General features: G+C 37.7%; 2 protein-coding genes across 2 annotated transcripts; one reads left to right on the forward strand and one right to left on the reverse strand.

The window, feature by feature from the left end:
* Nucleotides 1-25,793: 25,793 nt before the first annotated feature.
* Nucleotides 25,794-42,784, forward strand: CLVS1 (clavesin 1). The gene is made up of 6 exons (XM_053466572.1): nt 25,794-25,908; nt 30,270-30,855; nt 32,508-32,682; nt 35,883-35,993; nt 38,024-38,253; nt 42,251-42,784. The coding sequence occupies exons 2-6, from the start codon at nt 30,467-30,469 to the stop codon at nt 42,336-42,338; spliced, it is 993 nt and encodes a 330-aa protein (XP_053322547.1). The 5' UTR covers nt 25,794-25,908; nt 30,270-30,466; the 3' UTR covers nt 42,339-42,784.
* Nucleotides 42,785-47,625: 4,841 nt separating this feature from the next.
* Nucleotides 47,626-53,009, reverse strand: ASPH (aspartate beta-hydroxylase). Its single transcript, XM_053466573.1, has 7 exons — nt 52,824-53,009; nt 52,278-52,367; nt 51,695-51,832; nt 50,621-50,756; nt 50,216-50,307; nt 49,842-49,975; nt 47,626-47,898 (listed from the first exon to the last, which is right to left on the reverse strand). Exons 1-7 carry the CDS (start codon nt 52,911-52,913, stop codon nt 47,748-47,750), a joined length of 831 nt encoding a protein of 276 aa, XP_053322548.1. The 5' UTR covers nt 52,914-53,009; the 3' UTR covers nt 47,626-47,747.
* Nucleotides 53,010-60,705: the final 7,696 nt, after the last annotated feature.

Here is a 60,705-nt window from a genome sequence, read left to right on the forward strand (position 1 = left end):
ATTGAAATAATTCCTTTGCAGTCAGGATGAACATGAGAAAAATATGGCAACTACTAGGTTAGGGTAATAAGGTGAATGATAAGGGTAGACAAGTCATGTCTTCACCTGTGTGATCACAATGATGTAAGACTCTATAATTACAAAGCAACATGGTAACGGTTAGTACTACAAATATTATACACTCCAGTTCCCAGCATCTCCAGGAATGCATCCAGAATGGCCTATTAAACATCTATAGCTTTTACAATATAGCATTTGTATATTTTTGTTTTATTTGCATAGATAATTGTTAGGTTTAGATGGATTCTTGTGATAAGGTAAAAACAGTTTTACTAATATAAGCAGGATTCTTCTTATTCTGCATCTGTGTAAAGTCACTTGATTTCACTAGCCACTGACAGTAAATATCAGCCATGTTCCTTATTACTGGGCAGCCTGTGGACTTGGAGGAAGGGAGCAGAGGAGCCTGTGGACTGGGGGAGAAGGCAGCAGGGCGAAAGGGGTAGACAGAATGGAGGCCTGTTTCTAGGGGAGGGAGATACATTGAATCTTTATAGTATAGTGGAGAAAGGAGTAGGGGCCGTAGAGACCTACAGACACATGTTCATATGTATACCTGTGGGGATTTTTCTTCCAGGGTGAATTCTGCAGGCTGGTATCGCTAAACAAGCTGCCCCTGAAATAAAATATACATGTTACAATATATATGCATGTCATAAGTATCGGGAGAGTAAAACACAAAAAACATTCCGTAATATTAAAAAAGCATTTTAGGAAGTCATAACTTAAAAAAAAAAATCACTATCATAACACATAATACCTGTGATACAGCTCCCAACTAGCACTCGGACAAACTAACACTAAGAAAACATCTCTGCAAATAACATTTAGGATACCATGGGGACCAAATGTGTTCCGGTGTCTTTTCGAGTATTGTGTATGTGCATAGTTTGGCAGGTCATCAAGGGATTACATTTGAGACAGCTTATGTAGCTCCAGGTATTTGCAGCGTATCTGTATGCTGTTTATAAAGCTAGACATGCTTAAATGATTGTGACAAACAGGGTATTTTTTTAAATTATTTAACCATACTAGATATTTATTACACATAAGAGTAACATTCTCCCTATACTTTAACTTTAATTCCACAGTGAGCCAACAATGCAGTAGATATGAACTTTTTTTTAAATGTTGAAGATAAAAATTAGAATTACACACACGGCAGAGGGAAGCATTACTAGTAACAACTGAGATAACTAGAGATGTGTGCTAATAAATACTTGTAATCCAGTAAAATGTTACTTAGTCCCCATGGAATGCTTTTGTAGTCCCCACAGTTTAAGATTTGTACCTATATGTTTTGTTTCCCCGTTCAGTTGAGGTTACATAACAATATATTTGAATTTTTGTTAAATTATGCCTAATGATTTGCTGCCTAAAACATTAAGCCCTAAAAAATCTAATCCAACCAACAGCTTCCAGAGTCAATCAATGGCTGTGTCGCTAGCTTTCTCAAATTTCCATTCCCTTTAATTAGGGTAATTTTAAAAATATTGTAAGACAATACTGGTTAAATCTAATCTCTGGACTGCGGCAGGCTACTTTATCAATTTTCTTATTTGCCATGAAATTTAAACTTTCAGTTAAAAAAAAAATCAGATGTGTCACCATTTCAGAATAATTGAGGTGTCAATATGAAGTATAGAAGTAAGGTGTGCCATCTAGTGGACCAGGTATGTATTACCACACAGAGTATTTGACGTTTCACCATTTATGTGTTTTAGTTTCAGCACTTAATCTTCCAGATCCTAATGTTAGTTTTTGATTAATTTAGAAGCACTCACGATAACTAACTTTTGGAATATATATTCCAATTTTTAAATGTATATATATATATATATATATATATATATATATATACACACACACATACAGTATATTGTAATAGGAACCAGGTAAACTGGACGGTTCCTGCCTTCCTCACACTCTGGGCCAAATACAGATGAGTGGCTGGTAGCTGGGTAACAGGTCCCTTGTTAAGAAAACAGCCTATGCCCCTTTCACTGGCATTGGGGAAGAGACTTTTGCGACCCAAGATGAGGCTCCTTAGTTCTGCATACCTGCATGTGTGGGAGCCGTTGGAGCTCATGCTCTTCCTCAATGCATTCCTCTGTCCCTGCCTACCATGGAGGAATTGGCTTTCACATTCTGTATCTCTCTTCAGCCCTACATCCCTGTACCTGCCCCTGAGGATGAGCCTCACATCCCTGTACTACCAATCCTTTTTATGTTAGCTATTGAAAAGGATCCTCCTTTGGACCAGATAAAAATTGGGGGGATGGATGGTGAAACTTCCCTGTAGACCCACCCTTACCCATTGATATTCCATCCATTTTGCAGAACTTCATATTATTTAGTTACAGAATGCACATTGTTTTGATAAGTTAACAGTTTGAGAACATATTAGAATGAACAATTAACAAGCCAACCGGAGTGTGATATACAGAATGACGAATATATACAACATACAAAATCCATGCACAGATATATTTATTTCTATTGTTAAAGCCAGCACCAAGAAGCAGTCTGTAGCAGTTGTTGAAAGAGATATGTGATGAATACAGAGAGGGAGGGATGCTAGGGCAAATTTAGCAGCTTTCACATGATTAAAGCAAGGAAAATATGTTTCCCGTCTAAAACGGCAAATTGTGTTCTCACAGCACATATGGGATTTGTTTGTAAGATCACTGCATCTCCTAGCATGTCTTAGCTGCACAGCAGAAGCTCCCCTCTTCAAAGTAGTAAAAGCAGAGTCCTTAGGGTGGACTACTGCTGATCATTTTCACGTCTCATACTGATTCAAATATTTGCATGCACAATGGTTTCTAAATATATATATTTAGGTATGAAGCCTGGGTATTAAATTTTTCTAGTTATTACAAAAACATCAGTTAGATTTCAGATAGTTGTCACTGATAAATTCTTAATTACACAAGTAAATTTCCTCTGATGGTGCAAAAGCCATTAGGTAGACAAGACTCACTGTAGTAATATTGAAATAGCTTTTCAGCGGGTACTTCTGTTGTTAAAGAAAAGAATGTTAAAAAAATATGTAGCATCATATCTGAAGAGAGGCCATTGCAAGAATTAAAAAGGTTTCCTGAAACATCCCAAGCCCACTGCAAACTAATATATAAAACAAAGCACTAAGGGTTACTGGTGCCAGGAGTTTTTTGCCCTCTGCATATATGGGGAAGGCTGTGCTACCCTCATAACATTACCTCATACATGCATCTTACACTAACACCTACTCTCTAACCACACACACACCACTCTAATTCCATACACTAAAATAAGCATACTTTAACACTATACATTAACACACAGACCCACTCTCTCTTTCACTCACACATTGTCAAGAGCCATGGAAGTTTGAACCAGCAACATATAGATGGTGACACCTAACCTTTACGCCACCAGTCACTGGGCTCTCATCATGTTTTGCCTTTTTGTACCGTGTTGATCTGGACTCTGACCTCAGCGTAGACTTTGATATCCCGTTTGGATTACCCGTCTGTACAATATTATTGTCTCCTTATATGAGACCCAGTTGCCAAGGAGCCCGTTTCACAGACCCCGTTGCTGTGACCCTGTTTCCCTGTCTATTGGTGACACCAAAGAAGAGGTCTAAGGCTACAGCAGACATGCGTTGATGTATCTAGATGCAGACAGCTAAGTTCTAGGTCCAATCCTGCCCCTGCATAGGGACTGCTACCTGACCCAGCACCCTTGACACCTAACACAGATAGGACCTCACATGTGCCAACACGCTACACTTCCACTAACACACCCACTCTAATCCTATACACTAACACACATTCTAACACCATACACTAACCCAGCCTCTCACATTTTCACTAAAATATGTCAATTACTTCCATAATTGCTCCAATAATTTATTTGTACATTAAGGAGAAGTATTCAAACAATTGTTAGAATAGTGTAGCTGGGAGGGATGGGAGTTGCAGTCCATTAGAAATGATGCCATTACCATACTCTGCATATTCTATATCTTTATACAGTGACACAGACCATAATTTTATTAAATAACATATGGCAGATGGAAATTGCAAGCTGCTCACAGGGTGGGAACGTAATGTTGTTATCTAAACACTGTGCGTTGCCAGCCAGGAAATTCAAAAACATATTGTGGACAATAGCAGCATGGGGCTTCTTTGATAATATTTGATTACAGCTGAACGCTCGCTCTTACTCAGGTCTCCACTCAGTAGGATGTGACCACGGCGGATAAGGTTACGCAGCACACCCTGTATTTTGGCTTTAGTCGTAGGAAATCTATAAGGGCAAAGGAGAAAAGGCTCCATGTGTATCTTGGTGCCAGCTTTTTAACAGCTCTGGTTTCTTCAACTGTATCTGCATTTTCAAGGAACACCATGTGTGCCATGTGCCAGGAGTCAAATCTACAACAGCAGCCTGGGGAATTTAAAGGGCAGGTGACACAGACCACTAAAGCCTAGAGAATTAGATCAACAATAGATAGGGTATTAGTTAAAATAAGATGTCTACTTAGAAATCTTTTGCATCAAAGAGTGTTGTTATGTTGTGTATTTACCGCCTAGTTGTGTATCCAAATAACAACATAGCAGATATTATAGGCATTGCCACAAAACAGAAGTGTCATTTTGTCAGACACTTTTATTTGTATGTTTATAATTCAATGCCGTATCGTGTGTATCGTGTATCGTGTGTATATTTTTTGCAAGATCGGTTGATTACTCTGCATGACTGCTGTCTTGCTGCTCCAGAATGTTGCTCTTTCCTTTGTGACAGCTGGAATCAAGGTTCTTTTCTGATTATTTTCTAATAACCGATTTATTCTGGCATCTAGCAGGAGCTTTTACTTAATTTTTTTTTCCCATCAAAGGCATTTCTGACTTTTTTTTCCTATTGCAGACCAGTTTTCTGATCTGTTTGTCATTTTCTATAAACAGTTCTTACAGTAGTTTTGGCCGCCAGGACGTCACTTTCCTCGAAAGAATCAATAGGATTAGGTTTTAACAGCAGCTCGAAATTATCAAATTAGTATCGAAAAAAATCAAATTAGAACTTTTCACTCTAATTTGTGAAAGCCTGTCCCCTAGCCATTCAGCCTGAAAATGTCAGCATTGCCAGTGATTCTCTTTAAAATGTACTGTTACAAATAACATTCCATTAAAATGATTGCCATTTTGAAATCATTAACTGTTCTCAAGGATTATTAATATCTTATATATTCATGTAACAAATACACACTTCCCTATTACTTTTTATGTATAGCTTTACTGTGTAGTTAAAAAAAAATCACTTAAATATAAGAGACAGCCCCACAGCACTCATTTCAATAAAACACTTAGAATATACCCTTTGATAGATGTACGTTTTACACATGGAAAATAAATAAAAATCAGGGCGTTATATCATTGCAACAACTGAAAATATGAAATATTTCTGTTATATTGTTTTTGTGTTTAACGATTTCTCTTTGCTTGGTTAAAGACAATCTTCCCACACATTATAACACTTCTAAATTGTAATTCCGAAGAGTTAACACTAGATGATGCTAGCAGGTTCTAGAGAGGACATTTAAACCTAGGGAGGACATTTAAACCAAGGATGCAGTTAAGTCAGGCTTCATTTTGGATCTTTATTTATTATTTAACCCCTTCATGACCGGGGCAATATTACGCTACATGACCAGAGCAAATGTAATGTTTTTGCAATCTCTTTCTTCCCCTCTTTCTCAATTAGTGTACCCACACAAATTATATATTCTCACATTGTATGTGAAAGACATTATTTTTTATGAGTAAGTCGGAAAAAAATTAAACACATTTTTAAAGGTAGATAAATTATGGACATGAAATTGAAAAAAAAATCACAATAAACCTGGGGGTTGACACACAGGGAAAGACTGTCCTCTTACAGTTCTCTGTCTCTTTCCAGCTCACAATCACTGTGAGGAGGAAACGTATGCAGAGAACAGAGACAATAGAGTCGCTCTTACGGACATTTAAAATCCTGGCGCCAAAGCTGCTGCGTACTGTTATCACATTAACCCCGTATTAACCACTGCTAGAAAACTGGCAGAAAATGAAGAGAAAATACGAAGAAAGTACAAAGAACGTACACGGGTATGGGCAAATATTCATGGAATATGAAAGTTTTTTCCACGAGGATGAACACAAAGACTTGGCTGGCAACCAAGTCTAATGTCTCCTTGTTTGAGACATAATTCCTTCCTGTACTTGGTTGAATCCCTCTATATGTATTTAAATCATGTCCCCTCTCATTCATGCTATAAATGCTAAGATGGTTCACAGTTTTAGAAGCTCTTCGCTAACTTCTCTCCATAATATGGGGACTCCAGGAATCCAGTACTGTACAGAATATTCCTGGTGAGTTCTGATCATAACCACCTCCTTCTTTCATACAGCCCAGCATAATATATCTGTCATATATTGTCTACCTTTAAGTCCTCAGAAACAATTACTCCCAAATCGCTCTCATTTGTTGTCGCTTCTGCAGAGTACTCCTAAAACTAGATTCTTCCTTTGGATTTTTACATGCCAAGTGCTTTATTTTATATTTGTTTGCAGGAGGTATGTTCTTGACTATTTTCCAAATGAACTTAAATCATCAGTTACCTGGCTTATCCAGCCATAAACGTCTACCCTGTTGGAGACCTTTGTATTATCAGCACCTTTGATGCCATTTGTAATATTGCTGATAAAAAAGTAAAAGCAATGGGTCCCAGTACAGATCCTCTAGGTACTCTACTAGTAACATTTCCTTCTTCTGAACATTCATCATGGCCCACAACCTCATGTTTCCTGTCAGTATAAGATTATCTTATCCATTTTGATATCCAAACCTAAACAATTTATTTCTTTTAGTCTTCTAGGAGGGAAAGTGTCAAATGCCTTACTGAAATCCTAATATGCTCCTCTGCTTCTGCTTATGGTACAATGGAAAGACCATTGAGTGCTGTAAAGCAACAATATTTAGTCTTACTCTGGTGTCTGGTGTTTTTTTTCATGTTTATTAGAAATGTATACTTGAGTAACCTGCTCGTTGTTTTGTGACGTATTCTCTGTGTGCTAGGTGCAAGGTGCTTCATGGTAGGAATATTTTAATATGCCATTCATACATTTCCCAGTTTGAATCTAACTATACCTGACTAGTCAAAGAAAACCCCCTAAAAAAATGTAAAAAAATAAAAAAAGAAAAAAAGCTTACAATAAAGACATAACAGCATGGCTATGAGTGCGTGACATGCTCAATCTCAGATTCAGATGCACTTCAAAGAGCGGATGCTATAAAGATATCAAGTCAAGGAGAACAATCTCTTGTGAATGGGGTGCTTACATTTTATGACAAGCTATTTGGCAAGAACTTCTTATAAGAGTCATCTATGGAGAACAAGAGAAGGAAATATTTTTGCCTTAGGAAAGATAAAAAGAGATAGCTAGATGACAAATGCCATGTCTGAGAAAAAAATGCCTACGGAAGAAATCTATGCCAGAGAAACAGGAGGAGGTCTTCATCCTCTCATAAACTATTCTGCGGAAAATAAGCCTTTCATGGCAATCGCTATGCAATAAATCATCACTGGTTTATGGGAAAACAATAGATTCTGGGATTTTCAACCTTTACCACCTGGGGATATGTAAATCAGAAAAGACAAATAGATAAAGCATGTGACATTGATATATGAATAATGACGGGCTGATTACAATTATATCTCACAATTACATACAATGTATTGCATTTCAGTTATGTATTTTCTGGAAAGAAATAAAATTTGTAATTAATACATTAATACAGCACCCTTCCTCTCTTCTCACCTGCCCCATCTACTTTACTGTTCTCTGCAACCACCTCCTATTCCACTAGCCCTCCCGGCCAGTCCTCCTCATACTTTTTGGAGGGGCCACTAACACCACATGTCAGGAAACAACTTGTCAATGTCGACAGTTTATTTAGAGTGTGTAAGAGGCAGGTTAACTACTGCGTTGTATTGGGGTAACAATGAATGGAATTATTTCAGTCTGTGTAGTGTAATGGTTAAGGTTCTGACATACAATCCATAGGATCCTTGGATTCATCCCCTAGGGGCTCATGTTCAGCTGTGCCTTCCAAATATTTGAAGCCAATAGTAAGCTATATTCTTATCATCTGAGCAATTTTACTTCCATAATTTGATATAAATTATGTAGCTTATTAAAAAGCAAGGAAGTGAAAATTGTATTTTCCTTATTGCAATTACCCCGTCGCAGTCATTATATTTTTATCTTAAAACATACACTTCAGAGAATAACACAGCCTCTTGTTTGGGAAACGGTGAATATCTTCTATTTGTACATGCGTCTTTTAGGAAAATGTGGTGGGGTAAGGTTATTTGGATATATTCATGCACATACACATAATGATAGATGGTGTCTCTAATGTACCTTAGGCGGACTGTGAGAAGAAGGAAGAAAAGTAATTGGTGACAGGAAAGAAGAAAATCAATAAAACCTACAGAAATTTGTAGTGAAATAATGGGGTCTATTTTGGTGATTTGCTAGTTCTTACTCTTTAATCAAGGTGAAGGTCAGCTGGACAAGACATCAAGATTAATACTGATCCTTGTTCCTAGGTGCTCATCAAGTTAAATTACTTAACTTGGCCATGGTAGACTCATATTTGAGACGACCTGACAATCAACAAAAGACACATCTGAGCAAAGTACTCTGTCTCATGATAAGCCTATGGTATATTTAGGCATAGAATAGACCAAGACGAGGCCTAGGGCAGCAGGTCATAAACACAGTTTACCCAGTTGGCAGGACAGACACTGAAAAGGTTTTAGCATTTATTTTCCCTCAGGTACATGTGATGCAGGTGAAAGGTTTTGCATGAGGCTATCAGCAGAAAGTCATTAGTATTGTGATGCCTAAATGGATAGCTTGAGTGTGGTGTTATCACACGTACAGCAGGGTTGCAGTTTGAGCAATGGCTTCACAGTTGAAGCTTGGGATGGATGACTTGGTGCATCTCATATAAAGAACCAGACCCAGACCGGGCATCTGGCACACCGGCAGATGCCTGGGAGGCTGGTGGCCGTGAGGGCCGCATACTAACAGATACTGCCGCTCCAGTGGCACATCAGATACTGCAGTGTTGTCCTAGAGGAACAATGGACCAAATAGAAATGCCGGACATCTGGCAACCTTACTAGGGCCACCACTCCAGGGCCCTGAGGTAATTGCTACATGTGCCCCTTGAATAATCCTTTATGCATGATTAAAACAAGCATTACTCATCCTGTTGTTAAAATAATCTTTGCATGATTTGGATATAGATGAGGATCTTATAACGTAATCCACTAAGGATGAGATCAGGATATGCCATCTGCCTTGGCTCATTTATATATAGAAGCAGTGTGTGGGAAGTACGTTAACTTAATAACTATCAATATATATCCAGCTTTATGACCTGATGCATGCTGTGTTTTGATTGGTGCATTGTATGCTCCTTTAAAATTGTATTAATGTATACCTCTTTTAATTTTGTCTTATGTTTTTATACAACTTTTTACCAACAAATTAATAAAATGAATGCTGTTGGTAAAGATTTACATGATCGGATGACTCTTTTAACCGAGGGGGGGGGCAAAATGCAATTGCTATTAAGTATTCCTGCTGAACCCTTAGAGTGCGGATTACTAGAGTGCTGTATATTTAGCTGCACTCTAGGCCCTACTTTCTGTAGCAGTTTGGGCCTTCTGATTGGCTGAGCCCTGGCAAGCAGTTTGCATGCAGTAAAATGTACTAGACTCCATGCAAAACGGATCCTGAAACTAGAAGGAACACGATATTTAATATATGCCATTCCTCCTAAAATACATAGAGAAGTATTGTTCCTAAATGCATATTGGCAGGTGGCAAATAATGGATGCATTCCAGCTGCGTGCCAGTCACAATGTTTCCCTTGATCAGCGTAACTGATACAAATAACTATTTAATATTTTTATTGTAACATATATTGACACATTTAGGTTGTAATTGCTTCCAAACACAAGATCTTCAATGCATTTCTTTTTTATGTTTTGGCTTAATAGCATAATACTAACATTATAAAATGCACGCCTATGTGTTAGTGATATTTATATTGAACCCACTCCTGAGGGCATCACCATTCCCACTCCCACAACAAGGCTAATGATTTATTGAGACCTTGCCATGTAGCACAGGCAATTACTGCTAAGTGTGTGATTGGATATTGCGTGACCCATCAAATAGTCATTAACTGCTTTAGTGACATCCTGATATCCTAGAAATCTAAGGAAACATTGGTAAATGAAAAATTGTGTAATCATAGAAACAGTATGTCATCCAGCACAGACTGTGTCAGTATGCAAATAGGACACATTAAGCTTGATTGAGAAAAGGAATTGACATTTATATCTGCAGCCAATATCATCGCCCCCCTACATGTTCTGGATTTAGTATTTAACAAGCCGAAAATGTAATATGCTATAAAATTGTGACATTATTGACCCTCTTCTTTATGGAAAATAAAGAGTTCTTGGTTTACCAAACTGACCAGAAGATTATCAGCCATGTGTATAGAATGTAATCCTGGGTAAATACAGGGCATTCAGCAGGTACATTCCATTGGTTTTTCATTGGGAATATTCAGAATTGTGTACCATAATTTCTCAAATATTACCCTATAATACCTTAAATATTCATTTATGTATCAGGATTATGTATAATGAGCAATCCTTTACTTAACTAGAGATGCCAATTAAAAAGATACAGTGGCCTTTTAGCATCATCACAAGTATTAGAATTTTGCACAACTCTGGAATGTTGGTGGCATTCTGCTGACCCTGCCTGTGTCTCCATGCACATCAATATTGAGCCTGGATGACAACTGGGTTCAGTATTTCTTCAGCATCCATACACAAACTCACTCTAAATCCATACACTTGCATATACACACACATTATGTCAATCACACCAGTAACCCTAAACTCATCCCAACACCATATGCTGACACATACAGATACTCAGACCAACACTCACACACAGATATTCTGACAATAACTCCTTAAACACACTCAGGCTAACACCATAAACTAACAACCCATCCTCACACATATTCTAATACCATACCCTAACACACACACATGCTAACAACAAAACACTAACACACACATTTTCCATACAGTAACATGCACACACTAACTCTCCCATTATCAGTGTAGCATGTACAGCTCCCCCATCAGTCTCCCTTTTTACCTCATGGTGAGGTATGTCTGCACTTCACTTTGCAGTTTCCATGCAAGATCCTGTGCGGTTCACGGCCTTTTACCTTGGGGTCACGTAAAACAGCTCTGCATCTCAATTACTGGGGTACCCGAGTGCTTTGCACCCACATCACCTCCCTTACTGCACCTGGACACACATAACACAAACGCAAAGTGAAAACAATAACATCCAACTTGTCTACATGCTGCCAAGGTTCCCGCTTAGCTGTTACTTTCATTTTTAATATTTTTGTAGCAGGCAATCATACAAGCATTTCAACTCTCCTTTGAACAGTAGGCCAACATATTCAAAGTATTTCAAGACTTAAGATGTCTCTTTTTCTGTTGGCATGGCTGTAAGGAAAAAAAAGAGAAAACTAGAAATATCCATCCTAGCCTCATCTCTTAGTTAACATGCCTCAAGGGATTCCCTCTGGTTAAAGCTGCCACAGAGTAATAATTTGACAGAATCAGTGACAGTGAGGGCTATAGAGTAAAATTGTTGCCCTAGGCATTCAAGATCTATTGATATCATTTTTAAGTAGTTCAAATTGTTACTTGAGGTCGCAGCTTCTGTAGTCGTAGCAGAAGGAACTTCGTTCAAACGTGTTGTTTTATTTTAATTTCAAATTAATAGCATAAGACCAACTCTTAGCAGAACCAATTAGCATTGCATACTTACAAACCAAGGCAGTATCTACACACAACCACAGTCACTAGTAAATAGATTTTGAAACTATTATAGCAATAAGAAATTAATATGTACCGTACATTTAACAGATATGCAGCAAAACTTTACTGTGTAAGGGCCGATTTCACTGTGCCGAACTTCATAGGGGCCACAACTATAAGATCTTCATTTCTTATGGTCCCCACTCTCATAAGGGAAGTATGGCACCATCCATGCCAAAAGGCAAGAGGGAGAGCCAGATCTTCTTAGCCCCATCTTCAAGGGTAAATGTTGGCCAAAAGCTGACCTCCTAGACTCTTGACTACATGGCCAAATTTTGAATTGCATATCCTAGTAGCGACCTTTGGCCTGTCTGGCTCACCAATTCTGGGGTGAGTAAACACGTACTACGTACACACCATAGTGCAGCTTTGTGTCGAGGGGAGACAGAAGGTATTGGCAACAACAGCAAACTCATAACAGCCACCATGGGTGCAAAGGGTGTCGTTAGGCCTCAGCCTTCTCAAGGAGTGTGACTAGTTCCCAGGGACAGGTAGGGCACAGTCATCCACTGCACTAGCCTACCCTAGAACACTTTGGGGCTTTCCATTCAAGGGGCATGTCAAAGCAGCAGTCAAATTAGGAATCACGACTGCTTGGTCAGCTTATCTCTGTTGATGGTGCTTTTTTCTTCATGATTGGGGAAGCTTTTCAGGCAGCTGTCTTGGCCCTTGCTCCCCAATACTACTACTTCCCCCGCCGCACCACCTTCAGCACTCTTGTGTGTCATTGTTGAAGAACGAGTTGTCCCCAGAACCTGGACAAACCATTCACTTCCCCTCCGACATTTGGTGCACCACTTGTGCACAGCGTGCCTTTCTTTCACTGACAGCTGCCCAGATATTTCGAGGACAGTACAACTGTAGCTGGTGTAGGCCCACAGGGTGAAAAGAGGGGCGGAACTGGGGCAGAAGGGCAGCAGGATTATAGAGGTTTCCTACTCCACGCTGAAGATAGGGATGAGCAGCACACATCAGCTCACATTTTGTCAGCTCTAAGGAAGATGCTGGTGCAGTGGATTGGACCACAGGCAGGCATAGCAGTAGAAATTTGAATGGTGGTTACTGATGGGGCAGCAAACATGGTGAAAGCGGTTAGAGATGGGGATTTGGGTTTGCATTACGCTGCACATAAACTACAGATTGAAAAGTGCTGTAAGATTGCTGGGCACTTTCACTGCAGCATGAAGTCAAGCCAGCAGCTGAGCTAGGAGCATGAGAAGGTAGGTCAGTATGATAGAGCATATCCCAGAGCAGCAGCCAGCACTACACCCCATGCCGTCTTAGCATGTCCAGCTCATTGGGCAGAGGGGAATGGATATTGATGGGGCAAGTGGTGGTGGTCCTGAAGCTTTAGTACTTATGCCAGATCACTGCCACTTTGACCCATGTTATCCCCTTACTTACCTACCTTAAACAACACATGCATGACTTCCTGCAACAAAATGAGGTCTTTCTGGATGACAGATTACATGTGGAGGTTGAGAAGCTGATAGAGGAGCTGAAAGATCGCATGCAAGTCATCATGGACACCCCAGAGTACATCAGCCATTTGAACAGTTGGTGGTCAAAGCCTATCTTGAGAGACTGCCACTACCTGATAGTACTGACCTTCTACGTTATTGGGACCAGAAAGCTGTTGTCTAACCAGGCTTCTATTTAGTGGCCCACCAGTGCCCAAAGCAAGAGGTTTGTCTCTATGATAGGCAACATACTTAAACCTCAGAAAACACTGCTCTTCTTGAAAGTTGTTCTTCCCAAATTAGTGTGCCCAGCACTTAATGTTCAAAGTGTGTGAGGCTCTAGTGCTGCTTTTCTATTTCCTTCCTTAATCTTCCTTGATCTGAGTGATCATTTATTTTAACAAATTCTATAATATTATTGTAATTCAGCCCTGTTCCAAGGCCCAGTGCCTGCCTGCCAAGACCCAGTGCTCTGCTACTGCTGCTGCTTCTCCTCTTTGACCATCCAAACTCTGGGGGAACCTTTTTTTTTGTATTTCTATAATATTGGGGAAATTGACTTCTGTTCCAAGGGGTTGCATGTGCCTATCATCTGCCAGTGCCTGCCTGCTTAGGCTCAGTGCCTGCCTGCTTAGGCTCAGTGCCCTACTACTACTGCTGCTTCTCCTCTTGACCTTCCCTCTTCTGGGGAAACCTTTTTTAAAAATGTCTATTATATTGGGGAACTCCAGTCCTGCTCTAAAGGGCTGCATGTGCCTGTCTGCCACGGCCCAGTGCTCTTTTACTGCTGCTGCTGCTGATCCTCTTTCACCGTCCTCACCTCTGTGGCTGGTTTTGTCTGTCTGTCAGAACCTGTTCTGTGCCCTCTGTGCCTAAATGCCCTTCATTACTCTGGGGAATAAATTCTTATTTTTTGTAATATGGGGGGATCAGTCTGTCTGCCAATGCCTTCCCTGTGCCCTGCTCTGCTGCTGCAGCTCCATCTCTTTCCTTACTCTGAGGCATACATTTTTTATTCAGGGGAAATTCAGTGTCCTGTACGTTGGAACTGGATATGTGCCAGTACCTACCTTCTTCCAGTGCCCTGCTACTGCCATATCACCTTCCTTACTCTGAGGGATCAGCTAATCAAACTGGTCCAATTTTTGGAGAAATTGAGTGCCATAAAATGCTGCTGGATGTGTGTATCCATTGATGCAGTGCCGCTATTGTTGGTGGTCTCTTCCTTGTTGCTGCGATCTCTTGACCTTGAGATGGTGCTGCTGTAGGTAAGAGGTGAATCCAGAAGGTGCCCCCCTTTGGGAACACCCCTCGAATGTTGTTTCTGATTTCAAAAATGCCCCCAAATTTTGTCCGAGCCAAGTGGCAAGTTCATTGCCCGAAAATGAATGCAGCAAAAACAAAACAAAAGTTTTTTCTGAATCAATTTTGCTTGCCGTTCACATATCTAGTATTTGGTTCCTTTGCAAAATCACAATTATCAGACACATATCTTTCAAATAAGCTCCTTTTTAATTGTTGCATAAAAACACATTTTCAAAATGTTTCTTCTCATAAAAGCAACTTTGCTTAAGAGAAGAATGCATTCAATATAAATGTATTAGGTTAAGAATGAAAGATTATGCAAAGGACTGAAAGTGAGAGAGTGAAAGATTACGGTAGCTCAGTGATTTGATGATGTATTAATAATGGTGTTCCAGTCAAATACCTGCAGAACCAAGACATTTGAAATTAATATGCACTTTTCCAGACTATATTAGGTGAAATACCCATACCATGAGTTCAGATTCAAATTGCATGGTATTGCGCAAGTATCCCTGGAAGTTTTATACAATATTGGATCTCCTAACAGTTTCTTGTTCATATGAGATCCCAGTATCTGCAGAATCATCTTGTTAAACAGCAGAGGTCACTGCAGTATAAAGAGAGCGTTGTTAGTTTGTCTACGTAATTTATGTTACAGCTCAGAGGATCACATATGTTTCGATGAGGCTCTGCAGCACACCAAGAGACAGACATATAATAAGTAGAACTGCTTACATCTGTCTCGTGCTTCACGATAATGCAACCAATTGAAATATATTAACATTTCCCTTTATTGTATTAACCATTTCTTAAGCATACCTGCCCAAATTTGTTCTTTTAAAGCATTAATTATGATTCATGGGTTGTAGATTAAAGTGCATATGATGGCTGGCGTGTCTCTTTAAAAAAAACAGTAATACTGATTACTTGCTTGTATTGAGCTGTGATACAGGTTACAAGCCAAATAGTTGGACTCTATGCACTATGCATACATTACTGCATGAGAGACCCTCTCTTTTTCTGTAGGCAGAAGTCCTCCATAAATGTGAAATTGTTGTTTGTGCGTATATATTGTATAAATTGTGTTAAGGTTTGTAAAGGTAATGTTTTCTAATGGCGTAGAGAGATTCAACAACATACATATTTGCCAGGATGGCACTATCTGGAATAGGGTCCATGTTATGTTTTTTGGTTAAATGATCTGTGGTGTTATGAAGTAAGTGCTGGCATAAGCTAATTAAGTCTAGGGTGGCAGGTCAAGGCAGGAGGGCTTGCACAAAAACAGGGACAGATTTTGGATGTTCTGGCTCCCTAGTTGCTGCTCAAAGGACTGGTGACATCGGAGAGCTCCTAGCCAGCACTATGTGTATTTATGCCCCCAGCCTGCCCTTCGCTTTAGTATTGATTTATGTAATGGCCCCCGCTAGCTGCCCCCTTGTGTATTGATGCTGCCAGCACAGATAAAATGCTGCCCTGCAGGATGGGGTCTGCAGATCACTTACAGCCTCCTTGTGCCATGCCTTTAAACATCCATGCCATACACATATTCATTCATTTACTCATTCACAAACATTCATTAACTCATTCAAATACTCATTCAAAGATACTCATTAATTCACAGATACTCATTCATTCCCTCAATCATGCATACTCGTTCATACATCCTCCCCCACCCCCTTACCCGAACTGCAGATTTCCTGGTGCCGCTCGTAGACTTCTGCAGGGGGCGCTGCTTCCCTTTGCGTTACTCATACTCTGTGCGAACAACTTTCCTTGTCCTGCCAAAGGGAAGCTGGAACAGAGCAGAGTCATGTGACGTGATGTAAATTCACATGACTGGGTTGCTGCTTCCCCTGGGCAGAACAAGAAACACAGGTAAGCAGCATGGCCCCTGTGGGCGTGATTGCTGCAGGCTTTTGCCCCCCATTAAAGACAGCCCTGGCGGCTGATTATTTCCGGATGTTTTTTTATTTCGGCACTTTACCGATAATGCTGATATTTCGGTGCATCCTTAGGAACAACCTCCATAAAATGTTTCAAAAGGAATGGTGCACATGGAGCTTTGCCCTGGGTCAGACGAAGGGCAATGTTCAAAGTAAGTATTCTTCTGCTTGAAAGTAGATGTATTTATTAACAGAGGTTTCAGAAGGTTCTCCACCCAGTCAGAGATATTTTCTGTGAGCGTGGCAATTCCTGAAATGACTACAGCGATACATCAGTTTAAATGATGGCTCTGGTATCAACAATATGAAAGTAGCTCTATTAATAGGATGGTTCTGCACACAGATGTAAAATGTTGGAGGTACAAGTGTGCTGCCACCGTTTTTTTTTACTATGGAATAACCTGCATAACCCACAAACACTCATACAGAAGTGTGAAACTCCTTTGATGCCTCTTGTGACATCAGTTGGGCATTTTGTACATAGCATTGATACTGATGACAAAGTATGTATATAAATGTATTTACGAGACACTTTAGCTTAAATTTTGTAACATCCCCGAAGAAGAGACCTAGGTTGTCTTGAAAGGTTGCACTCTGATTCTTCACTAAAAAGTATCATCTTTAAACTGCTAATTTTTCACTTACGGTAGAGCCAAGCATTAATCTGCACCTGACTTGAGACAGCATTAAATTACCCCATTTCACACATAACACACTTGGTGTTATACACACAGAACAATTCTGATGCAAAGTCATTACTATAGTAATAATGTTCCTGTTGATTTCCCCACATTTGCCAGTTTGCCCTCAAATTATTTTTCATATATAAACACCAACTCCAAATAGTCCATGCCAGCACATCTAGGAGGTTTGTAAGTTTCTAACTTAACATTAGGAAGTACATGTAGGTTGATTTATAATTGTAATTTTGGCTAGTGGAGTACAATCCCTCCTCGGCAACTTGAATTTTGTGTGTAGGATTATTCCCATAGGTAGAATTTCTTGTAGGAGTTTGTCATTGGCCACGGGTGGGGTGCGTGCCCCTCACCATATTGTTATGGAGGGTATTTCAAGGGGCACTGGAGTGTTGGGTCTTGGCCTCAGGGCTTGAAGGATGCCGGTTTGACAAAAAACTTGATGTTTTTTGAGTTATTCCCTATCTTGGTTTCCATCTCTATTTGGGGTGATCTACTGCGCAACAAAAAGGTGCGTTTCTTTTGTGATAATATGGCTATAGTACAGGCCATAAATAGTGTCAATACGTCTTCCCCTTCAGTAATCAAGCTGTGGCGCCATTTGTTTTTTTCTTTGTCTCGGTTTCAGCTTTAGCGTTTCTGGACGTTGGCCCCCGAGGCAGATGCAGTAGGAGTGGACTGCCCGGCAGAACTTTGGGAATTGTGAATGATCTCGCGCTGGCCTTCATTCTGTGTTCCATGGCCGACAGCACATGGGCAGCTTATTATTATGAGGTGTGGGGTGAATGGTTGGTGAAGTTAGCTGAAGTTGGCAATCCGGTGTTTGAAGAAAAAAGGTTATCTGTCTTGTTATGGTTTCTGGGAGACTCTTTCACAAGCGGGGTGTCTGCATCGATCATTTCCCGGAAAATGGCTGCTCTGGCCTTTTATTTTAAACTTACCGGGAATAGGGATCTTACAAAATGTTTTTTGGTTCGACAAGCATTAAAGGGTTACAAGAGGGGCTCCTCTCAGCACGATACTCGTTATCTTAGATTTACCAGTTACCTTAGATTTATTGGGGCGCCTGTTTCATATTTTGCTTTCTGTCTGCTCGTCTGAATTTGAGTTAAAACTGTTTCAGCTCAGTTTTGTATTCGCATTTTTGGAGATTTCTGAGTTGGTTTGCCCAAGTAGGAGTTGCTCGGGTGGCTTGCATTGCTGTGACGTGTCAATAAGTCAGGACGTCCTGCTTTTATGAGTGCGTAGATCCAAGACGGACAAGTTTGGGAAGGGCTTTACGGTCCGCTTGGCGCGTTCCGAGGGTAGCGACCTTTGCCCCCTGCGTTGCCTTGAGAGCTACATGTCAATTAGACCTAACCAAGATGGGCCGTTGCTGAAACATGAGGATGGCACTTATCTCAGGCGCTTCCTTTCTGCCTTGTCGGTTCCCCTACTGAGTGTTGCTCTCATTCTTTTCGAATTGTAGCTGCTACGCTAGATGGGGCTTAGAGGATTCAGGAATTAAGAGGATTGGGCGCTGGGAATCTGTGCGTTTTAAGTCCCTATTTGGTATATAAAAAAAGAGACACAGGATGGCTAGTACTTTGCAGAATGAAGATAAAAAAATTAAAAAAAAAGGAAAAAATAATTTGTCAAAAAAAGGAAAGGAAACCCACAAAGGTTTTTAAAAAATAAAAGCGAGGAATAACATTTTCGTGGATACTTGACGGTGTTTTGGTCTTTGTGTGTTGTTAGTGTGGCCATTCATATGTGTTTTTGGCTGAACGTAGAGCTGCGATTCGGCGTTCTGGTCGACAGCTGGGTTTTCCTTTACCGGAGGTGCAGATCCGTTGGATGGGCGTGAGAGGTCTTCGATGGGAAGGGGTCATGAAGTAGAGCGTGCTGTCTGACTTGACAGACCACCTCAAATTCTGGTATTGCATGTGGGGGGGTAACGATTTGTGTTCTGTGCCTTTAAGGCAAATGTGATATCTGTTTTCAGGTTTTGATGCCTGGAGTTCTTATTTTATGGTCCGTAATCACTCCTAGATTGTTTTGGAAGGGAGCGCGGTCGTTGGCTGGGATTAATAGAACCCGCATTAATGTTAACAGGGCTATTTCTTGTTTTGTTGCTTTACAAGGGGGTATGGTAATATTGCACCCTGAGATTACACCGGATTCCCTAGCGCTGTTCAGGGATGATGATGATGTTCATTTAAGCGATCTGGGGACCGTTTTATGGTGTTTGGAAGAAACCATGGGCATAGAGCGAGCAATTAAGTTGTGGAGGAATCTACACGTGTAAGTGACTCAAACGCGTAGATTCTGGCAGAATTTTTATGGAGATAGGTTGTATGCAATGTTTTAATTGGTTGTTACACCAAGATTCTGTTTCTGGTTTCTCACTCCACGGGTTCAGTCCCTGGGGGTTATCATATGGTTGGGTGTTCCAACCAGGGCCGGCCCAAGGCAAAATGCCGCCTGGGGCAAATTTTAAAATGCCGCCACCCCCCCTTAATCTACCCTTCCTCTCCCTCCGTCCCTGAAGAGGCAAAAAGGGGCAAAGTGCCGCCCCTTCAAAAGTGCCGCCTGGAGCGGTTGCCCCACTCGGCTCCATTGTCGGGCCGGCCCTGGTTCCAACCCAAAGGATTCCATTGGTATTTAATTGATATGTTTTACATGTTATGATAGCATATCCCATCTCTTATTATCTTCATTTATTTTTGTTAATAATTCGTCACCGTAATAAAGCACTGCGGCCTTACACTTTCCAACTATCCTCACGTTATTATATAGTGCCCAAGTCATGTCTACTACAGGATGAGGGGCTCAGGCCCCCCAACATTTTGGGAGTTTTGAAGCAAATGGTTGATTAATCCAGCCCTGCTGCTCATAAATTAGACTGTATAGCATATTCTAAAGCCTCATATATTATTATTAGGCACAAACAATTTATAAAATGCATGATTTGTATTCTGTTTTAGAATACTAGTTTGCTGGAACACCTGATAAGTACATTGCTTGCCAATTATCAAACGTTTTACAAGGAATCTCTTTCATTGCGTTGATATTATTTGAGCGTCAAGGAAGAGATGAAATGACTGAACAAATCGATGTGGTTGATTTGCATAAGATAATGGTTCACTTCGATTGCTGTTGAATTTCTCAGCATGTAAAAGGTTTTAATAAATCAAATTCTTCACATTCTATTACCTTTTCAATTAAGTACATTCTGTTTTCTGGCAATTTGGCAACACGTGTTCCATTTAGCTTTGAGGCAGATTAAGATAAAATAACTATTTTTGATGTATTTTCCTGTAAGTATTAAGGTAACCATTTTTTATCATTAGCTTTTTGTGTATTTCAATAAAAAAGAAATTATTTTTTATAATGACCTGCTACTATTATGGTTGCAACGCCTATGACTTTAGTGTAGGCCATACAGGAGATCTAGATACGGAGTAAGGTATACCTGCTGCAGAGACAAGGTCATTTTTCTCTTTTGGTGACAATATACTGGTTATTTTATTAGCATATATCGTTAAGTCATAGAGTTAACAACAGATGTTATGGCAAATTATTTACTAAGGATTTTTTTTCACATGTTAGAACTACAGATATTCTATGGAAAGATATGCCAGGTTTGAAAACACAATCACTAGAGTTCCTCTTCTTATTACATGCGCCCCTGTTGGGATTTAGACAATATATGAAGATTATTGGGCTCTAGTAGATATGAGTCTACCAGTAGATATAGGCAGGTTAGGACTGGTTATTGGGCACACTGAGGGGGGCTCCTCTCAAGTAGTTTTATTACCACTATTGCAATAATGCCACATAGGAGACACCACTGGGCATTATACTCAATGCTCGAAATCCCAACGCAATAGCATTGCAAACTCTTCTTAGCAGGCAGAGAGGTGTATAAGATTTTACAGCTTCTATAAAGTGCTACTACTATTGCACTTACTAGAAACAGCTTGTTAGTTGGAAACTAATGAAATATTTAATATTCTAACCTGTATTCACTGATGAACAGAACAAGGTCATATTAGCTATTTTTGTGGAGTAATAGTTGCAAAATGTTCCCCAATTTGTTTGAAAATTGGATTAATCATGTGAGCCGATCTGTATTATTAGAATGCCCACCTGCATAGCTGGAGTGTTTTTCTCACACTCTAGTCTAATACTGGTGCATAACTTTCAACAGCACATTTAAGGACCTAAAGTCTCAATGGGATTTTGTTAAAGGAATCGGTTAATGCCCCTGACACCCCTACTATAGAAGAATGCTCCTGTTCTGTTTACTGAGTGTACAGTCCTGTGGAATATTATATATATAATCAATAAATAATAATTAGAATAAAATAAACCACACCTCCATGACGTTCACTGAGCACTGGAGAAGACTGGTAATAAATATATCCCATGGCATGAGATGGGATAGCCTGAATATAGCAATGGCTGGGAAGAGGTTAATGCATATCGGGGGATTCTACAGGATCTGTTTGCATTTGCAATGGAGACGCCATAGATTTAAAGGGACTCCTTAGATATCCTGTGCATTAAAGTGCACAGAACACAGCTGAATTTCACCATAAAGAAACTCAATGTAACACTCAGCAGCGGTAGCCAGGACAGGATAAATGGCAGAGAACGCATAGCAATTGCTCCAGGGGCCTGGTGTTCTGATTGATCCAGGTGGGAGGTGCTCACCTGTCCCATGCATTGGCGATCCGATCATGTCCCACACATTATTGCCACACATGACGGGACCCGATAGGATTGTCGCTCAGTGAGAGAGGTATCAACTACAAGAAACATACAGGAGGGAAGTGGAGGATGCAGTAAGTGCTGCGTGTGAAATATGTGTGTGTGTGTGGTTATATCTGTGTACGTATTTTTATAAATGTGTATATGTATATGTGTGTATGTTTGTGTGTATATATATATATATCTATCTATATCTATCTATATATATATATATATATATCTATATATATATATATATTGCAAGTGAGGTGCAAAAAATGATATAGGGTAAAATAAAAGAGAGAGGAAATAATAGAACAGAAGGAAAGAAGACTGCAAGAGGCAGAAAGCAGAGAAAAAGAGAAAGACCTTGTGAAAGGCAGGAAATCGAGCGGCTTGGTCTGGGAGAGATGTTCTGTTCCTATGTTAACTTAATGTACCTTGATATTTGCAGCACGGTGCTGGTGAAGAGCTGGAAGACTAACCCCTTCATGGCCTTTCTGGGGTTAGACAAGGTGCCCTCTCTCGCCTCTTCTTTTTGCCTGTTGTATTGAGCTCATCACCTGACTTTACTCGCTCCTATTTCCTAAGAAGATAGACCAGAGATATTTTGGCCCTGAAGAGCTGGTGACTCACAAAACAAAGCGGACATTTGTATTGTGGAGCCTCAAAGATCTCACCATTGAAGGGAAAGTACCAGTGCTGTGAAACGAGATTCTTCCCATTCTGCGGTACATGGCTCAGGCCTGGCCCCCATTGGCTACCATTTGCCATTTGACATCCCCACTATGCCGAGAGTTTTCATTGTATGCAACAGCGTGCGCAAGAGTCTCAGAGATGTTGCAAAAGGCTTTGTGGGAATCTCCATGTCTCAATTCTTCCTACTGCCCTTGTGGGGGCAACTCAAGATGGAAAAGAGGTACAGCTCCATCCCTTACAATTGGACTATGCATTGGTTATACTTTAATTGTGGGCAACTTTGTGAGGAACAATGGCAATACAGAAAATGGCTTCTCTATATAAATACTAAAAGGATTCCAAGAGATAATAAAACCCTGATTACTTACTACAAACGAAAGAAAAAAGGAATCCTTGTTCCCAAAACGTAACTTTTATTAGCATAACCTAGAAGACACTAATAGAGGTGTAACCTAAATAATTGTCCCTAGTTATTTGAAGGTGTAATGAGCACATATAGGCGCATGAGGAACTATCCCCTATACTAAGTGCCTCAAATCAAAACTATACTCAGTCAGTTTCCTTGTCAGTTTCCTTACTGAACAATAACAGCACTGGGTAAGATGTAGGACCTACAGGTGAGAAATGGTAAAGCCATTCAAATGATTGCAGTTGTGATGACAAAACCTTTCTCACCCTGTGCAAGAAGTCACTGATTTTGTAACAAGAGGGAATGCACAGCATGGGAAAACATGTTCAGGGCATACCGACCAGGCTCCATACAGTTATCTAGTAGAATATGTGTTTGCCTCCCATGGTTCTCATCATAGAAGCACTAGGATGCTCCTAGACTGGTTTCTGAGTTCTAATGAAGAAATTGAAGTAGATCGAGCAAGATTTCTCCTGGAGCAAGACTTCTCTGGAGCAAGCATTTATTCTCCAGCAAAAAATGATTTGCAGCCGTGATGATATTTCTATGATTCATGTAGGTGGTCATTACTGCAACAATATAAATGTCATAAGGCAGTCATCGATCATCTCTGATGAGCCACGAGGCATCTGATTATCTAAGTGTGACTCCCAAGCCAGGGGTATAAATCTTCAATCTTTTTCATTGGCTTGGTGAGGAGGTAAGGTAAAAAATACAGTTCAAGAAGTTTTATTTAATTCACATAAAAGTAACAATGTGTACCAAATGAAAGATATGATATTGGAGAGAGTTCAGAGGAGGCTACCAAACTGGTGAATGATTAGCAGGATACATATTATCAGGAAAGACTGACTGAGTTCAGTATGTATAGCTTGGGGGAAAGAACAGAGAGGGGGCATGTGATAGAAATACTTAAATACTTAACCCCTTTATGACAAAGCCCGTACATGAACGGGCTCAAAATGCATTGTTTTCAATGGGTTTAGGGACCGCCCATTGTCCTTAAGGGGTTAAAGGGACCAAGTGCAGGAGTGAGGTTTATTTCTAAGGAGGAGAAATGTAGGAGCACAATGTCATATCTAAAACTAGAGGGTCAGAGGCTTAGATGCATAATTGCCAACAGGCCTGAATTTCCTGACACAGTCCTGTTTTTTTGGCTCCTGGCCTAAATGCTTTTAGATGAGCCCCAAAGTACCCAGCGTCTGTACTGGGTAGCCTAGAACTCAATGCTGCATCCAGGAAGAAAATATTGAGAGGGTGCTAGATAAATGGAACCACCAGAAGTGGTAGAGTCTAATACAGTGAGGGAATTTAAACGTGCATTTGAAAGACATAAAGCTATCCTGAATCTAAGACAGGACCAAGGACTTATTAAGGTCTGAGTCTTACATCTAGAAAAATGGATGGACAAGATGGGCTGAATAGTTTTTACCTGCTGTCAAATTCCAATAAGCATATATATTCATTGTAATTGTTCAGGTGCAGTTAGCCACTGACTTATATAATAAGAAACTATTGATAATTGTAAGACTTCACTAATTTAATGGGAATTCTAAAGCCAGAGTGGCTTAATGATTTACATATTATTTATATTTATATATTATTTCATCACTGACAAACATAACATCCCAAGAACAAGAAGGCAAAGGAAATATTTCCATTTATGTCAGCAATTTTTGGACACTTTGAGAAGATGAAAATAATGGCGCTGCCCTTTTCTAAATTACACTAAAATATTTTATTGCATCTTTTTCAGCTGGGGGAGAAGTCTTTTTTGGGAATGTTTGTTAAAAATCAACATCTGGGTTTATTCCCTAAAGGGAGAGATGACAGCAGAGTTCTGTTTGTGCTGCTTGACTTCACTATACATTATGTAAAGCTATACAGTGAGCTTTGCTGGTCCTGTATGATGTATAGTTAAATCAGGGAGATTTCATCAGTCTCTTTACTGATGCTAGTTTGCTTTTAATGACAGAAGCTAATAGGAGGGGAATCTGACAACTTGCATTCATAGTTTCCTTTAAGGACAGGATTAGGCTCCCATGGGGGCTAACAAAAGCCAGGCAGAGGCAATTTCTGCTGTAATTACTTATATAAAATAATACTCTCCCTGTTTAAATAAATGCTCAGATCATGTGATGTCACTATTCCTGTTTTCAGCCATTAGACTGTAAATGTCCCTATTGTAATTTTAAAAAATAGTAAGAAACGTATTACAGCAGAATGTTGTATTCAGAAAATGTCATTATCAGGGTGTCTTTTTGCCCAAAGTGGTTCTGATACCTTGAAATTCACCCAGTTTGCTGAACGGGGGCAACTGGTGAGGTCATGAGAATGTCGGTTTGCGTCACGACCTACCGTAAACCAATCGGGATGGAGGGGTGTGGACTGATTTGGAAACACAAGTCCTGTGTCTTCAAGACACTCGCTGCTTGGGAGGACCCTTCCTTTTGCGTGTTTCTTGTTCGTTCCACGTCTATTGATGAATCCACATCCCCCGAAGCTGAATCCTGCTCCCAGCAGACGTGGATCTAACATGTAGCTCAGGGTGTAAATGGATCTTAGCATGTAACAGGTATGTGGAGATTACTGCACATTCCATGTATTGTTCGTGCTACATGTCTGCATGATTTCAGCACTTTGTGAGTGGACAGCTCCCATCTGCAATGCCTCTGCTTAATGTTTCTACAGCGATTGCATTCTCTACTGATCCTATGGGGGGGAATAAAACAGCTGGTGGTTTGAGGGTAGGGGGTCACTACCAGGACAGGCTGCTAGATCTGGTGAGTCAGCAAAAGATCTCTCTTTACATGAATTAGAGATTGTGGGGTTTTTTGACACCAGGATTGTGATTCATGTAGTTGTTCATTTAATATCATTTAATGCCATAATTGTACATATTTGTGACTTTGTTTCAAATAACCCAGCAGGGATGATCTGACACTTTTAGGAAAGCAGCAGTTTCTTGATGGAATGCTGTTTTTTAAGTAACATTTTGTGCCACTGGGTTGTTGGGCTGTTGAGTGGAAATCAGTGTACAGATACATCACTGTTTTGTACTAAATATTCTGTTATTATTAATAAATGATGCACAAAGTGATACTTTGATTGAGAAAAATGTAGACTGTGACAACACCCCTGTAACATCATCCAACAGCACAATGGGATGAAATGTGTGTTGAATCAAGTGAATTCAGATCTCTAAACCATAATGTTCTCTGCCAGCATATATATGTATGTATATATATATATATATATATATATATATATATATATACATATATATATATATATATATATATATATATATATATATATATAAAATAACATTACAGAGGGTTAAGATTTAGATAAGCATTAAACATAACTGCTACCATCATGTATCTCTCTGTCTATATATATATATATATATATATATATACACACACACATGGAAGTTGTATGTATCAGTGCAAATCACAGTATATATCATTTAATGTCATTTGGTAGATATATATATTTACATATATATAATATATATTATATATACATTTATATATATTTATATATTTTATACAACAAAGAAGCTGCTTATAAGGGATATCTATTGGATAAGAACAATGCCCTGTATACCCTGTATGTAGATTATCAGGTTATCTAAGAACCTGCTATAGGCTTTATTATCCATGAACACCACACATGGCTTTTTAATGTTAAAATGATGTCAACAATTATCAATAATTCTTTTTCCAGCATGTTTTCTTACTCTATAGTAAGCAATACAAACGGTAGTAATGTCACCAGCATTTGTAAATATGTTTTAATAATTTTTGCATGGTTTTGTAAATTCATTCTCATCCACTAATTACAGCTTCTTAGCTGCTATTGTGCACATTGTATCTTTGTCTCCCATACAACGCACAGGCCATATGCCTTAATAACCATTCAGGAGTTAAGTGCTAACCACGGGGCAGTTAGAAGGAATGCTCTGTTGGTTTCCTTGGTGATTCCTTCTCATTCAGAATCTTGTCCCGGAATTATTATAACTATAGGCCATAAAAGTACATAAAATGTTTTCGCTGGTATTCGGTGTTAGCGCCGAAGGTATTGAGCATATGTAGGCCTTTTTGTTATTGGTGAAAAAATAGCATTTCTGCGTTGTCAGATGGCTACACGCAGGATGCAGGAATCAAGCAGGAACCATTAGAACACTAAACAGGCTCATATGGTTTGGGTAGTCTTGGTGAACAATTCTATGTAAACAGTCCATATATTTTAATATGTGGGAGGTAATATGCATGTACTGTATTGAGAAAGCCAAAGCCATCTCCTGTGGCCAGTGGCCTGCTCGGAATGGCAATGTCTTCTAGAGCGTTGTTGGCTAATTGTATGCATGTATGCGCAGCTACACATACCATCTGATGCAATGATATGTGTGCATTGTTAATAATCCAGTCAGGCTGCCCCATTACAAGGCCAGAGTTATACCATATTGTCAGGTTAATGTTTAACATATTGCTTTGCAGGTCACAAAATAAATCTGTTAATTACACGTTAATTGGAGGTCTCATTAAAATCTGGAAGGACAGCAGCACCATAGGACTGAGTTATACAGGCCTGTTACATGACAAGAACGCTATATGTGGCACAAGGCCCTGAATATAGCAAACTACGAAAATATACAGAAAATCTAGAATCCCTAGTAACCCTAGTAAAATCTAGTGATCCCACCAAATATTATTACACTTTGTATTCTATGGCATTAACATGTCACATTTTAAGTGTCATACACACTTTATTTAAAAAAACAATCAGATTTATATAATATGGCTGAATAGTAGGTGGGTCAGACACCACACCCCATATGACATATATATATATATATATATATATATATATATATATACACACATCCCTGTATGTAATGGTTGCCCTTTAGATTTGTAATACTGAGACCTTTGTGCCCCTTGTCTCTGTTTGCTTAAATTTGGCTTTTGTCTGGATTACCCTTTGTACAGCGCTGCGGTGTCTGTTGGAGCTTTATAAAGGAAAAATAATTATTATAGTGATTAATCACCTTACATGGTGTATATGGTTATAGGTAGTATATAAATAGTTATATATTCTCTCTTTTGGTCCTGTTGGAAAAATGAACTAACAAAAGGGCCTTGTATGGGGAAAGTATGTAAAAATATAGTTTTTTGGGTTGCTGCTATGATTATCTGAGAAAAAAATCTGGGAAGCGTGTGATGGGACCTTTGCATTGATTAGCAGATGGGCAGACCCATCATACAATGAAAGAGCACAAAGGAGAGCAAAATGAAATGGAGCCAGCATTAACAAAGAGTTAATCCTGTTAAAGCCATACTTGGAATCTTTGGTCCCTCAGAGTGTTAACTCTTTGTGTGCTCCTGAGATCCCACCAATCCCATACAAAGCTTTTTGCTTCCATCTGGCATCCATCTGGTACTGAAAAAGTTACAGACTAAATATTACACAGTATTCATCATAAATTAGTATTAGTATTATTTTCTGATCTATGTATCTCAATGATTGCGGTTTACGAAAGAGAAAGATTATGACTAAAAAAAAAATCATAAAAAATATAATTTATAATTTCCTTTCAGAATACTTCCCTAAAGATTCCTCCATAATAAAAGGTTAAAAATAAAATGATTTTTTTAAAAAAGGAATAAATTATATGAATAATAATATGAATTATTATTATTATTATTCAGTCTATTTGGAAGTTTCATCCTGGAGCCGATCCTAAAATGCACTTATTAAATAATTGCACATTCAATATAAAAAATAGTAGGCTTGTTTAGTTTTGTGTTTATAATTAAAACCTACCACAAATATGCCTTCCCCTGTTGTGACAATCCTGTATATTCTTCCATCAACATATGCACACTTCTTTCACTCACTGAAACATCTGCTGCTTACTAAAACAAATCTTTTGGAGTCTTTTTTTTTTTTTTTTTTTTTTAAAAAGGATCAATAACGGAGAGAGAAGCACGATGCTTTTGGATATTTTATTTCAGAACTATTCAAAAATATAATTATTCAGTGATATTATTTCAAGGCATACATGTAGACCTATGATACGTGTTGATAGAATTGTTATGCTATGAGAGTCCGCTTGCTGCACTTGATATGGATGAGCGGATGAATCTCAACAGTCAGGTAGCCACATTTCCCTCAATGTTATTTTTTAAAACAAAAAACTTTAGATCAATCAGATATAAGGACTTTCTGACCCGTCACCTCCTCGCTTCCAAACCACCTCACCACCCCCACCTCCTCCTCACCAAACCAGCACCTGCTCCCCAGCGCCTTCCCCTCACCATCTCCTTTTTTGTCTTCTGTGGCTGCCTTGCATTGTGTGGGGGGCATTATGTGCCCCTGCGACCCTGCCAGACATCAGTAGCACAGCCGGCTGTTCCCCAGACAGCTAATATTCAATTAAAAAAACAAGTTACATTTTAGGGCTGCCACCTAACTTTCTGTACTATCTAATATTAATCTATATTGACTTTTAAAAACGGCCTTTTGCCTCTCTGGGACAAGCCTACTAGCCATAAAACATCAAATAAACCTTATTATAAAATTAAACATGTAATAAATGAAGCAATAATAACACTTTTGTTTACATTTTTAATACATATTTATACTGCATTTTCTATGCCATGCTTTAATAAAAGAGAATTAACAATAATAAATATCTACGTGGTACATTTTAATTACACCAATTTATATGACATCATTGTATGATTAAAACTATGAAACGTGAAAACAATTCAGATCACTGGTAAATATTCTGTTTTGTAATTGTAATTTTATTGTAGCTGAAACAGCCAGGTCTGTTCATTAATCCAAATAAATACATTCTGCCTCACAGCTAGAGTTTTTCGTATGCTTGTTCCTTTATGTTTTGTTTTTGTTTTCTTTTTCTAGAAATCAGGACATTTCCCTGCGGAGGAATATTATATCTACATTACTTTCCTGTGATTAGAAGGCTCTGCCTTCCCCTGGTATATCAACAAAATCTCCTGTTGCTTTAGAGAGTTATTTGGAAATTCGTTGCATGGGATCTGTGTTTTTGCTGCTAATTTATCAAAATTCTAATTTTGAACAGATCTAAGAACATAAAAATGACCCATTTGCAAAGTGGACTCAGTCCAGAGACTGTAGACAAAGCACGATTGGAACTAAATGAGAACCCAGACACATTACATCAAGATATCCAACAAGTCAGGGATATGATCATAACTAGACCTGATATTGGGTTCCTACGGACGGATGATGCCTTCATTTTACGATTTCTACGAGCTAGGAAGTTTAACCAGATGGAGGCCTTCAGACTTCTTGCCCAGTACTTCCAGTATCGCCAGCTTAACCTGGACATGTTCAAAAATCTCAAAGCGGATGACCCGGGCATTAAACGAGCCCTCATGGATGGATTTCCAGGTGTGCTCGAAACTCGTGATCATTATGGACGAAAGCTTCTCCTGCTTTTTGCAGCCAACTGGGATCAGAGTAGGTAAATGTAGATAGAATCTTATTTTTTTAATGAGCCTTTTGTTGTCAAAATATACATTGAGTGTAGAAATTGAAAATTGAAAGTTATAATGTTAGATGTAGGTATTTTTATCATCATTTAAGAGGAAAATATAATCTGATATTATTCTACGTGATGTCCTACCAATAAACTGTCCCTCTAGGGGCATCAAAACTGAACCGCAACAACCAATTAACAAAACTCTCTGTTTTTGTCATTTGGTCACCTGTGCATTAAATTTGTACATTAAAAATGTTCAGCCATGCAATTTAGAAGCATGTAATGCGTTGTGAGATGCAGATGAGAAATTTGACATCACTATGTGTTATTAAAGCCCCCTCCCCCAGTGAAACTCTCCTTCAAAGCATGTCCTGCATAATTCATAATACATGGAAGAGTTCTAGAAAGTGACATTGATTTAACTATACATTATGCGGGGCCAGCTAGGCCCTTCTTGTAGGAGCAAAACATCTGGTGATGAAATTTGCTGCTCTCCTGCGATAGCACACAGGATGTTAGTTTTGGGAATATATATAATTATATCTCTCCAGTGCTACAAGAGAATAATGTCCTTAGCCCTTTGGCTTCTAGCCTTCTTTAACTGATTAACTGTAGATCTGCTTTTACCGACCGGAAGTCCTCAAGTCAGAAGACCAGCTCTGTAGGGCGTCCGTTTGAGCTGCTTGCAAAAGCACAAGAACAAAACGATTCTCAGGAATACGCTTCCTCAGGAGTATCATGTGTTTTAGGGACAGCAATGGACATTTAACTTTGTAAAAGAGAAATTAAAGTAACTATAGCATCAACTAGCATCATACACATAGAAACAAATGTTTATCTTTACAGAAGGACTGAACAATGTGTCATATTTATATTGTATCATCATACTACATTACACATATTACATAAGGCAAGACAATTTAATGTCTGCACACTATTTTTAAAGATCTCTACATTAGTGACTGCCAATAATTTTGTAGACATCTATTTTATATATATATATATATATATATAAAATGTAATATCTCTGTACGTTCATGTTTTAGCTGAAAGGTAAATTTGCTTGGAATGGTCGTCAATTTTTTTTGTTTTTAAAACAATAAGATTGTCTTAGATACTTACTTGTTTCCCTGCTATAAATGAGAATGTGCAGTATGTGAACCTCAATAAACTCACTATTAAGTTTGTAAATATATGTACAAAGGATACCTCTGTAATAGAGACGCTGGGAAAAGGAATGGAAATATAGTTATGTATCTCAAACATTCTTGAACTATGAACGTTCATTGTTTATACGACTGTTTCCACTAACCTTATGTGAGTTTAGGTGGAATATCTCCATGCCCAAGCTTGGAAGACACTTCATTTATCTCTCTATGTGCAGCTATATAACACCCACGTCTCCAAGTGGTAGTATAAGCGACCAAATAACTTTAAACATATTATAACTACCGTTACTGGTAAGCATTTTATTATATTCAAATAAAATGGACAAGGACAGCAGTAAGTCTTATATACAAGACCACCGAAACTCTTTAGCTCCCAATAAATTTGTGTTTACAAGGTATCTAGACTTAGTTAATGTATGACTGCTGGTATTTTACTTATTTATGAACTTATTTATGTATTTCCAGGAATTCTTTTGTGGACATTCTAAGGGCTATTCTATTATCACTGGAAGTTCTCATTGAAGACCAGGAACTTCAGATCAATGGCTTTATATTGATAATTGACTGGAGCAATTTTTCCTTCAAGCAAGCTTCCAAACTCACCCCCTCTATCCTTAAACTGGCGATTGAGGGTTTACAGGTATGTGCTTTGAGCAAACCTCCAGGGTTTATATAACATCAATCATTCACTTTACATCCACATACAATATAATCTTTTGGTTTACTTTTCATTTTCCCCTCATTTCGAGTTTGGAGATTTGCAGCTCAATCACATGGAAGAGTTTGGAGGATTAAAGTAAATTACATCTGTCACAATGAAACATGCAGTTCCTCTGCACCGAGCTTACATTATTCATGATATTAAGTGATTAAAATAAAAACAATGCCGTTAATACATTCCAACTTACAAATTAATACAAATGGGAATTTTCTGCAAACGTGTCAATCAGAGACTTATAACCCGATGAACTGTATTAGAATAAATGTTGCTGCTATTGTAAATCAAAAGCTAAAACGTGTAAATATGAAATAATAAACTACAGAGTGGTTAGAATAAAACACGGCAGGAGATCTGTTTGGCTGGACACATCTTCTGCATGCCAAATAGCTGGGCCCAGGGAAAGGGGTAAATGCCACTGTGGGGCCACTGTGCGGATTGCCTGGCGCTGTTTTTGTGTGTGCATTACATTGTGTTTATGATTCTCATCAACAAAACCCTTGTAAACTAATTTATGACCTACAGTTGAGTGAAAATGAAATACCGGCCTTCTTTTGCATAAATTGTCTTATTAACATAGGGAGTTGAAGCAGTCAGAGACACTTATTATCTGAATGTCAACATTAGAAATATTTTATGTAGGTTTATATCTTGCGAAATCCTTTGGACTACATTACTAAGCATGTGTGTGTAATTATTATGCGACATGAACACTGATGTTTTTCTAGAATTGGCTTCTGATTCAGTGACCTAAACGGGAGTGCAAATGAACATGTGCAAGAAATTGACATACGAATGCTTTCTGAAACAGGCTAGGAGTTAAATGAGATACAAGTCTCTTTTTCTAACTCCAATAACTAAAGAATGCATCATTCAAATTGCATTCAGTAAAATGCATTGGATCCATGCAAAATGGACTCCAACATTTCTAAAGATAAAAAATTTGACTACATTGTTCTTTTAACAAAAGAATTTGGCGAGAGTAAGACTAGCGGGACAGAGTAGACACTAATGGGGGAAGCCTTCTTAGCTGACATGAAAATTAACTCACAACTGTGCTCAATAAACACACAACTGTGCTTTCCAATGAATACCCAGGTGCAGGCTTGCCTGGGGGACAATTGGCTTTCAAAAACACAAAGTCTGTGTTAGCGTGAATGTGTGTGTAAATATGTGTGCCAGTGCGTATGTTAGCTACCAGGAGGAAAGGCAAGGGGCTGCTCATTGTAAAGAGAGGATCATGGTGTTTTACCTGACCTCAGTTTAGGAGTCTAGTGTCTGGTAGGTGTAGGTAATATAAAGTGCTTGTATGACCTGTATTAGTAAAGTTATGCATGGAGTAAAGAAACCCATGGAGTAAAGAATGGTTTGTATAGAGCTGAGAACATTTTAGTGGTAGGAAGTCTTAGCTGAAGTACAAGATACAAAGCTACGTTAAGGTATTGGTAGGCTCTGGAATACAATATAACTCAGAGACCCATGTATTCCATAAATATTGGGAATGAGTTGGATACTTTTTACTATGTATAACATGCAGGGAAACAGGCAAATCACAAGATGTGACTATTATAGAGAAAATGCTGAAGATAGCTTGGTGAGTGATTAATCAAGTGTGGTGGCTGAATGATAATTCGGTTTATTCACAATTAGCCAGATAATACGTTACTGACAATTGGGTCAGGGACCTTCCAGCTTCAAATAAACTGTGCCTTGTTTGTTTTGATTCTTCAGGGTGTCAAACTGGTGATTATACAAATCCATTGAGAAACTTTAATATTTTACTGCTTTAATATAGTTTAATATACTGCTGTAACCAATGTTCCTTATGCTTACATCACGTAATGGGAAATCTGTTCCTTGAAATGTTCAGCATTGATCCACTATAAGGAATCACGCGTCACTGAATGATTAGCCCACGGAAAGCAATGCTGGCTCTGAAATTGCCGTTCTTGGAATTCCAGCTAACATAATTTAGAAACCCCAAACTCTTCAGCAAACAGTCCTTTTAGGGAGAGATAAGGAGGAAGGAAGGAGATATTGAGATATGAGGATAAAGGAGATAGATGGGGAGAAAGGGGAGAGATAATGAGAAGTGGGAGTGATGAGAAAAGGTGGAGATAATGAAAACTGGGAGAGATAGGAAGAGATCAGATAAAGTGAAATAGGGTCAGAGAAAGGGAAATAGATACATAAAAAGAAAAACATGAGCTAGGGACTATTTAGTATTGTTTTAAATAAATTTAAACGTGTCCTTTGCTGAGCCCAGCAACTGTAAAAATGTCTTCCATGAATCATGTCCATGTCTATCCCTGGTCAGACCTCCCGGTGCTCTGGCTCCAGAGAAAGCGGTGAGAGCAAGACTGAGAGGAGTCCTGACTTAGAGAAGACCTGAGACTCTGAGAGGAGACCTCTTTGAGTATAATAACCTCCGTCAAAATATAGTGGGGAGTGAGAATTTTATGTTTTTGCTTCAGACACAGAATAAACTTCAGTAGAGCATACAAAATAAAAATAATATTGTTCTGTGGTCATCTTTCAAACACCTACATCCATTATAATGTATTGTACAGATCAACAGTGTGCAATAACCTTTTATTACTGTCGCTGCGTCAATGCATGCATTTTTGTGACAATATCTGTAATATCTATTATCAGTCACGAACAGCTGACTTGATTAAGGGGAAGCAGAGGTTTAAATGAATTATGTGCTGGCGTCATTAGTATGTCAGACACATTTGCCTGGATGACTTCCCTAAGGTCTTAAGGGAATATCTAAGAAAGAAAACAAGACAATACAGAAGGCATTGAGATGCTGTTTGCATAGTATCCACAGTCTGCCTTCCACAACATGACACTAAATCAAGGGGATTATACAGTTTACCAACCAGACTCATCTTTGTTTACCTGCTTGTAGTCCTTTTTGCGACTGAACTGGACGGATTAAAGGGACACTTCGAATTTTTAGAGTCAAATTAAAAAGTTCAAAATACGCAATTCAGTTCGTTGGCGCAGCCGTCCTAAAGTCATTTCCTTCGGAGAGCTCCGGATAATTAATTACTTTTCCTCCCAGCTGCCCTGCCGATAATGTGCATTAACATGCTTCTGTTTTCTCGTTGTTGTAGGACAGCTTCCCAGCTCGATTCGGCGGTATCCACTTTGTCAATCAGCCCTGGTACATCCACGCGCTGTATACCATAATTAAACCATTTCTCAAAGACAAGACAAGGAAAAGGGTAAGACAAATGAACACGTGTAAAGCTGCGCTCTTGGATAAAGTGCAAATCCCTGTTGGCCTCGTGCTCTGGATAGTCTGTAATTTCCGGTGACCTTTTAGAAGAAATCATGTGACACACGGTGGCCTCAGCTGCTGTTTGCAAATTGGTTTAGAACGATGATGCTTTAGAAAGGGATTCACCTCTTTGTATTGAATCCCACGGGTGGAATGGCCGATCAATAAAGTATCAAAAAGCCGTATCAATAAACTAGAAATACATATAAAACGACACAAATCATAAAGATATTATACTTAAAATGCTATTATTGCAGCAAATTATGTGATATATATACACTGCCGTTCAAAGATTTATGGTCACTTAGAAAATGACTTGTTTTCTTGGATCAGATATACGGTGTAGGCATTAGTAATGTTGTAATGGAGGATTGTAACTGGAAACTGCTGATTTCTAATGGATAATCCTCATCGGCGTCCCGAGGCCCTTCATCAGCAGCCATCACTCCTGTGTTCCAGTGGCACATTCTGTTTGCTAACTCAAGTTTGAGTGTAAAAAGGCAAACTGTTAATTAAAAAACCCTTTTGCAATTATGTTACACCACTAATAATTTGCTTGTTTTCTATGAAAACAGCTAAGTGACCCCAAACCTTTGTACTATAGTGCATGTATGTTACAAATATCCACTCTGTAGCAGGTTCAACATCCTAGAGTTTTTTGGTTACATGTCATTCATACAATGGGCTTTCACTTGTGTCAATTAACAGGCAATGTGAGAAGGCAAATAGAATTCTATCATTATCCTTCAGAAGGAGGAGAGTACTTCTTTTTACTTGTGTTTCTATAAAAGTAACTAAATCAATTAAAAGTGGGTAGTGCTATTTAACATAATACACTTAGTGTGATGTTTATATTATATCTTTGTAAATGCTGCAATGATCACTTGTACGGTGCTTCACGTCGGTACAACTTGTTGTGAACCCACCCAATGATTGCTCCTCAGCTATTTATGTGTAGATAGCGGCTTCTATTGACTGTAGCGGTGAGTAGTACCGGGTACCGCAGCACGCAACTGTGTGTCATTAGTTTCTCTGCGCAAAGACTCCCGTAAAACTTCAGTCTTGAATATTTATTGTGCAGTAACGTATATATATATGGATGGATTTATTAGAATAGTGGTTGGGGACATTAGTTTTCACCTGTACACATACAAGATTACTAGGCTCAGTGTTTCCAGGCCATAAATCATTTTTTATAAGATAGATTAATTATACTGTCAAATATTGCTCTAAATTTTGCATGGCGTGCACTGGCTTCTACTTAAAATAATAATAAAAATGCATTCTGCTTCCATCTGAGAAATTCGTAGTATTCACATGGAAACGTTTTCAGCTATGCACAAATAGTAAAATAATAGAAAGGTAACATTTATTAATCTTGTCTACAGTAAACAACATATAATCTCTATTTTAGGATAAAGTATTGAGGGGCAGTGTTATGCAACCAAGCTCAACAAATGTCAATAATAGCTGCTAAAATGTTGTTTTTTATAGAAGCAGTCACACTTGCTGTTGATCAATTAATCAAGGGCATTTGATTAGCAGCACCTGTCTGCTACTTAGCGTCTTAATTCCTATGAAAGCAGCAAGGGTTTACTTTGTTTTTCACACATGGCTTCTCCATTTTGGCTTTATTTGTGTTGAATAAATCATGACATGGTGTATTATGCCATGTGTTGTTCATTTCATCAGCCCCGCCTTAAAAACAAAACTTGTCAGTTTTCCCTCTTGGTTCACCAAGAGAGCTGTAGTCAAGTCACATATTGGGTTGTAGATATAGAAAAAAAAATCAAGCGGCAAAGGAAATTGTATTTGTCTAAAATGTTCAACAACTTAAAGATATTATTATTTCATGATATTTAGAATTAATTGTGTATGTTTAGCACCAAAGTAGCATCACTAATTAAAGTTGAATTGAGGCATTAAAACTGTATTATGGTAATGTATAAAATATATTTGTTCATTTATTTGCAGATATTTCTTCATGGTAATAATCTCAACAGCCTCCATCAGCTGATTCACCCAGACTGCTTACCTTCTGAATTTGGGGGCACACTTCCACCGTATGACATGGGCACCTGGGCTCGATCACTGCTTGGCTCTGACTATAATGACGAAAATGAATATACACACAGTTCCTATAATGAAATACACGTGAAGCACACAAGCATTGACAGAGAATGTTCTCCAAAATACATGAAAAGGTAATTATTTATTTACTTTACAAAAAATTATTATTATTAGAGTATTATTAGAGTTTTTCAATCTGTTACCATTGACAATAAAAAAAAAATCAGATGGTGCATACACAAACCTCGTCGTTCTTGATACAATAAGTAGCCATAAGGAAATCGTTTTGTCAGCGTGTCCGTGCCCAGATCCATCTAAAGCCACACCTTGACTGATTGGAGCTCTTTATTTGGGGTCTGGGTTTTGCCATCTGTAATTTCTGAAAATTCCAAAAACACTACTGTATGTATGTTACTGTTATTATTGTATATAGAGTTGATTAGGTGTTTATTTGAGGAAAGGAAGTGACCAAATACTCCCGACAAAAATAGAAGCCACATCAATAAAGCCCCATCACTCATTCTTACCTAGTTATATTTATGTCACAAGTACAAAAATCAGGACATATAATCACAGAAAATACACAGAATATACATTATTCGTTCTGTCCGATAACAGAATTATCATCTGCACATAATTTGTACCTTGGTAAGCAATTCCAGTTTAACCCTTGATAACCACTGTCAATGTTCTTGATTCACTTTTATGTCTACAGATGCTGACAGACGATTCATCGTTTTCTTATGTTGTCTCTGTTCCCGTTCATACTTGTTCTTGTTTTTGTAGCCTCCCACTAGTATTTTCTGGTGCTTTTTATACCATGATGCAGAAACGCACTGCGTGAAAAGCATTTTAACACTACTCTGATGCCATTGGGAGCACTGCTTTCATTCACTGCTGCTTGGATGGATCTTTAGCCTTAAGCTTTACTGGTGACCATAGTTGCACCACATAAAACATGGTTTGTCTTTACCGAACATTAATAAACGGAGGAAACACAAATATATCCACTATTGCCAAAACAAAGACACTAAGTAATGAAATTAAATCTCAGGCCTCGGAAACCAGTGTCCCAATGTTCCATCTGCTATGTTTGTTGAGAGGTCTACATTATTACACTATGGAGGACTAAAATTAAGGCCGTAATGATTAATCAGGCAAAAAGGTATTCTATGAAACAGTGCCATAATTTAGGAACCTCTGCTTTTTATGTTTTACCGAACAGCTGTGATAATTCTTCCCAGTTGCTATAACTCTTTCCTTTTGCTTAGTGAAGAAATTGGTTTGAAGAACGTGACTAACGTGTAAACCACACACGTTCAGAAGATAACTAACATCCAGATAATTATCATGCATAAGATGTATTAAATCTACAGCATTGCGCAATAGGAGAGAGAAATAAATACTGCCTTCTAATTCTAAAAAGTAAGAAATAGCTTCGATGAAATCTGCCTGGAATTTTTTTATATTAGCCGTTATTAAATATTAATATTTATTTTTGTGATTACAAAAAAAATGCTGCCTATAATATGGATGATGCAGCTGATATTTTTATGACAAAAATCGTTTAACGTAGCCGTAAAAAAACACTTTGCAAGATAAATTGAGATTTGTAAGGTAAGTGTTATGTTTCCTATCACAAATGTGGTTCAATCAGATGTATTTGACTTTGAATATTTATTAATTATTTTGCTGAAAAGTAATTATTGATAATTAGGCAAAGTATTGTGGTAGAGCTTGAAATGTTTCATGTCCTAAAGCTGACTTCATTAGCGGCACTTCGCCTTCTTGTATTTGTCTAAAAGACGGGATTTCTAGAAAGAAATAGCGTGCCCGCTGGATGGTTAATGCTTATTTTCACAACATGGCTCTTTAAACATGCTGCTTTATAACATGGCGATAAGACAGGTTATGAAATATTCAGGCTCTTTTTCTGAACCTTTGCCACTTGCAGCATAAAATATAAGTGAAGCCATTAGCAACAGTAGCAGCAGCTGCAGGATACTGCAATCAGACTAATGACATTGACCTAGACCAAGGACATCCTTGCAATTAAAATAACAGTTCCAATAAAAATTCTAATATTTTACAGTGATTTATATTAAAGTCACCGCCAACTAAATGTTCGATATTTTTGTTATAAGAATATAAAATAGAATAAAGCATAGCCACTTAACATACACACACACACACACACACACACACACACATATATATATATATATATAAATATACACACACACACACACACACACATATATATATATATATATATATATATATATACACACACAGATATGTATATTTATTGGCACATACAATTTCAGATTATCTATGATTGTGTTATTCTTGTAATTAAGAATATTTCACATGCTACTCTGGATGTATACAATTGCATGTGTAACATATACTGTTGTTACGTATTAAATACATATTTAACAATACATATATAAGGTGTATATAGTATGTGTTTAGAAAGTAGTCCTATAACATTCAGATATAAGCTACCAATAATTAAAGTACACCTGTGTTTAGTCGCATTGCAGCTACAGAATTGACTGGTGGATATCTTAAACCATGTCTGATGTTCATTTTCATCAAATCGAAATTAACTTTCTTTATAATTATTTGACCTTGAAATTATACCTTTATATATTCCTTTATATATAATTTATACAGCTGCAGACCTTTTAGCATTCCAAATGTACCTCCAACGCAAATCAGAGAGCAGAGTTTATTAGCAACAGAAACCAAGGCGTTACTGAAGTAATTGGGTAATTAGCAGAACTGATAATTTTTTTGAGGCATTAATTACTTTTGTACAAAATGTTCCTTCCCTACCTGCTTCCGTCAAATCATGACAGGATGTCAACTAGCACGATATTGGAAAAATATGTTTGAAATGTTTAGAGGCAAAAGAAATTGGTTGGGGGAGGCAGGTAACTCACATACTCACTGACACACACTCACATTTACACAAACTTATACACTCACGCTTCTACATACTTACACACTTATGCTAACACAGTTTTTCTCACACATGTACACATACATATTTAAGCTAAAACACACTTACACATTCATGCTCACATATACTTACACAAACACATTAATGCTAATACACAATCACTTACACATACACATTAATGCTCACACACACACTTATCCATACACTCTCACTCTGACATACATAGATACTCCATCCTTGCCTTACCCCCTACCTCACTTGCTGCTTACATAATGGCTGCTCACACTCTATAAGTGAGCAGCCTTGCTTTTACAGTTGCATTCACGCCCCCCAGCCAGCCCAAATTTGTTCACATAGGGCTGGACTGAACTAAAAACTAACTAAAACATTTCAAAACAATCTTGTAATGCTAGAAACATTAAATAAGGTGTATTACATAACTAGAACTATCATCATATTTAAATTATATTTTAGAGCTATTATTAAGGCAACTACACTGATAAGAAGGGCTATGTAGCCCGGTGTTTCTGAAGACACTGTATTCAGCCAGCAGGGGCATCATCAGGGATCCCAGAAATGGCCTGAACTCCACTAGAGTAGTGTTTCTGGTTGTGTCAACATTGACCCCACCAGAAACAAAAACGCATAAGCATTCAAATAATGCGGGTGTACCACACCAAATATAAAGGCGATATAAAAGGGGGTACATTGTTGCTATGAACTATATGGGTAAGAATCAGGAATTTAATCTTAGATTATAAGGAGTAAGTGGAGAGATTGGCACAGAGGACGAACAATGATGAGATAAAATGATTAGCTTGGCATTGGTATTTAGAATATATTGTAGTGGCAAAAGGCTTGGATGGGCGAGGCAAGCTAGTATGTAGCTACAGTAATCCATACAGCATAACATGAGGAATTTTTGTTTTATAATTGTATTTGATGACATCATTACTCACCTTAAATAACAAACTAATGCAGTGAAGAATATGGTCTGCATGGGATCATACAGACCCATAACATAATTTATACTTTTCTCTTGCCGTATATTTGGCTGCAGTTCATCAATCCTCTGAATCAACAATTAAACCCTTAAGAACAAAGTTATCAAATATGCTGGTATTACAATATGCCATTATGTCATATTTCTTAATGTCTTTCAGATCTCAGTCAGTGGTGGAGCCCGGCACACTGAAGCATGAAGATCACAGAGACAATGAAAACACCCAGCCACTGCTATCTCTAGATTGATTCTTCCGGCTTAACCTCAGACACATTCTTCATCAACGGGTCTTTATTTTTCTCACTTTGCAAAAACTCACCAGTTTTTTTGCACACGTTGCCACTTCGCAAGAGACCTATTTCATTTAATTTCCATAGTGCCAAATTAAAGGGGCAACATTATCAATATCCTTGAAGAAGTGTTGTTTGCTGCCAAAAATGGACACAGATAAAGTGCAACAGAGTTATAAGTTTAAAGAGCTTATGTTATAAAATGTATTCTCTGACAGTGTATTGTAGGCAACCTCTGTGTAAAAGAATTATCAGTATTTTTGTAACATTTGCAGACAAATAGAAGTTAGTTTGTATGAACACCCGTGATATTTTGTTCTTGTACCCACTAAAAGTCACCAGCAGAAATTGTCAGTCATTTTGTTGAATGTGTTAATTATAAGATAAAATTGTCGAAAAGTCAATGAATGTCTTAAGCTAGTTGGAATGTAAGCGATGGTGCAGGCAGCCTTTGACACTAGAGAGCTCATTATCCTCAGCTGCCATTTGGAAAGGATCAGTGGGAGTTCTAATTCACCAACATGTCTCCAACGGTTTTTGCAGTAATTTTGAATGTAGAAGTAGTACAGGGGTATTGTAGGGAAACAAAACAGATACAAAAACTTACAATTTCACTAGGAGTACACTCAAAATGTGTTAAGAATAAGATGTAGGGTGACAATTTGTACCTGGCTTGAAACTATACAAGGTCTGGGTTCCTTGTCTCTGCATTGAAAGCTCTTCCACATGCTTCAAAGGACAGTTTTACTCTGGTTGAAACTTGAGTAGAATGAATCCTTAAGATGACTGGTATATTCTTAGATTTCACTCTTTCATAATCCACACAAACATTACAATACATGATTAAACTAGTATATACACAGGTTTTCTAGGTCTAAACCAGCGGTGAAACTTCATTTCATGCCATTGACTTCTATTGATAATTCTTCAAAACTTCCAAATGTTAACAGGTAGTAAGCCCATCTAGTATATAGAATCTCATATTTAATTGGGTTAATACACCAAGTTAAAACCACTTCTTTTACAAAGATAGATTTGATTCTTAGTAACAGCATTCAGATGATGCATTGGATGCTGTTGATGGCATGGAGTCTGTTTTGAGGAGATGTCCGTGACAACTGAAACCATGTCTGGTCATAGCTGGAAACTTGCCCCTTCCTCGACTAGCTATTCACTAGGCTGGTGTATTTGGGCCTAGACTGATGATAGAGCTGTCCTGGGTTAAGCCCTTAAATAAATACACCACTGTGGTGACATAATTCAGGAGTCAGATGGTTCTATTACCATCCAAGACTGAAGACCTTGACCCACCAGTACTCAAATAATGTTTTCAAATATAACACAGTAGTTAGAAAATCCCTTGGATACTTGGAATCTCAAGTTTTATCAGAACACTGTAAAAGAAATTGTGTCTGCTTTAAAAGTAGGGTAAAGCAAGAATCAATTAGATGCTGTTTTTGCATATGTAAAGGTTCACGTTTATGTTCGAGGCACATCCTTTGTGTCAACATAGAAGCCAGAGACAGTCTAATTTGAGGCAATTTCCTCACGCCACATCTTTGAAATGATTAAAACTTATATCATACCTCTCTAGTCTAAAATAATCAACGTTTCCATTTCATCTAATTGCCGCTGATCAATAGTTGTAAGATTCATTGTATACAGCCTTCAAATGAGGTGCCAAAGATTCTGTTTATTATTTATTTGCACAATGTTTCACATCATCCAAATAAAACCATGTGCTATGTTTAGGGTATTTTTATTGACTCATTAAATAAACAGACTAACGATGGTCTTAGATGAATACATACATACATGTACATTAGATAAAGGACAACAGACATGACGTTCCTCGTTCTTGGGTCATCAATTTAGATGGAATTATATCTGCGTTTATGTACAAAAATGTAAAACATCAGCTTCTGATTAAGTCTAAGAGAACCTGGTAACCATCTTTGGCTTCTCCAGTTTAAAAAACTTAACTTAGGTGCTCAAGTCAGAAGAAATGTATAGAAACACAATAATTATATTTTGGATCCAGCTGGCATTATTAGGGGTTTAGTGGGTGACCCCCCCCTTATATCTGTAAGTAACAACGGTGCAGTTCCAAATGGTTTTCAGCCTGCAATAGGAATTGTAGTTAATGAAATATGTTTAGACCTTAACCCTGTTTAACACATTTGGGAAATATCCCAATATTAATGGAATTTGAATGAGCTTTCTCACCACTGAGTACGGATGAGTGACACAATTAATATATGACAAATAGGGCAACACAAACTGAGGCTCTCAATGATATTTAAAGTGCTGAAGCACCTTTTTGTTCTATGATTGGAACGGTAACATATGGCTCTTTAACTGGGATGAAACGACTCACATAGGCTGATCGATCGCCATAGGGAGTTTTATTCCAACAACGTGCAGAATAATGAACTGTTTAGCTAAATATATTCATGGTCCAGATATGGCCATCTCAGGGGACATCTAGGTCTTCTATTATGAATGATGAGCTGATTCTAATGTAAACAGCAAAGAAAATTCTTCGCAATGAGGGGTTTAAGTATTATAGTAAGCAGAGCAGTTGTATTAAAGAAAAAAAATACAAAAGATGAATAAACATTTTTTCACCTTTATTTGTATTAGTAAAGATATAACAAATCACATTTAAGAAAAATACATATTGGTCTCAGTACATGTACGTGACCTCCGCATAGTAGTAACATTACATTACAAAAATAATTCCATCTTTCCACCAATCTACAGAAAAAAATCATAATATACAATACACAGCATTATCATGAGGTCCGGAAATTGCTCATCGCATAACTGATAGCATAACAGAAAAAAAGATCTCATTCATAAAAAAAAGCAATTTGTCCTGTAGAGCAGCCACATTCATTATTTCATGGTTTTCACCTTTTGTATTTGAAGCCCATAGATCACTAAAGAAAATGAAATCATTTTCCTCAGCATTAATAATGTATCTGATTGGCCAAGTTACAGAGCGGTAGAGGAAGATGATATATTTTGGTTGCATGGGTTATGAGGCACAGTGCAGTTGGGATGCCATAGAAAAAAACCTCACTTATAGAACCAAAGCAAAAATGGAAGCACAATTAAATCGCCTTTTGTGAGCTCCTTTTTAAGAAAAGGCACATGATTAAAACATAAAATGCAAATATAACATTTGTGATTGTGGCGATACAAAGCATATATTACTGACAAATGATCATATTGGCGTTACTGTATAGTATACAATTACAGATGCATTCTAGAGGTTTGTATGTATATAGGTACTTGTAGACTTATTTACAAGACACAGCAGCTTAAGTTAATCAACTTCTTAATTAAATAGGTGTTGATGATGATGTCACATTTAGAGGAAAATATGAATACCATCATCAATATAAAAATATTCTGAACCAGAACAAAGTGGAGATATACCAAGTTTTTTACGCTGTATTCTACAACAGCATTAATAGCCCTGTATAAAGTAAGGCACACTCATTCTAATGAATTATGAGCGTTTACAGTATTATTAAATACAGTCTCGCTGATAAACAACTTACATTTTACATAATAATTAAGTAACTAATTACCCATTTTAATCAACATATTGGAATGATTTTTTAAAGAACCCTTCATCACATTTCTATTTAAGCTATTTTATTTCAAGATATGTTTTATGTTCAAAATAATTCACAGATTTCATCAAACTCTGTAGTTTTGATTTGTGTTTCCTCTACAAATTGCTTGGATTTAAATGACTACTTCTTTCACTCTGCTAGTAAACATGTTAGCATGTTGCAATGGTTCATCTCCTAATAGCGACCTCTATGGAAAACTTTGCTGAAGCAAAGCCTAAAATAAATATTAGCAGAATGTAAGCACATGGGCTACATGTTTAGTAATTTAAAAAAAAAAGCATTTTTGTGTTACAAGTTACAACACTTAACTCCTTTTCCTTCCACAAATTAGTTTTTTTCATGATAATGTTCTGTACAGATGGCTGTTATAAGAAATATTTTTCTAAGAGCTATAAAGCAGCAAATACTGTTCTTATGTTCACAATATAAACAGAAAAACATGCAAGAGTCACAGAAAGCTTGTTCAGAAGTAACTATGTTACATGGAAGAGATGATCCCAACAGAGAACTTAATGTCCACCTTGCACACAGACAAGAGTACTCCATTAGGGCACGCCAACCACAAAATGAATACATGGCTGGACAAAATCTAGGTAACAATGAAAAAACAAATAGTTAATTCAGTGTTCATTGGCTCGTTCATTATTCCAAATCTAAACATGCGTTTAGCTAAATCCTAAATTCTGTGGTCCTGAGTTAACAAAAATTAACGCACAATCACACAACAGTCAATTAACTTAAGTAATTGTAAGGTTTTCAGTGACAACTGCTTGGCAACAGAGATGTTACTAGGTCTCTTGGTGTCAACACATCAGGTTCTAGAAGAAGAAGGGGCGCAGGGCCATTGCCACCGGATAGCTTTAGTTCGCCCCTCATCTAGTGGCATCTGGGGCAAGTGCCCCTTTTGTCACATGGAAGTCACGGCCCTCGTCTTCCAGACTGCAGTAAAGACACCATGACTGGCACAGTAACAGTAATATACACTCTAATGCAATAACATCCTTATTGAAGGTGAGCAAGAAGAAAAACATTAACCCACTGTACTCCAGACCGTTAAGCGTGCATTACATTCTCATTGTTGTATTCTAAGTATGGTTGGTGGTAAATCTATCAAAACCGTTAATCACTCCTATGATAAAGCAAGTAAAACTTGGCTTACACTAGAAAGAAAGATTGAAAGTACGTAGAATTGCTCTTTTGCTGCGCACAATAACAACCATAAAAAGTAAAATTCTAGCGATGCAGTTTCCTCCTGAAACCAGTGGTATGGTTGACCATATATCACAAAATGTAGTATTTTAAAAACTATTAATAATTGTGCACAAAACATTTGACTTCATAAATGGCATGTGGATATTACGCAGATAATACAGACATTCAGTGCCCCAGTTTAATAATAATAAAAAAAAATGTTTCATGGGCATTTGCCTTCAGAAAAACAGTGGTCCTAATTGTTTTTAGATAAAAAAAGATTTTAGCAAGCATGAAAAATATAAAGTTCCTTCACTTACCTTATATCTTACTAGTGACTGAATTACAAAAACGTATATATTATATAAAAATATAAGTGAATATAAATGATGTGAGGGAATGGTATCTTGGCATTTGATATTGTGTATTTAACAAACAAAAGATTAGAAACAGAAATTGTCGTTTTCTGTAAACCTTAATCCCTTCATGCGTTTTGACCTTGGGAAATATCCCCCATGGCATATATCGATCAAATGGCTGGTAGGGTCCGTCGTTGATGTGGTGTGAGCTCTGGGTGCCAAACGTCCACAATAAATATTAGCCGGTAAGAATCGGCATCCTGCCATACTTCGTGCTCGAAAGAATCATCAAACACCAGCACTTTGCCTTCCTCCCAGGACCTAAAATGAATGTGTATGATTAACAAGGATTACCCATACCAACATTCAAAATACAACCAACAGAATAAGCGCTTATTTAAGAAAAGAAAAAATAAATAAAATATATATATACCGGTATATATATAGAATTTTCAAGCATATATACTTTCTTATATAAATTTCTTTATTTGATTATCGATTATATGGGTTATTTTTCACGATGCTGCATTATTTGCAATGTTAATAGCAAATCTGATGTTACTTTATGCTGTTCACAAGCTTAAGTGATGAGAAATAAGGAACCTCACACCCTATACACTATCTAATATCTTACTATCTCCTCTTTTTCACTATGGAGGGTGTTGGTTCTGTTTTACTGCTCTCTAATATCTATAATCTCTGGTCTAGCCTCCATTATTTTCCTACTTCTAGTCCCTGATTCACACAGTAATTTTAAGAGGCCTAAAGCTCTAAAACACAAACCGAAACTGCTTAGCTTTATTTCCCAGAGACATAAAGTGAGGTGTCAGTGCTGTGCCGTCGTGTTGGGGGGGGGGACTTAATGCCCTTAAATATCCTAATAGGCAGCACACAGGCATTTCCATATGATATAGTATTCTAGTAACTAGACTGAACACAAAATAATGACTAATGACTAATTATTTTGATGGTATCACTCCTTTAAGCACTATAAAGGACATAGACAGAATGTTCAAGTGAATTAACTGTTTGTGTCAGTTTCTCCAGGGCCGCATTCTATGACATGGAGAACACAACACACACAGTAAATCCAAACGTATAGATATTAAAAACATTATGTACATCGTGCACACAATATCTCACGGTGGATGGCAAAATTCAGGAGCTAATATTGGCATATTTTTATTCAAATTGTAAGAGCTGATAGCAGAAAATATACTGACATTCATTAGCCCAATGTGTACTCAACTTCCACCCTAGATAATCACATAACATGTCTTTCCATAAATACACAGTATCGATGGCCATTTCTCACACTGCTTCAGCCTCACAAAATAAATACACAAGAAAACACAGAACACTAACAGATCAATAATGACTTTATTATCCAGAACAAAAGAGGTGGTGTTTAGCATCGACAGAAAGGCTTAACGGAACAGAACCTTAGCTTTACTGAATGTCTGGAAAACAACTTCAATGTTGCCAAATGTAACGATTAACTTCCATACACTTTGCATGCACTCCAAATCATCCACAATCAGGGGAGGTTTGGCATCTTTTGACTTGGGGCAAGTACAGCCAAGTGGCCAACATTGACCCTGCTGAGCAACCACCTCCCAAAGCAAACCATCCTTCATCTTATATTGCACTTTTTATTAAATGCCAAACAGATCATCCAGGCTGGCAACCTCAAGCCAATGGGCTCAGTCACACAGCCCAAAAGACGGACAATATACTACCCCAACTAGGATGGGTGGCTCCTGGGACCTCTCTGCCTTTATGGCAGCCTTTGATCTTGGGAGGGTGTTAATCTCTGCCTCTACCCACCTGGTTCAGGTCACTTATCGCCATGCCAGTGTTCATATTGCAAAATATCCATTTGTTATAATCAAGGAGGCACTAGGTTTTTAATTGTGATAAGCAGACACACTTAGAAAGGCTACATGTTATACACATGTAGACAATAAATAATGAAAATGCATATTTAACACCCACACTTGTAGCATTATCGAAGAAAACCACCCATTACAGTGATAAATATGTAAAAGAAATCTGTTATCACTGCTCCACTTATTCAGAGGTGGTCCTGTGGGGTTGCGTATTCTGCTTAGTCGGTATAACTACCCCTGCTATGATACATTCATGGTCTTCTAAGTTGTCCAGTGGTAGTACAAGACAACATCAAATAATGGCAGTTACCAAAGAGGTTTTGAATAGGTGGCACTATAGGTATAATTCGAAAATCAACGCAACAGAAGACATACCTTGTGTCATTGGCACAACGGATTTTACACCCTTGCTTTGGGATAACCAATCCTAAATGCATCCTGAGTCTACAATTTGTTGGACCTGTGTGAGGCCACACATGAGTTCCTGGGTGCATTACTGAATATTTGATCTGAAAGAACAAGACATACAGAAATAAAATTAGATGTTTTCAAAGAAATTACATCTTCATCAAGTGATATTTAAGAGTTGCTGTTGGCTACTTTTTCCACTGGGAACTTGTTCCCTTATTGGACTCATAATCCCCCCCATTAAGACAACACAAGGCTAAAGAGACTATGGAAATTGGGGAAAAATCCAATATGACTTCTACTGTACAGGAGTACGTATGTGAAATGCGGTGTTACCCTACCTGTCCTCTTCGGCATCCAGTAGACTCAGGAAACCTTTCTAACAAGCTACATGTTCGGGGGGCATTGTTACAGGACTTTTCATTCTTTCTTCCTATCAAGAGGAAAGAAAAAAAAAAACCTTAACACAAAGTATGGAGTGAGTACATATTGCTCACCTATTAGAAAGTCATTGCTATATCGTACGTTGTTTAACTGTAGGTCACTATAAGGTGTATTTTGGGACATATTGATTTGAGCAACAGTATACATGTTACAGATAATAAGTAGCATTAAACAAATATTTCTACAAATATATCTACGGTGTATTAGAATCTGACATTCTGTTACTATTTCAATAATTATTATGCTATTAGTTCTTCTCTTTACATAAGGGTTTCAACTTTCAGTGAACATATTTGAGTCACCTTGTTGCCATAAAGTATATTGACTCCAATCTCCCTTTTCTCTTAGATTTTCATCCTCGGGAACAAAGAGGCCTTTAACTTTATCCATCACTGCAAGCCCCTCATCACGGATCAGTTTCCAGTTTGCTTCTAAAGTCTTTCAAAGAAATTAAAAATGCTCAAAAATACTGTTTTGTGTGATAAAACCAAATTCATTGTCTAAAAACGAATGGACAAAAAACAAAATGAAAAATGTGTCTGCAAATCCGAGCAGAGCACAGGTGAACATTATAAGCGCAGAAAAATTGGGAAGGTGTGTCTGTGGAGACAATTGAGGAGATGCACGTAGGAGGTAGGGTTTGGAATTTATCCAAAATATGGTAAGGTACTATTAATTATTATGTAAAGGGTAAGTGCTAACAATTACCGTATTTCCCCAAGTATAAGACGCACCCCTATTTTGGGGGGCCGAAATAAAAAAAAATACATAAAGTTATTGTACTGGCTGCCTGGGCATGATATGAGTGTGATTGATGTTGGTTGCTAGCAACTGTTAGCAATCGCACTTCTATCATGGTCAGGCGGCCAGTACATGCACATCAATTTCAGCCTCCCTGTGCCCAATATACACAGATACATGCTAACACACACACATACATACATACATACATACATACATTAATTTACTCCCCCACCTTACCTGAACTGCAGATCTTCTGCTGCCGCTAGCTGACTTCCGTGGGGGCCGCTGTTTCCCCTATGCCTTGCTCGAGCAGGAACAGGAACTGAGCGGAGTCATGTGATGCAATGTGCATTCACGTGACTCCACTGGGTTCCTGTGCAGCCGCAGCGGATCAAGGTAAGCAGCAGGTCCCCTTTTTAGAGGCACCCAATTTTTAGACCTTTTTTAAAAAAGGTGCGTCTCATACATGGGGAAATACGGTACTGAGGCCAAAAAGTACTGTACAGAGAAGCTTCTGGATGAGTTTGTTCAGGATTTGTCTGATGCCATTGGGATTTCCAAACTCTCCTTAATTACACTAGTTTTACACTTTTCATACAAGTTTTACTATAGCTTTTTATTTTAAAGCTTACCCTCACTAAGTCAGTATACCCGGTTTCTTTTGCAGTCCACCATGGCTGAGCTTTCAGTCCGTTGACATTGTAAAGAGACCGCTGCCACACAGATGCAAAATGGCCTCTTTTGTGGCCAGTCTCATACCACTGGTATGCCTGAAATGCGTAAAAACAGAAGTAAGGAGTTGGGTCGTGCATTTTCTGTCCAGGCATCAATCCATCACAGCAAGGGATTTCTGAATGCAGTATATCTTTATTCAATATGTGCATATTCTTATTACCCTCTAATTGATTCATTCGGATATGCAAATATGGTAGTATTAGACACAATTTGTGCATGGTTTGGACATTCAAAAGAACTTGGGGTGATGCTTCCACCATTTTAAAGGTAGGTGGAACAACCCTTTCAAGGTAAATTCAACCCAACTTTACATACAGAAAAACATTTGTAATTTGTTTAATGTATTATTATCATTATTATTATTATTGTAATACATTTTAACACGCATTCACCTACTCAAGGTCAAAGATTCACCTGTCATGTTATTTTGTAACACTAACTTCAAACTTAACTGCTAAAACATGCTTTAATTAAACTCACCTCTTTGTCTCCAACTCTTTGCATGGCGTCCCCCAAGTGAAAGTAAAAACGTCCATCATCCGTTCCCGGTTCCCCAGACTCCAAGCCTTCCTAGAAAAACACAAAGCTCAAACACAAACTAACCAACAATAGGTTCTATAACTTGAGGCAGAAGAAGCTACCTTTATACAGATGGCAAACATATATAAATATCCACATGTTGCTCATTTGGCTTAAAAAAAGGTTTTTTTTACACAAAACCATTGTGTAAATGTTTAATTTTCGTAAAACAATACAGTGTACATAAAGCAATGCACACTTTATAATACATGACTGCAAGTGCAAAGAATAGAAGAAAAGCCTACATGAGATGTTTCTAAATTCAAGACAAGCAAATGAATATTTTGTTTTTAATTTTAATTACCTGTGTAAAACAATGAAAGATGTGTTTTTTTTTTTCAGCAAAAATGCTCTGAACCTCAAAAAAGTTGTCCTTAAGACACCAGTAATATTTTTATGATATTTTGTTTTATTTACTATAATTTTCATTTTACAGTATATACTTACCTTTAAGTAGGGAATGCTTTCAGCAACCTTATTCTCTGCTTTCAATATAAAACCGTAATGTACTTTAGCGAAGCCGTTATTGGGAGCCATGGATAAAACCTACATAAAGGCATAAAGCATTTAAACGGCAACTTTCATACATGATCACACCATCACATTCAACGGTAGAGTTAAATCAAAAACATATCATTCTGTTCTATATAAATAAAAGTATTCCTTAAGATAAACGCACAATATTTATTGTTTTTGTTCCCATAGATAAAAATTCCACAGAATACTATAATATTAATGATTGTAAAGCAAATTATACTCAAAAGTAAGCTATGCATTACTATTTTTATAAAATATGTTGTACCTTCTGTCAAGAGCCCTTCTAAGTTTATCAGTAATGATTCTGAATTGCTGGGAAGTGTTTCCTAAAAACGATCAATGTTCACCCGTTTCCTTCTTACACAAAGTTTATAATCAATGTGACTTTTCAAAGGTCACATAGAAAATCAAGATGCCTCCCTTTATTTTATTAAAATATGAAATATAACTTTTGTAATAGTGCAAGACTCCCTACCAGTGACTGGAGTAGAATTAATCAAACCTCACACCAACGTCACATGTACGAAGGGCAAACATTAGCACCAGTGATGTAAACTAATAACAATAACACACAATAAATATAGGATAGATATACTCTATAAAGCACAATACTGAAACGAGAGTGATTGCTGGTTTTACCTCCTCATATACTTGCTTTGCGCTGTTATTATCGCCAAGCAGAAGATAGCCAACACCAAGATCGTTCCTCAGAGAAATGTCATCTGGGTAGAGCTGGACTAGTTTTTGAAGAGTGACCACTGCTCCTCGCATGCGACCTAATTTGTACAAACAGTGGAAATCAATTAAGTAAAAAGGAGAAGCACAAAGCACATTTCTATGCATGTCTCTATAATTCAAGTACAGAGTAAGCATTATTTGGCAAAATAGCTCCTGCCAGGTCACGAATCCAAGCATCCTCAGCATGGCTTCATGACTGGTCCTGAAGAACAGCTAACACTGCTCTGACTATACTTAATACCTTAAATAAAGAGACAAAAGCTCTCTTTGTGAGGGTAGAGTGGTCCGGGTGGACCTTTTTAGATCTGTATGGTGTGCTGCTTATGTAACATAATGGAAGTCAAAGCGTATGCAATTCTAGGTAAAAACATAGAATCCAGTTGGAAGTTTCTGTTCACCAAATCACAGTAACACAGTACAACGATACAAAGAAATACAAAAGAACACATGGATGAATGCTAATCCATCTCAACCCAGCAATGCAAAACTTAAATATTTGTGTACTACCTGCTACATTTTAACAGTGTTATAACCAAGGCATCTAAATAGAATAAGTATTAATTATACTTATGTCCACAAGAAGACTGGGCTCACCTAGAAACTGCTGTCGGTTAGCTCGTCTCTTTAGTGACAACTTTGCGAGATCCGAAGGCACGCTGGGTAATTCCGCTACTTCTCCGTAAGTGTTAATGGCTCTCAGAAGGACTTCATTGCTTCTCATCTTCTCAGCTAAATCATCTTCTGACTGCAGAGCAAATATTTTAACATTTAGGGCAGTGAGATAAATAGCCAGTCCGCTCGTGCATGCGTGGTGTGATGTATTGGTAGACACATACATTGTCTTAAATTGGAAGAAATATACAAGATGATAAAAATCCTCGAGCAGATTCCAACACAAGCCTGAAGTAATAATTAAATATAGTAGTATATAGTACATTATATTTAATTGGACAGTAAGGCATGTCGACAACTATAAAAACAGCATAATTTGGCAGTGTAAAACCCCACTGCATCTAATTTTATTGATATTTTTCTTTCTAAGCAATCAGAGACCATGTTTTAAGGCTGCACACGGATATGGGACACTGGAAAGCTGCAAAGATGTGTTATTTGAAGAGCGGAGATATCATTCTGAATTAGTTCTAATACAAAGAAACTATTTTAACCTGAGCTTTCCCATATCTCGCTTTCGGACTCTCTGGGTATTTATTCACCAGACCTTCAAATGCTTTTAAAGCATCGTCCACTTTCCCCTGTGAATAAGAGAGAAATAAAGCAGTAATTATTTGATCTTGTCATACTTGCAGCGGTTTACATGTGGAATCGGCGTCTGCAGGGCTGTGATTACAAAATACACTCACTAAATGTGAACACGCAATCGTCTTATTGTATTTATGTCCTCAGAGTGTAATTGCTTACTTGTGAGTATGTGGGACATGCAAACTTCATTCAGAAAGGTCACTGAATAAAGCCCATGACGTTTTTAACATTTCTAATATGACATGGGCCAAGGTTCATGTACCACTATTATAACGTCACTGCTTGACCAGATGTCTGTATAGTGGTCTTGAACATTGACAACCAACTATAGCTATCCTACTTACACCACAAAATTAGATAGTGTGAGACGGTACAAAATACATCATTAAGGGGACAAGCATTATTATTTTTTATTCATATAGGGCCAACAATTCACGCTTCTTCCACTACATATATTCAAGGGGTGTGACAAGACTAGAATTGACAGACTAAGACAGACCGATACATTAGGTAGAGAGAGCCCTGCTTGCAAGCCTACTCTCTAGAGAAGTACATGTTGTGGGCTGACTGTGGGAAACCAGCCTGGATAGAAGAGAAGATACTAGGAGATTATAAAAGTCACGTTTTGTTTAACGTCTTGTTCGGTACTGCCAGACTGTAATTCCCTTTAGTATGTGGTCATGAATTAAAAATACAACCGGTCAAGCAGACAGTGCTGTTTCTGAGTAAACAAAGACAAAATGAGTTTACCATCTGTATGGCCTGAATTGGAAACGTAATAAGCCGACCAACAAATTACATGAGGAACGTTCTGTTATTAACAGGCCCAGCTCCTGCGGCAGGTATGATAATCCAACGGATATATTGCCCGGAGGGGGCCATGACACACACAGGAGAGACCCGCGGGGTTCATTTCCATTTATGTCCCCTGTTTACGACTTAAGGACATGGGAAACGAGATTATGTACCGGTAGAACGTACGCCTGACAAGTTTATATTGGTACATTGAGGTTTGTCATAGCCCATGCACTGCAGAAATTCTTACTATATAAATATATTGTGTATGCATATAATGGCTCTTTAATGAGGTTGGTAACGTCCAGACCTTAGGCCCAATAAATGTTACCTCATAACCCCCTAAAAATGAATCCTATTCACCATCCACCGTGCCAAATAAAAATAGTGACAACACCTGCCTCTACATATACTTAAGTAAATTACAAAAGAACCTGATGTTCTACCGAGGACAAGGGTGACTTTACAATAACAATTCCAAAGGACATAAAAGTATGTGTGTGTGTGTGCCAGTGTTTCAACGAGGGGTTTAGAACCTTCACATGCAGAATGTAGCAGCTCGTAGCTGATCGTTATGACTGGCGGTATCATACACCTGTCTATTTACACCCTGATCGATCATATCTGAAGGGTACACAAATAACAAGTTTGGATCAACAACTGGGAACTTGCTTTTTTACGGAGCTTCTCAGCAGCATCAAGCTCGGCCTTTATAGATTTGTCGAATTTGTTTAGCAGCTTGGGTTTCTTTTTCTTCGCTACAGAGAAAAGATAAGATACAAAAAAAAATCTGTTATTATTTATAACAATACCGTGCTACTTTGCAGATAACATGCAATTACAACCCTAGTTTACAATATATGTAAGATGTATGGCATTAAAGAGGTGTATCTAGATACACATAGATTTTCTATAGTCATAGTCATTATAGTCATTATATAATATAATATATAATGAATATAAAAGGAATAAATCACATTTAGTTTTCTTTCCTAAACTACGTGTTTGCAGGTAAATTAAAAACGATGTGTTTATAGGTTATGAACATCCAACCCTGAGGAACATGAAATGCCCTACATAATGTGTAGGTAATGGCTTGAAGGCGATTCCCTGATGTATAGAAACTGTGCATTATTCTGCTCAACAGAAACAAGAAAAAGGCTGACTCTTTACAATGCATATTGAAGTTAGTGAGTTTTAATATTTTAAACCATATACAAAGTCACATTTTAGGAATTAACCCCTAAGGCACATAGTTTGCAACTGAAACAGAAGAAGTCAAAAGGTGCTTCACTGGATATGTATGGACGGCAAACTTCAAGTCCTGTCTTTCTGAAAATTCTGATCTCAGATTTCCTGAAAGCTTATTTAACGCCACATCTTTTTCTATGATTACCCGATAAAAAGGTTTCACGTCCAACTGAAGACTCCTATCTTCTCTGGATCAATGCTGTTCTCCGATTACCGCTTCTTATTCTAGCCAGACAAACCTCACACTCAAGGCTTTCATAGCTGATATTAAAGAACAAAAAACACCCACCAATTTTCTTTGTAAGTGCGTAACCTCATAATTGCCATTTTGTTTAATGAAGACAATTGAAGGGAACCACCATAGAAATGAACAAAGGAATGTTCTTTTATTTGGACATGCTATTTGCAGACTAATTAGATACTATGTGAACAAGGTAATAACACAAAGTAATTAAATATCGATTTTTTTGGACACAGCAGAGTAAGCACATACATGCTAATTTTACGATTATGAGTAATTCCACATTTTATATGGAATTATGCAAATTCCTAATTAGTGGTATGCAATTAAGTAGTAAGCAACTGAAAAAGGAAATCGGTTAAGTGCCTCTTATAGACAGCATAAAGGTAGTTTTGCTCCCACGCAAATTAAAGGCTTTATTATGCAATATAGCAGTTGAAAATCTAAGAACTATTGGATGTCATGCATAACAATCAAGAATCGTATGATGGACACAAACTATTGTTGCTAATAGAAATCATTTTGGATTGAACATCCATTTTTTTTTGCAAATTATTAAGTCAAGGTCAGGTTGACGTCTTAGGCTCTACCAAAGTCCTTGAGAAAAAAAAAAATAACATGATCATTAAGGTGGAATTTTAAGTATATTGATTGCCGTCCTTTTCATTTTAACAATATGAACGCTCGTGTTGGAATGAAGCTATACAGTATACTAAAAGGAGCAATTATTTCTGAGAATTAATTAACTCAGTTGGTATTTTCCCTAAAATGAGTTGATTGGATTGACTCTAAATTGTGTTTTTTGTACTTAAAATTAATCTTTGTTCTACTTTTCTTAATAATCCAGTGATTGAGTAGAAAAAAATTGCTATTATACACTTGTGAATTGGCGCCACCTGCTGTATATTTCCAGCGCTTCCCTTTAACATCTGGATATGTTTTGGGCTAAAACAAATACTGTATTTGCTCAATTATAAGACGACCCCCCAAAATTTGAATATTAATTTAGGGAAATTTTTTTACTAGCAAATATTAATTCACATGTAAACTATTTTTCATATTTAATAAAAACTATGATTGAAAAAATGATTTTTTTTGTTTTTATTTGCCACTCTGCCCGTTATGCACATTTGCCCCCATTACACTCTTAACCCTCCCCCCCCGATTTACCAGTGCATCCCTTTACTTGTGACTCGTGTCTATTGATGCGCACAACCTCCGCTGCTGCCGGCACTTCCGCCGGGGCTTGTATGGTGGAGCGCTGGAAGGTCATGTGATGCCGGCGCTCTATAATAGAAGCCCCCGGAGGTGCTGGCAGCAGCAGAGGTTGCCAGAGAGAAGGATCCAGGTCCCCTGCAGCGCTGCAGGGGATCTGGATCTTAGTCTTGTAATCAGATCTCTATTTGAGGTCTGATTAGAAGACGACCTCCAATATAAGACGAGGGATATTTTTCCGAGCATTTTCTCTGAAAAAGCCTCATCTTATAATAGAGCAAATACTTATTTTTTAGTATAGATTCATGAAACAAGAAGGAACACCTGCACAATACACATGAAAGAAGTGGTAAGTGAAGTTGAATGTCTGATGTCCCAGCCACAACAGGATAGGTAGCAGCTGTGAAACTCCAATTAATACACAGTAATTCAATAAACATAACTTCATTTGTAAAGTCCCAGTGACGGAACATTCATACAGGTTACCACAAGTATTAACAGACCTTCTGCATGGCACATTATAATACACCCGTGTATGTCATGACCATACAGCTTACATAAATATTCTTAATATAGCATTTTATACTCTGTAATTGTCATTACACACGTCATTAAAGCTATCTAGTAATACGAATTCCATTAAATTACTTTTAATAATTTAATTAAGAATGTTTGTACCAGTAGGGCACCGCTGCTAGTCAATGGAATCCTTGTTTTTACATTTAATTCTCACCTTTCTCCTTCTTTTCATCAGATACAGTGTCCTTTACTGAAAAAAAAAAAGAAAAAGATGCTTATGAGAATATATTCAGTGAAAGTACATAAAATATACAGAGATATATAAAACAAAAGCAGAATATCTATTGTTTTATTGATACATAATGCACACGTGGGTCTGGAGCTCACTGGCAAATTAGGGCTTATTGTGCAATGACAAAAACATAATACCCATCCCTGTGAATTCATTATTGGGTATTGTTATGTAACAAAGTCATTTAGGTTCAACGTTCCTGATGATCCAGAAGAAGACAAGACAAAAGAAAATGCATTAAAGCAATTTTATGTAGTCAAAAGGGGGAAAATTCCTTCTTGAATGTAAAATGATTTCTCACCCAGGATTATTAAGCTATAACAAATCATGTCCTTAAAACCAATGATATCCTTGTATATTCTTCATTGCTAAAATATAATCTAGCAGATATTTAAAGGAATCTACTGAATTTGCTAGAAGAATGTCTGTGGGTAGTAAATTCCACATCTTAGTTGTTCTTACTTTAAAGAAACATTTTCACTGATTTAAGTGAAATCATTCAACTTCTTTGTACAGTCCTATTAACGAACAGATCAGAGCGTCAGGTATTACCCTGCATATTTCTAGCGTATCCCCATATTAGACACATTCTTTTTGGAATGCAAACAAATTCAACCTCTCCAGCCCTTCTTCATAACTAAGGTGTTCCATTCCTTATTCATTTTGTTGGCAGCCCTACTTTTTCAAACCCCACAACGTGCTTTTTTAAGAATAGGATCCCAAGACTTGCACTGCATATTCACAGAAGCAAAATTATATTTTCCTCCAGTGAGACACTACCTGGTTTTATACATGACGACAATATCTCACTTGCCGTCGTCTCAGCTGACATTGAACATCGTTGCCAAGTTTCTTAAAATTATTCCCTTTAAAATAAGTCCTTTTCATTTAATGATTTCCCTAAAACAACCCAATTAAATGTATAATCTACACCTTTATTTCTTTTCTCAAAATGCATAACTTTGCATTTGTCAACATGAAACCTCATCTCTTGGTTGCCTTGTCCTCCAATCTGACCAAATCTCCTTGCAGGGAAATTCAGACTATTTCATTTCCAATTAGTTTTGTCGTCTGCAAACACTGACACGTGGCTTTCAACACCCAAAAGCAGAACAGTGGGCCTAGGACAGAAACCCAGAAGAACTCCACTTACCAGTTTTGTTCAGCTGGAGAATCTTCCATTAACAACTGTCTTTAAACAAGTTTTCAATCAAAAAAACTCCACCTAAGCCTTTTTAATTTGCACAATGACCTTTTATGAGGGATTGCATCAAATGCTTTTGTAAAATTGAAATAAATCGCATCAACTCAAAGACTCTGGTCTACATTTTTGTTCAGAAAATACAATTAAGTTACTCTGACACGATCTGTCCTTCATAAAACCGTGTTGTATCTTAATAAGTAATAAGGTTATCGGACAAACTTATTTCCCCATGACAGATGTCAGGGTCACAGGTTGTTAGTTACCTGCCTAAGATTTT

This window comes from Spea bombifrons, chromosome 5, assembly GCF_027358695.1.
Source record: "Spea bombifrons isolate aSpeBom1 chromosome 5, aSpeBom1.2.pri, whole genome shotgun sequence".
NCBI lineage: Eukaryota > Metazoa > Chordata > Amphibia > Anura > Pelobatidae > Spea > Spea bombifrons.

What these genes read in the sequence shown, in the direction of transcription:
- CLVS1 (XM_053466572.1), top strand. Translation starts at nt 30,467, where the DNA reads ATGACCCATTTGCAAAGTGGACTCAGTCCAGAGACTGTAGACAAAGCA. An exon ending in TGGCGATTGAGGGTTTACAG is followed by an intron (nt 32,683 to 35,882) that starts GTATGTGCTTTG and finishes TCGTTGTTGTAG; the next exon opens with GACAGCTTCCCAGCTCGATT. An exon ending in AAGACAAGACAAGGAAAAGG is followed by an intron (nt 35,994 to 38,023) that starts GTAAGACAAATG and finishes ATTTATTTGCAG; the next exon opens with ATATTTCTTCATGGTAATAA.
- ASPH (XM_053466573.1), bottom strand. Translation starts at nt 52,913, where the DNA reads ATGGCTCCCAATAACGGCTTCGCTAAAGTACATTACGGTTTTATATTG. An exon ending in CTGGATGCCGAAGAGGACAG is followed by an intron (nt 49,976 to 50,215) that starts GTAGGGTAACAC and finishes TTGTTCTTTCAG; the next exon opens with ATCAAATATTCAGTAATGCA. An exon ending in CGTTGTGCCAATGACACAAG is followed by an intron (nt 47,899 to 49,841) that starts GTATGTCTTCTG and finishes CATTCATTTTAG; the next exon opens with GTCCTGGGAGGAAGGCAAAG.